The sequence below is a fragment of the Haemaphysalis longicornis genome, unplaced genomic scaffold, assembly GCF_048455015.1.
Source record: "Haemaphysalis longicornis isolate Haplotype H1 unplaced genomic scaffold, Haemaphysalis longicornis Haplotype H1 scaffold_5, whole genome shotgun sequence".
NCBI lineage: Eukaryota > Metazoa > Arthropoda > Arachnida > Ixodida > Ixodidae > Haemaphysalis > Haemaphysalis longicornis.
The window spans coordinates 19,945,576-20,016,765 of record NW_027526385.1 but is presented as its reverse complement, the minus strand read 5'-3'; the positions used below and the strand labels follow the sequence as shown (position 1 = coordinate 20,016,765).

General features: G+C 47.2%; 2 protein-coding genes and 1 long non-coding RNA gene across 7 annotated transcripts in view; 1 reads left to right on the top strand and 2 right to left on the bottom strand.

Moving 5' to 3' along the window:
* Positions 1-9,651, bottom strand: part of LOC144137946 (DNA topoisomerase 2-binding protein 1-A-like) — a 16,901-nt gene extending 7,250 nt beyond the window's left edge. Inside the window, exons 1-2 of one of the 2 annotated variants that reach the window (XM_077669977.1) lie at positions 9,500-9,651; positions 6,671-7,201 (exon numbers count right to left, since the gene is read on the bottom strand). In XM_077669977.1, coding sequence (XP_077526103.1) covers positions 6,671-7,121 — 451 coding nt within the window. In that variant the 5' untranslated portion in view covers positions 7,122-7,201; positions 9,500-9,651. Of the gene's footprint in view, positions 1-6,670; positions 7,202-8,855; positions 9,427-9,499 lie in introns of those variants that run through there. The other variant, XM_077669978.1, reaches the window with a different exon arrangement.
* Positions 9,652-28,937: 19,286 nt separating this feature from the next.
* LOC144137943 (uncharacterized) lies at positions 28,938-70,886 on the bottom strand. 4 transcript variants are annotated; one of them, XM_077669973.1, is made up of 13 exons: positions 70,672-70,886; positions 70,480-70,534; positions 70,302-70,373; positions 69,770-69,861; positions 69,517-69,635; positions 68,390-68,487; positions 51,058-51,127; positions 45,844-45,896; positions 45,688-45,795; positions 38,388-38,480; positions 38,229-38,297; positions 35,875-36,006; positions 28,938-30,282 (listed from the first exon to the last, which is right to left on the bottom strand). In XM_077669973.1, the coding sequence occupies exons 1-13, from the start codon at positions 70,731-70,733 to the stop codon at positions 29,053-29,055; spliced, it is 2,253 nt and encodes a 750-aa protein (XP_077526099.1). In that variant the 5' UTR covers positions 70,734-70,886; the 3' UTR covers positions 28,938-29,052. The 4 variants fall into 4 exon arrangements, with proteins under 4 accessions (XP_077526099.1, XP_077526100.1, XP_077526101.1 ...); XM_077669974.1 differs by having other exon boundaries at positions 29,015-30,282; positions 45,688-45,780; positions 70,672-70,883; XM_077669975.1 differs by lacking the exons at positions 68,390-68,487; positions 69,517-69,635; positions 69,770-69,861; ... (1 more) ...; positions 70,480-70,534; positions 70,672-70,886 and adding an exon at positions 52,082-52,962 and having other exon boundaries at positions 29,015-30,282.
* LOC144137945 (uncharacterized) lies at positions 53,282-55,996 on the top strand. The gene is made up of 2 exons (XR_013315769.1): positions 53,282-53,422; positions 53,515-55,996. It is a non-coding gene; the product is annotated as an uncharacterized LOC144137945 (long non-coding RNA).
* Positions 70,887-71,190: the final 304 nt, after the last annotated feature.

The following is a 71,190-nucleotide window of genomic DNA, read 5'->3' as shown; positions in this document are numbered from 1 at the left end:
GACACAAACCTCAGCTAGTAAACATTTTATAAAATAAGATTGCCTCAGCCCTGCCAGTGGGCTGTGCGTCAGTTTCGATTTCGTTGAAATGTTTCGCCTCGCATGCAAAAGCACTCAAAGATGCACGCATGTGAGTAAACACGAGAGCCTACCGTATTTACTACCCCTAGTGCATATACAGTAGAACCCCGATTACACGACTTTCTCGGAACCGTGAAAAGCATCGTAAAATGCGGGCGTTGCAAAATCCAAACAACAATTGCGCCTATTAATCAGTGTCGCGCGATGGATTCGCTGGAAACTTCAATGTAAACTACAAACTAACACTTTGCAGGGCTCAGAAACCCAACTGACTAAAAAAATAAAATGCAAAAAGAATAATGCAGTGCGTGTGCCAATCACGCTGCATTAAAACAAACCTTGTACCGCAGCCCACTGCCGCAATTCCCGCCAGCCAGCACCAATTATGGCACATACGATCCCGACAAACACATGGTAGCCTAAGCCTGTCAGCATAACCTATTGGAAATTTACGGCTGAGTGGCAGAAATAAGCACTGAACAGCCTCTGCTCGCCTTGAATGTCGCAGCAGGAACCCCTTTCTCGTGTGTGATCCTCCTCGCCTCAAACTGCAGCATCTCACACGACGCGGCATCATCTGTCAAAAATACTTCAACAGCTGTTCTTCCACGGCAGAAAACTTTCCTTGTTTTGGTACCCGAAACGCCCTCCTTCGGAGTGAACCCTTTTGCTTCTTCCAACCTCGCACGTGGCTCTCGTTCCCATTGAAGTGCTTTGTGGCGGCACGGTTCCCTTTTCCCTCGGCACTCAATAACAACGAGCTCGAATTTCGCTGTATAGTTATTGTAGCCCGTCGCTACTGAAGCAAAAGGTAACCACTGACCACAAAAGGTGAACATAAAGGGAAGATTTTGTAGCAGCGCGTATGCAGGAAAGGAGAGGCAAGGCTGGGGTTACATAGTGGCAGGGCTGATACAGCCTTGCACACCTCCGATGCAGAAATTAGTGTTTCTGACTGTGCATCTGCCTTTGCGTATGTTGTGAACACGTTTTCAATGCAGAAGAGAAAGGAAAAGGGGAAGGAGGCACACACTCGAGCAGTTCAGACTCCCCGTGGAAAGTATGAGAGAAGGGGCGTGCATGTGTCGGGAAGGGAGGAGAAGGTGCAATGTTGCCGGTTAGGGCCCCTGGATGTTCCTCCTCACTTCCACTCTATCACGGCGGGGCAGCAAGAAGGAACATCTAGGTATGGAGGAGGAAAGAACGAAGGGACTATGCACGTGCAGTCTCGTGTATCACTGTGCTCCCATGCCACCGCGCTGCTGCCCAAAACATGCTTGTTTGTGCACGCGCGCCAATGGGTTGTGTTGGACAAGACAGGAAACGCAAAATATGCAAGTGTTTTTTTTTTTCTTGTGCGTCCTCTTGTGCATAATTTGTGCATCCGCACAAATTATGCGAGGGTGCAAATTATGCGAGTAAATACAGTAGCATGCCCAACGCATTCACTAGGTCCACCTTTAGCCAGCTAGAGTCACCGAGCTGTAGTGGTGTTGGGGTTGTGTGCTCGTCTCGCATTCTGGAGGACCCTGGTTCACCCAGACAAATTTATTCGATTTTCTTTTCAGCTCAACCACTCAATGCTGTTTACAGGAGCATTTTGAACTTCTTTCCCATTTCTTATTCTTTGAACAATCGACCATTTTGTGCGCTCTGCAAGCCAGGGACACCCCATTTTTGACCTACTGAAAGCATTAAAATGCCAATCAGGGCACCCATCAGGTGGGAAACTATACCTGACCAGAAAGTGTTGTCACCTAAGCTAAACAAGCTGAGTAAATGCCCACTTACAAAGCAAGGCATGAAATTTCTGCCCCCGTGAAGTTGATATGTGAAGCTTACACAGCTCTTGAAAAGCATTTTTCTTTTTGGCACTGTTCGCTAATTTTAATTTATCCCTTTGTTGAAAGTCAATAAAATTTCAATCAAGATAGCACTTCGCTGCCACTGTGCAAAAGGGGTACTATTACTCCTGATTCAGGACATAACCTAAAATACACATTCCAAACCCAACCAGGACCCAAAACTAGGTTCCTGAGCATTAACTATGCTTACGCAGTAGTTCTTAGTGGAATTTTTCCTCCATTACTAGGCACTTAGCTGTAAATGTAATTGCAAAAGTAAAACAAAATAAAAATTCCACCAAGGAGGCACAGGTAAGTTATCATCATTGATTGCTACGTGTACTGAAATAACTGGGCGTGACTAGTGTCACTAGACAAGGTTACAGAGTATCGGCACTCTTTTCTCTCATTGTTCCATGCCGCCGCCATGATCATTGGTCAGTAAGCATCACGTAACATTTGTTTACACTGCCGAGGTTCGTGGGCGCTGCCATTTTGTTGTTTTTGCGTTTTAGTCAGTCAACTCTGGTGGACTTAGCTTGACCTCCCTGCTCTGTGGCTGCGTGCAACTGATGCCGTTTCGAACACCAATCAAAGATAACACGTGTAGCAGCATTTCAGCAGCAGAAGTGTGCCAGAAGATGCCGTTTTGCTGCATCTTTGGCAGTGTTGTTTACAAACGACTTGGTCAAGTTAGCGGCGAGGCCATAGATGCGGCCATCTCTCAACTCTGATAAACACCAAAATGGCCGCCGTAGCTGACTTGCGTGCCTCAGTGGCGGTACTCTGAAACTCTATCTAGTGATACTAGGCATGATGTGGAAGCCAATCTGAAGTGACGTTCTCAGCCCTGTCCTTGGGAAGAGAATGCTGGCCAGCAGGAAGCAGACAAAGTGTGGCGACACTTGCACTGCTCTTGCCCCACGTTCTCTGGACATGGACGACTAGTGACTGATTATGAGCTTAGTTTCGGGACTTCATACGCTGCTACACCGCCTAAACAAACATTGCATGTCCCCGCATTTGCTGTCTGTGTGATGCGAAATGTGCCACCATATGTCCCTGCATGTGTGCACGCATGTGCACGACGCGTATGTATGCTTTGTGCTAACTACTTTTACAAGGAAAGCTTTTAATCGTTCCAGGGTTTAGAACCAGCTGGCACCTGTGCACTCTTGAAGCACACTGTGTCGACTTAAGGTCATTAAGTACCCTCCACCAACACAACTATGGAGCACGTATGGTCTTGGACAGTACAATTCGAGTAATCTTCTGCCACAAGTATTTTGCTAATATGAAATTTTGCTAACCTGGCCAGTATAAACGAAGCCAGCGCACATCAAAAGTGCTTGTTTCCTTTTCTCTTCACCGCATCGTCTGTAAAGCTGTGAAGGTTACAGAGTACTGGCTGAGGACACCGACTGGTCGGACTATGCCAAAGTCTTCAAACAACTTCCGCCTAGCACCTCTTTGCTCCTGTCTTACTAAAACTCAAGATGGTGCCACCGCCTGTAGGACATGCAACAAAGCTATAAAGTCACCAAGGCCAGCTATCGTAAGTGGCCAAAGCGCAAGACTGCGTATGAGCAGTCTTCCACAATATTTCGGCAGAACTTATCAACGTAAACAAAAGTCAATGTACGCCATGCTCAGCACTGGGATGGAATTTCAAAGATCCTGAGCTTCACTCCATTGGAGTCAGATATGCCTGTAGATATCGACGATTTACCAGAAGAGCCAATAAATTTCTGAAATGTGCAGTAGGCACGGACAGCAAAAATGAAGGCAGCTGTCAGTAATAGTTCATGTTGTAAACCTGCCTGCATAAGTCCGTCCTTCTGCACTCACAGGGAAGCACACTTAGAAAGCAGAGGAATGCCAGTCGCATCATTTGCCCAAGCACATGCACTGCTTGGAGAGTTGTTTGGATGCACACGTCACGAGTCAAGGGCAATCCCCCTTAGAGGGGAGGCACGAAAACCCATTCAGAAGAAGACAAAAACGTCAAAGTTGAATGCCGCACCACGGAAATGGCCCAATCATGAAACACCCCGCCTTAATATTGACAGCAGGACCAAATGGCAGGTGGACGTGTCCAGAAAATTCAAGAGAGCCCAATCCGCAAGTGTCTCAGCGACCCACGGAGAGTGTTGAAGTGCGGAACTCAAGATGGAAAGCAGAGCAGAGCAGAAAACAAGGAAGGAGTGCCAGGAGTAGACGGCAAGGTCCAGGATGAGCAAGCCAGGGGTGACGCTGCCGGGACATCGATGTCGCCACCCAAGCGTGAGTGGGAGTGGAGTGACGGCGCAGTGGTCCACCTTCAACAACGCATTGCTAATCTGCATTTTGGCGGCGCCAGCAGCGATGGGCGAGTGCCGTTGTACAGCGTCAGCACGTCGTCAACACACGGTTCGACGGCAACGCTCCCGGTACCAGGAGCTGCCTCCTGTGCTGCAAGGCTGTGATGGCTGCAGCCACCGAGCTCAGACCTCACGAAAATACAGCATTGGCAGTTCATCCACACCGCATCTCTATAAACACGCCTACACAAAAGCTCATTAGGACAGCCACGGCATGTCAAAGCCGCAGTGACAGCACACTATAGGTGGTATTCATTGAAAAGTGTCGCAGGCGATTTCTACGCTTGGCAACACTGAAAACCACCATGTCGGTGGCCACTGTGCCAGTGCATGCGCTTTGCGCCCGCATCATCGCAGAAAAAAAAAACAAAAAAACACCAGCGTCCATCGTCTGCTGCGTTTCAACGCGATTATCGGTAGTGGCTTCAACAGATATATTATTAATCGCACTCACATAATGTGGTGGCGCTATACCTGCTGTCGAGCACTCTGCATCACCGCAGGATGAAACCACGGCTGCAAACGGGGCGCAAAGTCCGACGCTGCAGCTGGCTGCCGTTGCGGATGTCGAAGCAAGTGCACCCACACCATATGCCACGACTTTGTCTGGTCAGTGCCCTCTAATACGTGGTTGAGTACAAAAAACCGAATAGTTTCATTGGAGAAATGTTTCACGAGTACGCCGATTTAACGCTGGCTTTCTCGTGCGCTAAATGTTTCACACTCAGCAAAACAATTCACCCCTGACATTAGAGCGCGGCAGCTGGAAATTAGCTGATCTGCATCGGCGACTTCATACGCATCTGGCGATAGGTAGGTCATACTGTGCTGCACTCCACAGTACTTGGTGTCGAGGTATTACTTTGCATTCAGTGAGTGGGCAACGGTTTGGAAATGATGCAGTTCCTGCTGTCAAACGGACCACTGCGCTTACGTTGTAACCTTTGTGCCACAACCGACTCGCACTCACTCTAGGTGTACGCAGATGCTGATGTTGAATTGCAGATAAGGTTGTCACACTCATGAGCGGAACCGATTTTTCGCATAACCAACGCTATCGCGGTACAACTGATTATCGAATTACTTGCACACGCCTTGCACGGAAACACAAGGTCACGTCGCCGCCCATTACCTGCCTGGCCGCCATGAAGACATGGAGAAGAGGGGTGCCTGATCTGGGGCCGTGCATATAGTGTCGCCTTAGCAACAGACGCTTGGCCCGTGGATATTGCAGCGCACTCGCATGGCTGCCTGCATGAATTCCACGCTGATGAATACCTCCTATAGGTAGGTCTACTCGGTAAGGACATTTCTGTGAGGACATTTTACGAACTTGTATATTAGATGCATTTTGATGGTTGAACTGTAATTATTAGTTGGGGTTTGGGTAGTTCAGTATTGTCATTAGTCATTAGTTTTTGTTATAAGTTGCTCTCGTTTTGTGTTGTCTTTTTTAATAGTGTGTGTCTGGGAATTTTCTAGGCTTTTGATAAATATGGTTTGTCTAACATACTAAAGCCTCTCGTGTCCATCCTTTCCTGGCCGCCTAATGGTACGTAACAAAACAGACTCGCAAAGAAGCTGTGAACTCCCGCAGTGCCACCCAAATTCCTTTCCACAAGGTGCGTGCATGCTTCGTGACAAGACACACAACAAGATACCCTTTAAGAAAAGGATAAACTTAACAACATGTAAACGTGATACAGGCGATAAAGTTTGATTGATTGTCGGGTTTAACGCGCCGACGCTACGCAGGCGATGAGGCACGCCGTAGTGGAGGGCTCCGGATTAATTTTGACCGCCTGGGGATCTTTATCGTGCGCCGAAATCTCGTACACACGGGCGTTTTTGCTTTTCGCCTCCATCAGAAAAGCGGCCGGGAATCGAACCCGCGACCTCGTGCTCAACAGGCGATAAAGTGTCAACAAAGAGCAAGCAGTGCAAGAATGACACTTGCACATTGTCCGAACAACGCTGCCCAAAAGCCGGGATCCCTACTTTGCAATGCATAAATGAGGGAAAAGTTGGTACAAATTTTAAATAGCATGGGAAGTGGTGGCAAATTTTGAAGCGCAATGGTGAGCTCCTTCCTTTATGTGAAAAAGTGACATTCTGCTCAGATGCCCTTGAGCAAGCTCCAATGTATTTACATGTTCAGAATGCGTATCAGCTCCCTTTTTACGGGCTTGTCAATGCTAACACCTGCTGCTGACAACAACAACACAGTAACTGCCTCCACATCTTACCTTTACCTGCCAGCTCACTATCTCACGGGTGGTGAAGGACCCAAGGACGCCTGTTTCCAGCAACGTCTTCCTGGCGCCCACACATGCAGTATGCCACTGTGCGCATGTTTTTTCCATAAGCAGCCGAGTGTGGACACACCAGCCACGACGTGCGTGACGCGGGACGTGAGCGGTGCCACCAGGGAGCCGCCCATGAGCTCGACGAGCGTCTTGAGGCGCTCCCGCTCCCCGCTGGCCAGCGCAGAGGACGTGAGGACCAGGTTGTGGAAGGCCAAGCTGTACACGGGCTCGGCCTGACGGGGCAGCGCCACCTGCGTCCTGATGGCCATGGAGACGCACAGGGGGCCCACCACGCGCGCCTGGATCTGCCGCAGGTGCTCAAATGCCGCCCCGGCAAACGGGTCGCACACAAACACCTCGGTCGGGTCGCACCGCTTCCTGCCGAGGCAGACACGAGCGGTGGCCCAGCTCGGCTCCATCTTCTCTTCTGCGGCTGCCTTGAAGGCTGCCTGCATGGCAGGGCTGGCATCGGCCGCTGTTTTGCCCTCGGGCAGCACAAACAGCAGCCTGCCATCAGGCACAGAATCCATTGCTGCCCACAGCTTGGGTGGCAAGCCAAGGCGGCAGCCCGCTGCTGTAATTCAGCGGTTCCACTGCAGCAGCCAGGAACCTGCAAAAGTTCGCCCGCGGGCAAAAGTATGTACGTTTACATTTCCATGAACGTACAAGCAAATGTCTAAAAACTCAAGCCCTTGAGTTACTAATTTCAAACCACTTGTGGCTCGCTTTGTGTACACAAAGCTTGGCCTGAGCATTTTTTTTTTTGCTAACGTATTATGATGTGTATGGAAGTGGAATACCTTGGCCCCACTCATTTTACGAAGATAGCAATGCCCCACCTTGCCTAAGTTAATATGAATTAAAGTTAATATAATTCTAAAATCCCTGCACAAGAGTCAAATCATTGTTTTGGGCAAATAAGCTCGGCCAGTTTGACCGGGCTTGTCCAATTAACACGTAGATCTAGCTTTAAAAAAAAAAACCATTAAACAGAACTTGCTTCCCTCATTTTACATGAACAAATTACTTTGCCTGTAATTTTTCTAATACATGTAAAAACCTTGCACACACCGATGTTTTTGTATATCGCCTCCATCAGAAGCCCAGCTGTTGCATCTAAGTATGCACCAGTTTGTCATACCACTGCCGTGTTTTACCTTGAAATTTGTCGTAAGCTGCAAGCCCACATTTCCAGTTCAAAGGTTAAAATAGGAGTTTTATGTGCAAAAGCTGCACCTAGCTATGGGGTGCCATGGTACAAGGACTCAGATTTCCTCTAACGTGTCACACAACCTAGTAAACACCAGTATTTCTTTTCTTCGTCAGAATGGAGATGGAAGCTTGAACTTGCAAACTGGTGCTCATTAGAGCAACGTCCCAGCCATCACAGTGAGTATTCTTTTCTGGGGCGACAGAACTTCACAATTGATGCCCCACCACATAAATGTGCCTGGTGCAGCACACAAATTGCAGCTTCAAGATCATGACTGTGACATCGCAGTCGCATATTGTCGCTTCCACTTGCCTGCAAAACATTCAACAAAGCAAGCTGAGGGCCTTCTCTCAAACAGTAAGGCTGCAATTACCCAGTGTCCTAAATAATCCCAATTATGTATAGCTTCACGTAAGCAAACAGGTCGCTTCCATTTAGGGCCATTGCACTCAGCAGATCTCCACACAAACTAGTTTCGCGAAGGAAGCTTCTTTTTGTAAGAACACACATTTTGTAGCACAACGCTGGCTGCACCAAGAGGCTGCAAATGCCCACCAGAACTAGAACTACGTCGTTAGACTACAAGTTCAGCTTATTTGTTGTGATGATCCACCGGTAATGCATTACATCGCGACAATGACGAGTTCTTCCTTTATGGACACATCAGTTGCTGAAGCAGTGAGAAATAGAGTTATTCATAGGTGCCGTCCAGTAAAGAATTCCCCAATGAGTAGTGAACCGAAATCGGAATTGTCTCATGCGTCACGCGTAAGCCTGAAAAAGAGGTCCACGGTAGGAAAACCTGCGGCCACGGGTACAGCCTTAGATGAGTTTTTGCTGAGCGCAGACCTACCCCAAATTATTAGTGTCTGCTCTCTTTGCTGTGCCCTTCACCAGATGTGCAAAACGGAAAGCGAACAAAGCAGCAACAGCGTTACGGCGTCGACCTCACCGCGCTGCACCTCGGCTGCATTTGAGGTAAATACTTCACCCAAGACCTAAAAGACAGTTTGCAGTGGTATGCAGACTAGTGTGGATATGGTATGCTCACCTTCAAAACGACACCTGAAATAAAAGGAAGTACAATGAATAACCAGAGCCCGAAGATCCACTATGATCTCGCTTAATGAGCTCCACCATGGACGTTGAAGTCAGAAAAATCTGAGGATGAACTAGGGTCTATTCGTTTCACCTGCACCGCGTGAACCAGTTCAGGCCAACGTTTTTAGAAAAAGTATCTATAAACGTTGGTTCAGGCGGTGCCGCACTTCGCCGTTCGTTTCAGCGGTGCAGCTTGCGGCACCTGAACCGCGCCGTTCGATTCACCGGTGGTGCCGACGGGTGCAGGACGGGTTCATGGCTTTGCCTGCACTCCCTGCCGAGGAGGTGCAGAAGCAGACGAAAAATGTGCAGGTCTGGTTCCGCCGAAGGCGGAACCCGCTTTGCACCGCCGTGAACTGGTTCAAGAGGTGCAGGCTGAATCGAATAGACCCCTAGTGTCTACGCAGTAGGAGGAGAAGGATGCTTTAATAGCGATACACCCTGCTCCTACTATGCGTAAAATCGTACGTCCGACACAAAGCTAAAAAAACAAGGCACAGCTTGTTTTACCGCCTTGCCTTTTTCGAACTGTAGCTGTTGTCTGAAACGAATGCCATTGTCACGCACAACAATAAGAGCTAACAAAACACTTACACACGTTTCCACTGCCCCACATAAAACGAACGACGTCCGTTGCGTACAGTCACAGAATAGGGAGGCGATCTGAAGAAGGTAATCGCGCGAGCGTCGACGGTACCTCCGGCAGGGTCGTTCCGTCCCGGTTCCGGCCGAAAATCGCTCTCCGCCAGAAGTTGGTCAACTTCAACTTTTCGCCGGACCGCGATGATGACGCGTTTCGCCAGCCATCATCCAACGCCCTGATTGGTTCCTATCGACCTCCTACTGGCCAATCAGGGCTATCAGAAGGTTTCAGGCTAAACAACATGGCGGCGTTGCTCAAGCGAAGCGATGCGGAGGAAAATAGTCGCACCGGCTTATAGTACGTCGCGACTATTTTGTGACTGCTTGAATCGAGGTATAAATCCACGAAGCATTTGTTTGTGCCGGCGGAAGCATACCTGCACTGCGCTTAGTTTGAGATCCGCAGTGCCGCGATATTATGGCAGCAAGCATACCCCGATGTGTATGTTGGTGACGGCTGGCCTGTCCTTGTTTTTGGGTGTGCGTGAGTGTGCTTGAAGAAGTTGACAGCGTCATTTGTACTCGCCATCGTCCAAAATGGACCAAGGAGTGACAAACCAGCAAGCTGTCAGTTCTGTGTGCGTCCGTGGGAGTTCGCGGTGCGGCAACGACAACGGCCAGGGTCTCGCGCCGATGCTCTGTGTACGGGCGACTGTTGTGTGCCACTGCTTTCTAAAAGTTCCGACCGTGGCCCGTGGGTGTTCGCGGTGCGGCAACGACTACGGCCAGGGTCTCGCGCCGATGCTCTGTGTACGGGCGACTGTTGTGTGCCACTGCTTTCTAAAAGTTCCGACCGTGGCCCGTGGGAGTTCGCGGTGCGGCAACGACTACGGCCAGGGTCTCGCGCCGATGCGCTGTGTACGGGCGGCTGTTGTGTGCCACTGGTTGTATGTGATGTGCTGCCGTGATGCTGTTCACCGCAATGACCGCGACAATTCGTGTAAGCGCGCGCACGATTTTAAATTTTATTGCAGTATGCTCTTGTTTGTGTCAGGAGTGTTCAAGCAGTCAGAGTGCACGCTCGTTGGGGTAAAGCAGATATTAAGTGTGAATACGTTTTATAAGCGACCCCAAACCATCCACCGCCGGCGTCGGCGGCGTCGGCGGCGTCCGCAGTGCTCCTCTATAAAGAAAAACAGCATCCGGCGCCAGGTTTCGATCCGCGGACTTTGCGGCCGCAGCGCGACGCTCTACCGATCAAGCCACGGACGCGACGGTGATATCAGTGTTGACGCGCCTTATATCTTTAACGCATTCAAACTACGTCGTCAGCGGCGTGCGTTGGCGACTCAGCGGCGTTATAGCGGCTTGATAACTGCGTGGTGTACACGTGATACTACAAACCCGATGGAAGAGATGGAAGAGAAGGCGGCGAGGCGGTGGGCTGCGGGGGCCGAGCGCAAGCGCCGCAAGCGGGCCGACAACCGTGCATTCGCACTTTCACATTCTCCCCCTCGGGGAAATGCGGGGGAATTTTACTGTTCTGTGTTGCTTCTGGGGTACACCCACTGTATACAATAGGCTCGTCACCTGCTGAGTATACTGGTGTTTGTGTGAAACTGACTCATTCTTTGATATCAATCGATAACCATTCCACATGGCCGAATGTGTACTGTCGGGAGCTAAAGTCTGGATTCCACGCAAGCACCAACCAAAACACACTGCAGTGCCACCTTGGGGAAGGGCGACTGCTGCCGAGATAAAGGCTGTGTCGCTTATTTTAACTGCACGCATCATAGTTTGCACCTATGCGTTGATGCAGTGTTGGGGTCTATTCGTTTCACCTGCACCGCGTGAACCAGTTCAGGCGGTGCCGCACTTCGCCGTTCGTTTCAGCGGTGCAGCTCGCGGCACCTGAACCGTGCCGTTTGATTCACCGGTGGTGCCGACGGGTGCAGGACGGGTTCACGGCTTTGCCTGCACTCCCTGCCGAGGAGGTGCAGAAGCAGACGAAAAAAGTGCAGGGCTGGTTCCGCCGATGGCGGAACCCACTTTGCACCGCTGTGAACTGGTTCAAGAGGTGCAGGCTGAATCGAATAGACCCTTGAAGCAGAGTGACTGAACAGTGTTGCTTCAGCTGCACATGTTGTGCCTCTTTTCAAAGGTGGCCCCAGTGAGTGGCTGAATTTGCAGTTGCTATATGTGTGCGCATTAATTGTCATCTGTGTTTCTGTTCTTTATTGTTACTCCGTCTTCTTCAGTCATCGTTGCACTTCCTATACAATCTGGGACTCAAGAGTAAAATAATGCATACTCTGGCCTTGTTTGAGTGAAGCATGTCATGTGCTTGAGTTCGTGATAAGGAGTAACAAGATCGGCCCACTGGTTCAGCATATCATTCTACGCTAATTACATCGTTCATCATTGCTCAGCGAGAACACTTAGGGAAGGTGTGACACATGGGCAACCGAAGCGAAACAGCTGAGTCCTTTTTCGTAATAAAAGCGTATCAACTCAGGCGAGCCAACGAAGGTGCATGCAGTTAAAATGGGACGCACAACCAGTGTGTCGACAGCAGAAGCTCTTTCGCATGATGGCCCTGCAATACATTTTGGCCGCCACTTGTGTGGACTCCATACTTTTGCTCCCGACATTAATGAAATGGAAAAAGTTGGCTTGTTGCCATTTAGGAATCGTCATAGCACAGCTGCAACCTCGTGTAGTCTTCAGTGTTCCAGCTTTGTGTCTGCCTTGGAATTGCTGTGCTTAATTGAAGGAGTGGGCACTTTGGCTTCTTTCTGTGACTTCAAATTAAGGGAACGGCCGTTGTATACACAAAGGAGCCATGAAGACCGAATACAAGTTTGTTTTATTTGAAAGATTTCACGTTTTATAGTGCCCCCAGCGCTTGTCCGGCATCAAATGATGCCGTATTCACTGAAAAATTGATCACTTTAGATTAAATTTTGAATCTCCATCCAAATTGTATGTTTTCGTAATTTCAGCAATGATGTCATGAGCGCGTGTATTCAAGCGAAATTCCACTGCGTCATTCGGGTTTGCGGCCTTGCTGTCCATCAGCCCTCCCAGGTGGTACTACTATAGTCATCCACGAACTGTTGTCCGCCGTTGCTTTGTTTTTGAGCGTATTTGCACCTGGCTTGTTTTCGTTACTGTAATAAGTGATCGTCTCGTGAAACCTGGGGTATCCTTGACAAACAGGGTCACGTAAGACAACGCCGCTTACGCCAATCGGCCAGTGTCCTGTAAGACAACTTCAAAGCGGTGGAGTGCTGTGCACCTAAAACAAGCATAGTGCGCCCAGTATCAACAGCTGCGCATCGGTACTTCTATGCTTACGTCTGTTTTCGTAACTTCCATTGTTTACTGCACCATTCTTACTGCTGTAAAATGAATATGCATTACACTTAAGCGCAAATAGTTCGTTCGGAAAGCCTATAAGCCGTGCCTAATTTGCGTTTGCTTTTTCCGTCCTCGGCCAATCGCGCAGCTGGGCTGATATGACATCATAGGTTGTGTTGCGGGAAATGAGCTAGTGAGTCGCATGGCCATTCCGTTTTTTCCTAATTATGTAGCTTATTTAAGCGAAGTGTGCGTCAACAGTGGTGGCATTATGATTCTAACGAGGCAATCTTTCGAATGAATCGAATTTGTGTTTTGTCCTCATGACTCCTTTAACTAGGATCATGATTGCTTGGCTGCCTTCTGGCCGTCATGTCTTAACACACCCATTCTGAGAAACATTTTTCGGCAAAAGTGGTTTCCTCCTCGGTTGCCACCTGGACATTAATGAGCGTTACAAGTGTGTAAGCAGTGCCTACAACCTGATAAAAGCAGACTTGAATTTCGAGTTGTCAATTTTCCATGTGATGTGAGTGGTGGTGGCACAATGCACTTCTGACAGATGTAACAGCAGTAGCTATGCTGATGTAACAGCAATAGCTATACTGTCGCTCATGAATATAAAGCTCTGGTTTGGTTTGCGAATCAAACACTGCTGATTGCACTTGGCAGTTGCATGGTCAGTTGCAATAATGCAGCTTTATGCCGTATTTATTGTTTAAACTCGGTGAGTGATATGTTGAGGATGGCCCTCACACCCACTGTTGTACCCAGCTGTTCAAGGTGAAACAATTATCGTTTTCAGCATAACTGTTAAGAGTGGAATGCTGTCTCGGCTAGTGCTTGGTGCGAAGCTGGATCATTCTTGCTTGCCCAAGACCACTTGTCAAAGCTTGCTTCAGCCACCACGATGTCATTACAGTGAAAAACTCATTTATTTACAAAGGGGTGGCGAGCCAAGATGGCGGACTGGGCTACCAGCCAGCTTCATCGTCTTCCTCCTCAGTATTGTAACGTGACATCTTTCTCGCTGGTGTCAAAATTTAAGGCGGCCAATATCGCAAGGCCCTGGAGGCCATAACATTTCCCCCATCAAAGATGCAGCCATCTCTGCAAGTCAGTGAGTGTCACGGGGTTCAAAGCGTTTCAAGCAAGGTACGCGAGCCACTTCAGTTCTGCGACTACGCCGTCTTCAAGCAGTAAGCTGAACATGACATAGTTCAGACAACTAAGTCAGTCAAGGTCCACAAATGGGCTGTCTTAATGTGACAGCAGTTTCTTGCACAGTCCATGCTGTCGCTGAGGTGTCCAGAGCAAAACCAGGTCTCCCCACGAGTACGAATTTCCTGGTGTCAGCTGTTGTAGCGGAGTTTCGAGCGGTCTTGTGACGGCAGTATGTGAAGACTAGTGAGTTTCTGAGCTTCATCAGCAACGCAGAGGGTGTTTGATAGGCTGGCCTCGTCTTGAAAGAAGGGGAAGATGGTGTTGAGGTAGTTGGGGGAACACGTGCGTCAACTGTGTAGAATTGTCTCATTGTCTCATGCTTGGCAGTGTGGTAAGCATGGGTAATAAACGGCAAGATGTCGTCCCAGTTGTGGTCAGAAGCAACAGGCATGGCATTCATGTTAGTGAGTGTCCGGATGGTCCGCTCAGTGAGACCGTTTGTTTGTTTATGATATGGCACTGAATGGCAGAATTGAGAATCGGACAGATGAAGTAGCTCCTTAACGACGTCAGCAGTGAACTGGCGCCCACGGTCACTGATGAGGACACAAGGTGGGCCATGTTGAAGTATACGGCGACTGAGAATGAAGTTCGTCACTTTGGCAGCTGTTGCAGATGACAATGCAGCTGTATCACTATGGCGTGAAAGGTAGTCGATGCACACGATCATCCAATGGTTCCCATTCTTTGACCGAGGTTAAGGGACCATCAAATCTATGCCCACTTTTTAAACTGGTAAAGGGGGGGGAGGGGGATTCGCAGGGTGGAGTCTTCCCGGCTGAGCAGGCGTGGCGCATTTGTTGCGTTGACACTGGGGGCAACTCGCCACGTACAGCTCGGTCGAGTGTCACATTTTCTGGCAAAAATTAATGCTGTTGTGTGCGGTGAAGAGTGCATGCACAGTACCGATGCCCAGCTGTGGCGTAGTCGTGCATAGCATGAATTACAGAAGAACAATTTTTCTCCCATTACTAGGAGGTGCGAGGATCCCGTCGGCGAGTAGCTCTTTTTGTGTTGCAGACCATTGTGAACACAGGAGGATTGGGTCTGACCGTACAGCAGTAAACAGTGCTTTCAGTGAACCCGAACTGGAACTAAACCAAAAAAAGAGAATAGCATTTACTGGCTCACGACAAAGGAGTTAGAATATTTGTTGTTGGTAATCCGCAGTCAATGTCATTTGGTGCCGTCAATCTGGTAATCACCAATGCACTTTTCCCCCGCAGACCAATCACAACACTACAAGCCCGCTATCTATGGTTGCTAATTGTCACATTTGTGGTCTTAATTCTTGTGTGTCACTTAAACATGAAGCCGAATGAAGTCTTGAATAGCCATACATACATTTGCTTCTCCTAAACAAGTGCAGTATATTTTTTCCCCATTGCTTAAATTTTTGTTGTTGATCTGTGGTAAAGAATGTAACAGGTTATCTGCTGTTCCTTTTATTCATTTTGTTCCTTTTGCTGTTATCTGCTGTTACTTTTTTAGCTTGCCTAGATCAGTCCTGAGAATTGGTTACATGTTGTGAGAAAAATAAGGCATGCAAAGAAGGTAGCACTAGCAGGAAAATATCCCCGGTTTGCCTGCAGTGTGTACTGCACGTCCCATTCCGACTTTCCTGTTGGCAAAACATGTAGAAAGCTTCTACTGTTGACATCACTGTGCGACAGATATAAACACGAAGTCGCCTCCCCATACTGAATTCAGATGTCATTTAAATAGCTTCAACTTCCACAACTGAACTAATTATCAAGTGTTTTCATCATAAGAGACTCTGTCAGAGAAGTACCTATTTAAAAAGAGCTACAGTTATGTCCAGTAATAAGCTAAAACAGCTTCTGCATTGAAATTATTTGCCACAAAAGTGATGAAACATAGGCCATCAGTTTGAATGGTTTGATTGTCAGCTGTACACCACAACATATAGGTCTGTGATTTTCCCCAAAAATAGTACCCCGGGGTAAATTTGTATGTGCACATAGCACTGTTACTAGTAGTGATGCCACAGGTTACCTACACTTTGCCCTGTAAGTGTATGTGAGTGAACAAAAATTTTGTTTCGCTTAATTAAATGTGTTAAAGTGTGCACACCTATATATTGTGTAAGTGACAGGAGAAGAAGTTCGAGGACACCTAAGCATTTCTTATGGGTTTGGAATGCAAAACCACTAGTGTCCCATTGCACGCATAGTTTTCTTCACAAGCAGCTGTTGGAATTTCTTGCCGAGACTGGCCTATACACTATTCTGTAGGTCATGAAGCCGCTTGCATCCCCTCACTTTCCTTTTTTTACCCCTCTGTTACTTTGATGCCCTGTGTCAAAATTGTGCAATAAATAAATAAAAAGAATGCAACAGAGTGTTCCTTCAAGTGGGTATGTTCACATCACAGCCTATAGGAACTGGTGAATTCACCGTGAATTTTGAAAGCACCTTTCATTATCAGTCGCCAGTCCCACTCTGTCGGTATGTGAGAATTTAGTTTGTTATGAGAGTAAGGGAATTGGCCATGAGCTTCTAACAGCGGTCATTGTCATTGTCACCTTTTGAGAGAGTAAATGTTTATTGAAAGGGAGAAGAGGCCGGCCTAAGAAACTACTTGGGCCTGCTATTTCTCATTGGGGGAATGGAACTGGGGACAAAAAGAGAACGGAATGAATATGGAAGGTATGAGGAATGACAGTGAAATCGGCAAATGAACTATGTACAAGCAGTACAACCAATAAGCGCCTCATGTACAATGGGTCACTGAATCAGATTATTACAGGGCGAGTGTCCAAGTGTAGTATTAATGCTGCCTCAAGGATCTTTCGCTCACTAGAGTACTTTGGACAAGCGCTAAGCAAATGTTCGATAGTTTCAGGACAACCACACAGAAGGCAGTCCGGGCAGTCCTCGCGTCCGATTGTGTGGAGACTTTTAGGTCAATGCTAGTCCAAGACGCAGCCAGTGTAGCAATGTCTCTTCACTTCTGCGAAGCCGAGGAGCGTGAGCGAGCTAGAACTTTTGCTCTGCATCGAGCCGGTGAAGCCGTTCATGTCGTCCGTTCATGTCGATTCTGCGGGCCAAACGAATGCAAGGCTGTAGCTTGTTTACGTGCTCGGTAGAGTATCGTGTTGGCATCTTGCCGTGTGATGGGTATAGCCAAGAGAGTTCCATTGTGTTGTGTCTGCTGGGCTTCTGCATCTGCCAATGGGTTTGTGAGAATTATGGGTGGGTATGTGAAGTTGCAGCCAAATGCGATTTGGTGGAACAGCCAATTGGTTCTGATGGCAGCTGTAGTCGTTGCTGGCTAATCCACCTGAGTTGGTATGTCGTCATGCCAATATTCATTTTACCCTGTCATTACTACCGTAATGTCGACCCTCTTTACGTGCCAAGCAATGTCGAAATCACTGTACATTGAGCTGAATGTACCAGTTGTCCGTGTTTTCTAAGTAGAAAGCCACAACGCATTCACAAGACCCACTTTCACTTGGAACAATAAAACACTGGCGACGGGGATGCGTACTGGGATCACATTTTAGACGTGTATTATTCCCATCCAATCCCGAATTTTAATAAAAAAAATCTGAGAGCTGACACTATAGCTGATTAGCGATCGCAGTGACATATAGTTTGCCTCGGGTGATAGATAGAAGTCAATCTGGCATAAAGCATGTACAGACCTACAGATGTGCATTTAATGTTGAGTTTAAGTGCAAGGAAAATCAACCTTTGTCAGCCTGCAACCTTCAGTTGTTAAAATTTTGGGAAATATGAAAGCCTAAAATTGTTAAGTTGAATGAAAAGCAGTAGAACTTACACTGATTGTTGTCTTGAAAAGTGTTTTTGCTCCTCCTGCTAGTTTCTACCTTTAATTTTATGTGTGGTGAACAAAACTTCATGTAAAGTTCATTTCAATAGCCAACACGCCCCTCCACCATGTGTGTAATCATTTCCTTAGCCGGTGCAGTATTGCATTCTGGGTCAATTTTCCTGCTTGGAACTTCTGATTATGCTAGGTGGCAAGTTGAAGGTGAACTTGAGTGAGTTTGTGTTGTGGGTGCCCAAGAGTTTTTGTGAGGGTGTAAAGGTGGGCAGGTGAAGGGCCGTTTTGTAGGCTTTCCATGGAAACACTGGTTCCAGAAACTTTTTTTTTTTTTCCAACCAATTCTGATGAAACTTCATGGGCTTGTTCAGTTTTTTTAGCTGATTTCAAATATCTAATTAGTTTTGATGTGAGGCAACCTTTTTTCTGTGTTAATTAAAAGAATTCCTTGATTGTTTTTGAGAACAGTATAAAAAAAAACTATTCAACAAAAGATTGCCAGCAAGACATGAATTGATACCAGAAGTGGTGGAGAATGAAACGTGAAGCAGTTTTTTTGTTTTGCAATCACATACAAGTTTACACCAACTCTAACTTCTAGGTTTGAACTACTACTGCTAACCAATTAAAAATAATGCTAATTAAACAACTACTGAAACACAAAATGCAAAATCTGCTTCCCATATCGCATGGCTTACACATTCAGCTTCACAGTGCGAAAGAAACGATCATTTCTAGCTGCACTACATGCTGGGATGTACTATTGGCGTCAAATGAAACGTGAACATTAAAATATGAACCAGAACGTGTAAAATTGAAAAGTACTGTTCGTAGAGTTCATATAATGGCTTGCTATTGTTATGTTTGGAAATCCCCTGTTTCGAACTTTGTTTTTGTAACTAAGCGACGCGTCATTTAACTTGCATGGAAAGAAATAGTGCTATTTGTGTGTTCAGGTTCATATTTTCGTGTTAGCGTTTCATTTGATGCTGATAGTACCTCTCGAGAGTTTTGTATCACTGCGATACCACTCGAGGCGAAAAAGTGTGGAATTATGGGAAAATAATTATTTGTTTATTAAAATTTGGCTTCTATGGCTTTTATAAGTCGGTGGCACTGTTCCACATATGGAATTCTTGGAGGAAAAACTGCAAATCAAGAGAAAAGTGATACCTGAAAAAATGCTTTTTTGGGCAATTTTTTGGTCCCAAAGACCCATGTTCGACTGGAGTATAAGTCATCCTGTAGGTGATGCGACTAAGCAGCAGGGCCTGTTTGAGCTTGCTTGCAAGATTCATCCTCTCTGAGTACTGCGTGTTGGTGTCTTAGACGTTGAGTGAGGCATGTAAGTTGCGAACATGCTTTAGTGAGTTGGAGGCTAAGAACAGCACTCGGGCCATCACGATGCAAAGGAACGCCAAGATTACACAGAGCAGAAACTTGGGGGATAGGAGTGTTTTTAATCGCCAGAGTAGAATTTGATGGGGTTTCGGCAGGTCTTTCTCGCGTGCGTAAGCGAAGCATCAGTAGTGCAGACTTCTCGGCTTGGCAGCGTAGCCCTTTTGGTATGAGATACGTGTTGATTGTATCTATAGCTTGCTGTAGGGTGTCGTGTCGGCTCCAACTGACCTTGAATTGTCCACAGTATGATGTTGTCGGCATAGAGAGTGTAATGAAGGTCTGAGATTTGGTGAAGGTCTGAGATTTGGTGAAGTCTTATGGGTGAGTGGAGTAATTAGCATTGAAAAAGAGAGGTGATGTAACGGAGCCTCCAGAATTTTTTCTTCGCCTTTTTTGGCTGTAACAGCGCGTGTTGAGCCAACAGTCCAGTACAAAAGCCAAACATGGCATAAGGATACTGTCCGCTTGTTCAAGGTGCGTGGTGATTTTTGTATGTACCAAGTGTTCAAATGTTTTGCCAACAGAAGAGGTACAGGCGTAGTTGGAGGTTTGTGGATCTTCGGTATGAGGGTGATATCTGCTCGTCCACTGTGCAGGCAATTCAAACAGTGCTTGTGCGGGCTGTTGAGTTAGATAACAAAGCTGTTTTTCTTTGTAATGAATTCCTTGCTCTGGCTTGTATTTTTTTTGTGTGCACTTTCATCCTTTCATGCTCTTTTATTACCTTTTTTGGCCCCAATCCTCCCCCGAAATGAAATCCTGGATACGTAACTGGTGGGTGGATGATGTTTTTTTGCACCCCAACGCTCACGTGTCTTTCCCTTTGTGCTCCCATGCCACTATTAACTTGTAGTCCCTGTTTCGCAAACAATGCTGCGTGCATTTGCAGAATTCCAACCTTCAAAGGTCGTCATCAGTGGTACAACTGACAGCAGGGCATTTGGGCACATGTGGCAATTAAATTTGGGTTTTGTTGAATTTATTTTGAGTGTTTTCTCAAAATAAAGTTTTCTGATGTTTTCTGAAATATGCCCAATTAGCAATTAGCTCGTGATATTTTGCAGCACTATATTCACTTCAAGTAAATCCTATGGCTAGTTTAGAAAATGTTGAACTCCGATCGATCCGGAGGAGGAGGAAATAACTTTATGCGGTCGAAAGGGGAGGCCTATTTAGGCCTGTGGCATTCTAGACGACAGCCAAGATGCCTTAACACCTGGCGATGTCTTCCTTTGGATGGCCCACTGTTGGATTTCAGGCTTTTCGCTGTGCGGCACTGTTTCCCATTGCTCCTTACTAGTGATAATAAATGTTCCTTTTGAATTTTCGAACCCATGTCTCCGTATACTGGGGCGTTCCCATAGCATGCGAGCCAAGGTCGCAAGCTTTGGGCAGTGTTTACATCCAGCGTTGTCTATTTCCAAATGGAAGGGCCAGTACAGCCTTGGGTTTGGATAAGTGATCATCTTGAGACGTCTACACGCCACTTCTTGTTTCTTGGTGAGCGAGGGGCCAGCAGCCGGGTGGCTTCGTCTTTCCCCTTTGTAGTGAACAAGCACGTCTCGGCGAGAACAGACGCGATCTTTGGAGTTGTCTGTGGAATGTGTGCTGGGGCTCTTGGTGGGTGAGATCTCGGGCAGCCTCGTTGGCCCGTTCGTTGCCTTGTAGTGCCACATGTGCGGGGGTCTGGTGTTTTGGTTCGTCTCATGGCGGGTAAAGATCCTGTGCCTTCCGCTGGAAATTCTTCCTTTAGCAGATCGCTTGATGGGAATCGCTAATCGTTTTCCGCACTTGGGTAGCTGCTATATAGGGCTAGGGCAAAGGCCAGTTCTTCGTCCTCCTTTAGTTGTTTGGGTGGAGCAGGGTTCAAGAACTTTTCTCGAGCAGTCGGTAGCGGCTGAAACCATAGCTCCGCGTGGCTGTGTCAATACAAACAACGTGCGGATTTCCTCAAGTTCCTGGACTCACAGCTCTCTCCGCAGGGGTGGAGATGTTGTCGCCGACGGTATTCTCGTATAAAATGCGCAGGCTGTCTAATAGGTGTCTGCTCGCGGCTGTCTTGGTGAGGTGCTCTAGGTGCGCATTGTGTTGCACGGCTTGCGCCTTGATTTGTTCTTCGAAAGTGTTGCGCACACCCAACGCGTCATATTTTTCGTTTGGAGCGTACATGGGTATTCCTAGGGCTTAGTCATGCTCATTTCTTGATGAGGCTGCTTAGTTTGCAGTCATTTTAAAATATTTACGGAATTGTGGAGTTGTTAGGGGTTTGTGTGAGGGAGAGGCTGGAAGATGGGTACTTGTTGTTAAGGGGGGGATATGGCGATCCACCCGGCCCAGTTGACTGAATATTGCTTCACTACAGTTCGCAAACTGGGGTCACTTCAAATCTAAGCTGAATAAACTTGCGCAAGCGCTGTTGGGTAATGAAATTGTAGGTTTAAAACTATATTATGACCCTTGATCTAAATTCCTGCGGAGGCTAAATAAATGATGGGAAGCGGCAGCGTCCCGCGGTGTCCTACGGCTACGGGTCGAATATGACAAGCGGAAGGTCGGCGGGGGAGCGCGGGCGATGCTACGATATGAACTAGACGCTTCTAGCTTCACTGTACTATCAGATCCGTTCGCCCCTAACGAGATCCGCGGCTTGTTTGGTTTTAATAATCAGTATCCTGGAGTAGCTGCCTAGCGATGATAAATAAGGGTATCTAAACAAATGGCGTAAACATGCACAGCAAACCGCGATATGTACGTGCGTTGCTTAAAATCAGCTGCCGACAGTTTTTACCTACGATTGCCTTTGTGCAGTCGCGCGGGCGCCGGCTGGCAGCTTGTTATGTAGCTTTGTGCTTTACACAAATATTGACGCCCAGGTGCAGCACACGACGGGGGGCGTTGCGCGTTTCTCGCGCAAGCACGACCATTGCCCAGGTCAGGTTAGTTTTTCCAGACTGCTCTCACACTACTGAAGTTCGCGTAAGTCCATATCGCGGCCTCTCAACGCCGAAAGTACACAACAAACGTCTTCGAATCGAGCACGCATTAATAAAAAAAAAGTAAAAGCATTGCACGCACGTCATTGGACTCGCCGGCCAATAAGATGGCTCTAGCGGCGCCGGAGTGCGCGGTGTGACGGAGAGACCGTTTCAACCCCTTCCGCCATCCGCCGGGCGTTCCGGCCGCCGGAATGATTTTGGCCGGAACGGAACGACATCGCCGGAGGTACCAGAGGTACCGTTGATTACGACTAGAGTGAACTAGAATAAGGGAGTGTCCCGAGCGGCGGCGCCGAGCCACTCCGGTCGGCGTCGACACCGCGAGGTGGCGCGACGGCGCCCTTTCGCAGCTGGTCTGGCGCAGTGAGACTACGCGTCTGGCCTTGCACTGTCATGTTCTCGCGTTCTGTTACGGTTTTCAAAGGCATTCAGAAGCTAAGCAAGATTCTAAACGACCAAACGTGATTTTTGCTTTACTTACTCCTGCTCCAGGTCGAGCACAAGAACTGTGGCCTCGATGTGGTGGGCCGTTCTGGTTGCACGCACTTTAGTTCCGCTATCCGCGATTTTGATTCACTTCGAGCTTTATATCTGGCGCTGGTGCTCATGAATGTCAATTAACTGTCACCTGTGTTCTCTGCAACACGCCGAATACTGCCTGACGAACGATAATTACTTACTTTTCGCGAAATGGCAGGTGTTCAGCATGGACTGAGTCCCTGCACAGGGCAGAGCATCGTGGTTCTAAAAACACGAGTGAAGAAAAACAGCGCTAAAAAGACAGGACAAGAAAGGACACAGGACCACGGCGCCGTGGTCCTGTGTCCTTTCTTGTCCTGTCTTTTTAGCGCTGTTTTTCTTCACTCGTAATCATGAACCAACCAGCCCAAATGCGTACCTTATTGCAGTTCATTTCTAAAAACACGTTATTGCTCGTATAGCAGCATTTAAGAGCGACAAATTTTTTAGCCCTGGTGTTGCAGTCAACTCTGCTGTATTATTCGGCGCATGTGCGCAAATAAGCACGTTGACCCCTCCCTCACCCCCAATCTTCAAAAAGGAAGTTTAAACCCGCCGCATAGCACAAAAACGAAACTAACTGCTACTTGCTTGCCAATATGGTATGGAGTATTTACGATTTTTAAGAGATCAGAGGTGCTATCATGGCGAAAGGCAAATTATTTTGTAGTTATTTCTTGTTATAATTACTATAAAAAAGAACAGTACCTAACTAATGTTAACACTTACATGCAACGCTACATGTTAAGCAAAGTTGCGTACAGCTAATGGCCCAGCTTCACCGTTTTCAAACCAGATTGCAATTTTTATAATATACATACAGTGGACGACCTTTTAGTGTACTGTCACAGTTTATTTCGCAATTTCGTCCAGTGCTACGCGCATTTACCTAATTTAGCATACTTTGCAGATTGCCGTCTTTTTGCATGCTTCTGTTGACGCTTTTGATGTAGAAGTGAATGCGGGTCGTGAGGTAAAACGCACCTCTGCCGCAACAGCCTCACAATGATCACTGCACCCAAATTCACACTGCTGCTTAGCCTTCACCACACTCAAAATGTCAAGGATGCTATCCCAATGAAGCTCAAGAAGACTGAAGCATTCAGTGAACGCGTTCTCAATGTTTAGCACACACCTGTGCACAACGGCCTGTACACAAAGTGGAGCTCGCACACTGCAGCCGACGATTCTGTGAGGGGATTGTCCTAATAGTGACAAGTACGTTTCCCCATCCAGTCAGGATGCATTTGTTATTTCCCACACAATTCGACGCACAATGTAAATTCCGTACTCAACCAGGCACTCTATCGCACATATATGCGAGTGCGTCAAGAACCCAGACCTCCCACCTCCTTTTCCTTCCCCTACTTCTGAGCAGTGGGAGATACTGCTGTCCAGCTCCCCCCCTCAAGATCAACTTCTGCTGGTCGAGAGGGCCAGTCGAGCCGGGACGGCGCATGATATTACCTGAAATGAGGAACCACCCCACCTAAAAGCTCGATAAAAAAAGTTTTGTCTCTCTCTCTCTCCTGCCGCCGCCAATTGCGGTTCCACCTTTTTCGAACCTCTTCGTCTCCTGGGGCATAGCCTCCTTTATACTTTCTGTGCCTGCGACGTGCGCCGCCAGCGACCGTCGGCCGTCCGCTCGCCGACTGCCACCGGCCGCCGAGGGGCGGCGCTAGTCACGTAGGGCTAGCGCCGCGCCGCCGCTGCCCCGCTGCCGCCGCCGATCTCTGTTCCCGCACAGAGTTATTTTCTTGAAGAATCGCACGTTGCTTCTCCTCCACGTGCAATGTTGAGTACCTGCACTCTTTCGTTTCGGACGCCGGAGGGATGTGGAAGAAGTCCTGTCATCACCAGGAAGTTCAGTAGTGATCCCATATAATCTCTGTTCGGCACTTTGCGGAGATCACTGCGTTCCAATGACCACTTAGATGTTGGTTAGGAAGCTGACAGCGAACAGCAGCTGTCGCACATGTTATGTGCGACAGCTGATGTTTGCTGACTACGGAGTCACGGTCCGATCAGCCACTCACGGAACCAAGACAGAGGCGGACTGCTGTACCCTTCTGATAAGCTCGTCTATGTCTTGGACATGTCCTGCGCCTGTTCATAGAAACTGCCCTGAAAGACGAGCCGAAGCTGAAGAAGCCATTGAGGACACTTCAGGAAGCGGCTATACTTGCCATTGTTGATTCTGGCCTCCTCAGCTGCCCCCACAGTGAACAGCTGCACCACAAGGAGCTGGCACAGCTGATCTGCCTGAAATTTTTCAGGTCACTACTTGTGAACTATACCTGTGCAGCCACCGACAAAAATGACGTGTATAAATCATTCTCAAAAAAGCCTTTTTGCAGAAAGTATGTAAAGCTTTAAAAAGCAGCCTTTATTTATTGTCTCTTGTTCTTGAGAATAAAATGTTTGAGTGCTTTTTGGTTTCCACTGAATGAGTTAATTGCCTGGTCTTTTGCGCTGCTTAGCACGATGTCGCGGGTTCGATTCCCGGCCGCTTTTCTGATGGAGGCGAAAAGCAAAAAACGACCGTGTGTACGAGATTTCGACGCACGTTAAAGATCCCCAGGTTGTCAAAATTAATCCGGAGCCCTCCACTACAGCGCGCCTCATCTTGTCTAATTGCCTGCGTTGCGTCGGCGCGTTAAACCCTACAATCAATCAATCAGTATCTTGTTTTCTGCCCACTGGGTTGCACCCCACTTCAACTTAACATGCTTTCCTGCCTGTTCCATTTGTTTCACTTAGCATGCCGCACGCTCAAAAAAAAAAAAAAAAAAAAAAAAGACGCGCGTCACGACATCCATCACGGGCTTCTCCAACAAAAAAATGCGATGCTGTTTGTAACAGCACGTTTATATGCACTTAAGCATTTTATTTTCCTTCTTTTATAGTACTTTTTTGGGTCGTGGTAATCGTAAGCCAACTCCGCACAGTGCCCACCGCAGTCTGTGAAGACGTCGTGCTGCTACGCATGATGTTGGTGTTCATTAAGTGTTCATGTGTACACAAGTGTTCATTAAATATTACTCTTACGTTTGGCACCACTTGAACCCTTTGAATAAGGGCTGTACAACTTCCTGTATTTCCACCAGTAGAGATATTGTTAGAAAGCACGTAACCTGCAAGCAAGAGAGCTCTATAACAGTGCGAACGGCTGCACGCCGGCACAGACGCCGGCACTTCTGCGCGCTCGCCATCGGCGCGCCGACGGCCCCGGCACTCTACGTAAGTGGCGCCCCCACCAAAGTGAGCGGCCGCTCTCCGCAACTCGAGCGACGGAGCCCTCCTATTGTTCTCCCGGCGACGTCGCAGACACAGAAAGTATAAAGGAGGCTATGCCTGGGGCGACGAACAAAGACGCCTTTGGAGCGCCCTGATAGCCGGTGCGACAGCCTGGGCAAAACAGTGCGCATCAGTCCTTCTTTTCGCCGTCTTCCACGCATGGTGGTCCTTGACGAAATGCACTCTCTCACTGTTTTGAAAAACACGTCAGAACCTCCGCACCGATTCCACCGAACGTACGTGCCCCCACCGCCTTCCAAGTTCTACGTTTCGTCCGGCCTGATGCCTGACCGAGGGCTGCGACACAGGCTGCGGCGACAGCGCGGGCGCGGCTGACCGGCTGCGAGATCGTGCACCAGCGCCCCTAGCCACCCTAGCGGTGGTCGACGGCGCGCGGCACGCCGGAAGCAGCGCCGTCTCCGCCCGCCCGGGCCACTCCCCTATTCTAGTTCACTCTAATTACGACGGTTAGAGAAAACGCAGCAAAAAGTAGTTACCTAAAGAGCCACAGCACCGTGCCACGAAACAAAGCGTACTTAAACTAAAGTGCAGCTTATTCAAAACAGCGTGAGAGAGAGTGTTAAACGTTCAGTAGGAATTGGTCATTTGTGGGTCCTAACGCAACGGTGAACGTCGAACTACTTCAGCGTTGTGCCTTTGCGCGTTCTTTGAACCCGCGGCGGGGCCGTTGGACGGGCGCGTTGCACCGATGGCTCCGTCTCTTTTGTGGCATTGAAACTGCGGTAGTACTCCTGTATGTGTCTGAGGTGCGTTTTGGTGTCGGTGGCTGTGTGAAGTATACCTGACTGGTGTAATAACATCGTTTGCCAGCTACGGCAGCCGCTGAAAACGTAAGTCACCATTTCATTTTTTCGCGGTGCGGGAGTGCTCGCGCTCGTTCCCGCCAAAACTTCAGCTGTCGTTTATAACTGGCGCTCGCGAGTGCTGCTTAGTGTTGTTGGTTCTTGCGAAGAAAAAAGTGGTCACATACATGTGCTTCCAATTGTGTGACGCCAGTTCTAGCTATCCTTTTTCCGGCTTTGTGTTTTCCGAACAAGCAGCCGTGCTCCCACTGCAGGTTCACGACGTTCAGCAGGCGTTAAAGCAAGACTCGTGTGCAGTATAAGAGTTGCGGATGTATTAGGCTGGCTTAATTAAACTCTACCTATTAATGAAGCTTTCGTTTCATTATTTTCTTGAGCAACGTAAAGGTATTGTCGAGCGACAAAGTAATTACACTACCGCTGGGCTTCTCCGTCGGTTCCGTTCGCGTCTGAATTCCGCGTCTGACGGGGCAGAAGCATAGAAAAATAAAAAATTAGCTCTATGGCAGAAGTGAGCGAAGGCACAACAAAATTTCACGGAACCACTGGCGTGTCGCTTTGTCTATTGGACTTTTTATATTACTTTGCGCTACTGCAATAAGAGTGAAGCCCATTTTCGGTGAAATTCCGGACTGTTTTCTCAAGAACGACCCAAGTAACTGCTACCGTAAAACGCAGTATTGAAAAATGAATAGTGCAGTACGTTTTATGTTTCATAGCGAGTGTTAACAAGCTAGAACTTTAGGCTGAATATTTTCACACGGATATGTGGTAAGGCTTGTATCAGTGCTGTATTTAGTAAGCAGCGTGAATTTAGCATTATAGTGAACTATTTTTTTTTTACTTATTACAGGCGCTACAACGCACAGGTGTTTCCCGTGGACAAGTGGCGGATGCAGCAGTGACAAGCTTTCCAAGCTGGGCTATTCTACAATAGTGCTGTTCAAAAACATATTGTGGTCTTGGCAGGTCGGCGAATTACCGGGAATGAGGGTCCTGTTTTCATTTACCTGAATGCTTCTGTTTTGTAGGCATCTCAAGCAGTTAAACGAATGATAATTGGTTCCGCGCTTCATGAGCAGCGCTTTTTAAAAATTTCTCTCGACTGTTATTTGTGTTTGCTTTCATGTTTGTGTTCGTATTCTTGCCACTGTTAAGCGAGGTTTCTCGTATATTTGATGTGCATAATAAAAAAGCTACACAGAGAGACCCGGTGCGTTGTGTTGCTCCGTTGTTTTTGGCAAGTCACGTATGTATAATTGCTTCGAAAAGTTGATGCAGTTTGCTTATTGTGCCTCGCGGTCCCATTTCTGTTTTATACATGCCATTGCACAGGAAATTATTTAACGAGTGCGCATTAAATAATTAATGTGCGCCCGTTTAATAATTTCCTGTATACTGGCATGTATAAAGCAGAAATCGGGCCGCGAGGCAACTCGTAAATTAAGCATTGGTCATAAGGACTGGCCACAAAGCCAAAAATGTGCATGAAAATAGCGTGGGGTCCACCCATTGGCATTATCATGGCAAGGTACTTTGCCAAGCGTTGTCCAATATTGGCCTTCCAGGGCTTGGCCAATTGTTGGCTTGTCACCTTTCCCAAACACCAGCCGATATTGGCGGCCGAGGTATTGCCAAGCTCGGACACATTGGCCACTGATGTTTTGCCATGCTTGGGCTTGGCGATTTCTGCTGCTTGGGCGGCTGCTCCCAGCGCGCGCCTTGCCACCCACCGTCTCGAGCGTCGCGCGTCGTTCTTTAGCCGCGGTAGCATTTGCACTCGCAGCGCCTGCGTCACATCCACGGTCGCTTTTTATTAAGCGCCACACGAGATCAGTACGTGGGGGCATTCGTAGAAACTGCCGTCTATGCGGATTCGACAGTGCTACGGCGGCTCTGCTCTGTGATATCCCTCCGACGGTCACGTGGTCAGCTTTGTTCACACAAAATCCATCGTTTTGCGGCACTCGCTGAAACCGAAACTGCGACTGGCCGCATTTAAAATGCCTCTAATTAAACAACCGTCGCACGCTGAAGCAAATGAGGTTTCTACAGGTTATAAGTAGGTCACTAGCTACTTATCGCAACAAAAAAAAACAAGATGCAAAATTTTTGTGTCAGTGCCCCTTTAATGCTTCCTGCTTGATGTTTTTGGGTCTGGCTTCCGCTTTGACTTTGGCCCTGGCATCATTTCAATCTCTTCCATGTCCTCCTCCTCACCGGTCGTGGCTTCGCCCTCGGACTCCCGTCTCCCAACGCCGAAACTCACCGAGGCGACTTGCCTCGTCGTTTTGGTAATCTTTGGTGGAGAGCAGGTTGGCAGCGTTTCTAGGTTTCCTCCGTGGCCATCGCTGAATCCGGCAGCAGCAACTGCGCTTACGACGGAACTCTCAAGCTTCTTGTTCTCTTGGTCTTGAGACAAACCTTTTGCACCCTTCCTTCCTCCCCTAGGAGCCCGCACGTTCCGAGTGCCCACGCTGACAGTGCTGTCTTCCACGGCGTCGCTTGGCATACACTCCGCAGCTGGCAAGTCTTCGCGGACTTCAAGTTGCTTAGCACGCCCTTTTCCACGCCGAGAGGCTCCGAGAGTCTCGGGTTTACGTTCTGCTGAGGTTTCAATCAGCTCCGCAGCGGCTTTCTTCTTGCTGCTTGGAGGAGCTGCGCCCTTCTTGCCGCGACCTTTCTTGGCTGATGGTGCTTTTTTCTTCCTCCCCTTCGCTGTGGACGTCCTGTCCGCCTCTTCCTCAGTTGAGGACAAAACCTCTTCTGGTTCATCCTTACCCTCAGCATCAACCGAAACAGGCTCCTTGTCGTCATTGACACTCTGCTTGGAGGTTGCGTTGCTGCCTTCCGCAACAGGCTCTGCAGCACTGATTTTGTCTCTTGAACCATCCTTGGCTTCTGTTGACTTGCAATCCAATGCTTGCACCCAGGCCGTGACCGTACTCAGATCGTCATCTTCCGGGTCGCTTTCCGGGACGAAGTAAGGCAAATGCGGCGGAGTCTCGTCGACTGTGGTCTTCCGCGTCGGGCAGTAGTAATCATCCTCTTCCTCGTTGTCAGACAGCGTTGCCTCGCACAAAACGAAACTGAGGTCAGCAGGCGACAGCAGGCGCTGCTCGTCTCCCGCATCCTTGGGCATCGCAGAATTGCCCAGGGAAGGATCGTCACCAGCTGGCACGACGGCATCTTCGGTTGCCCCGTTGTTCTTGCGAGATCCGTCTTCCGCACATGGCTCAGCCAGCTGCGAGCTGTCGGACTGTGTATACTCCAGGCTGGGCATTTCAGGCAGGTTGAAACTCCCGCTGGACCTTGATTCGTGGCTACTGGGCGTCTTAAAGTCGCTCTGAGAAGACGGCTGCGTAGGAGAAAGAAAAGGTGGGGGTAGGGGGACAAAAAGGGAACAAAAGGCATTCAGTCAGACTTCACTAAACAGACCCGGATCGTAAATGTTTTACAAATGTTGGCCGTGAGAAAACGGAGCAAGATATAGAAAGGATGGTCAGTTTCTGTGACGCAGACATGCCAGGAGACAGATTTATAGTTTTCCATTATCTATTCACAAACTGTCTTTACAAATGAAATGATGGCCAACCCATTCCATTAAAACTGGCTTTAATTAAGGTGCATAGAACTTTCACTGAAAAATTTCGTATGTCCCTCACAATTTCAAGTAAAATGCCGATATAGAGCCCAAAAATGTGTAATGCAGCGGCACGTTGGGTGCAGGATGAGAATTCTAACAGCAGAGCTATTGTAGGCCGAGCCTTTTCACAAGTATGACGGAGGTCATGCGTAACACAGGGGTAAGAGTAGTAGCTTCCCACACCCACCGACAGAGGTCACAGCAGCATCACAGAGAGTCTCAGGGAGTCTCGTAGCAGTCTCCGGTCCCTCCTGCTAAGGGTGGGAAAACCACAGCTCTGCCATTTCAGCAGATTTCACACTGGGTGGAACTAGGGCTTAATATATTCTTTTTTCCGGATAGCCGTTTAGCACACCAGCATTGCCTGAACGTGCTAGCGAGCTTCCGTTAACACGGGTTCCAATTCCACTCATGCCCGGACCTTGCACTATGCAAATACTGCTGGAGAAAAGAAGTGGTTGGTTGGCTGGTTGGTAGCCTGAAACTATGGCATATACCCACGAAGAAGACTGGCCAAGGAATTGTCTACTAAATTAGGATTACTGCACGAGTGGTTTTCTTCCCTTTTCCTCTTTCCTACAGTTATGTACGAAGAAACACCCGTTGTTTTACGGTGTACCCGACGGGTTGTGCACTCTGGACTTTTTGCAAAACCGTAAAGGCCCCTCCTAGGTACCGTTCTGTACCGCAACATCTTTTGGTACAGGTGCGTACTAACTATTGCAGCAGCCTCAAATGACACCTGTATCACGCCCACTGGCACAATAAAGATTAAACATTGAGGAGGTTCTCGTACATTTTAAAGTAAGGTTTTGACCTTAGAGATACGAACAGCTGAGTTTTGCGAAGTGCATGTCCCCTGGTGCACGTGAAAGACAGCTATTATATAGCGGGGTAACCGCAATGAATTTCCAAATAACTCGGCGGAAATAATTTCAATTTGGCGCTGAGCTTTCCGAAGTATGAAAGGGGCCACCACACAGTGTTCACACGTGAACATTGCATGTATACAAACAGCTTTGCCAGTTTCAATGCACGATCCAAATACCACATTAAAGGGACACTGAAGTGATAAGTAAACATTGCGGGATTACTAGCGCAAATTGTAGTCCGGAGTCCCCAGGCCATGTTTCGACCACTCTTGGCACGTTTACGCGATTTTATTTAGTAGAAAAATTAATTCGAAAATGCTGTCCTCCTCTCTTTACGCTCGCCCATTTTCTGTGGCGTTTTCGTGTGACGTCGGGAGGAACCGAGCTCTCAATTGGCTGCGCTGCTGCACGGCTCCCCGGCCTCTAGGCAGAGTCAGTCGGCCCAGCGTTTTGTCCGCCGGCCGCCGACGGGTCGTCGCAATTCGTTCGCTCAGTTGAAACGAAGCCAGGACACGTTTGTGAATGGAAGAATGCGCCTTTCTTTACTTGGTTAGTTTGTACACTGTATCTAGCTCCAAGTCAAGGTCGCTTCACACAAAGCGCTGCACAAGCGCACATGCGACGCTTCGCTGACTGTACGCCAGTAGGAAAATATAAGACCTCTTGAAGGCGGGAGAAGAGTTAGCGACGTCAATATAGGTACTAAGGAAATGATATCAACTGATATTTTTACCGGACAGCGTAAAACTAGGGTGCGGGAAGCACTTTTTTGCGCTGGGCGAACAAGCACAGCGGTCAGCAGCACGACTAAGCATCTGCGAACGCTTTTCCGTCTAAGAAATGCAATTGCTAGGCGTGATATATTGTGGAAACTTGGGTGATACTTACTGCACGAGCGCAAAACAACAAATAGTCACCTAAGCTGCTTGAAATGCCAAAACTAAATAAAAGTGTAAACTGGTTATACAATATATACCTTATATTGCCAAGGTCAGCAGAGCCCGCCCCGTAGCCGAGTGGTCTAGAGCGCTGGGTATGTCATGGCAAGTGTTTTGCAAGTCGCAAGTTCGAATCCCCGCGGGTGGGTGCTTTTTTTTTTATAAGTTAACTTTTTCTTTTTCCGCCGATGTTTTCTATACTGAGTTCACCTTTTTTTGGGCCGCAACGTTCATTGATCCACGAACTAGTTCACAGAACGCGTGCAGGCTGGCACTGGCGCGCTAGCGAGTTCTCGTTGGCGTGCTGTTTCCATAAGCACCGACTGCTTGCGGGCAGTGGGCACAGGCCAGAATCAGCAGACCCCTGGCCTGGTGCGAACACGCTTTTTACGATACAGGCATGAGTGAGGCAAGCTCCAAATATGGGGGAAAAGCGCATGACATTTGGGCGTCTGCGGGTACGCGGAGGGCGTTCATGCACTGCGTAGGTCTCGGCTAGTGAATGCTACGACTACAAGCCGTCCTGGGAGGCCTATCTTGTGCATTTTACAGCCGACAACATGGCAGAAGCGCGGTACGATGATTACTGAGATATTGAGAATGCCCATCCAACAACGCCATCGGTTGTGTTTTACAGAACCGAAACCGAAACTTGTTTGATTGCTAACCTTGGGCATCGTCCAATCACGGTGCTCCCTCCTCCCAACGTCACAGCTTTAGTTGGTGCGGCCGCCGCAAGCCGCGCATAGTAGTTTTTCTTCTTTCGCGCTGTGTAAAATAATTACCGATTTGTCAACCGGATAAACGATGAAAAGTGGGCTAATTTGAGCCAGTCTACGCAGTGCGAGCAACAACGGGAGCTTGACAAATTCAATTCAGTGTCCCTTTAAGGAATAGCAAAGACTATAGTATTATTGTTCTAGCTGGAAACACAAGTTTTTAAATACACCTTTTCAAAGCATGTTGCAGCGTTTCAGCGTGGGTCATTGTCCTGGTTGCCAGCATTTGTTTCGGCAGCATGCGCAAGGCTGGCAGGTCTAAACATGCCGCTTTCAAACGTTCTCGGGCCCTATCAGAGAAATCGTTTCGGTTCAAGGTGTCCTAGCCGATGCAGTTTCATTTGGGATAGAGAGCGTATATTCCACAAAAACCTCAGCCAAATTTACTTTGAACGAGCAATATGTCCCACCAAACCAACTGAGACATGACTGGTAACCCCGTGAAATGCGTTGTTTTAAGGGGGCACATGGGTCTTTGATCAAAAACTATGGTTAGAGTTGTGCACCAGTGAACAGTGCACAAATCCAGGCGTGCAATAAGGCTAACATCATCATTCTATCTGGTCTGTACCAGAAGTTACGACTGTTTAAAATTTGGGCCTGGCAGGCAAAGCTAGTTTTTCTGGTTCCCACCTATTAGACCCAAACTTCAAACGGTTGTAACTTCTGCTACAGACCAGTTAGAATGTTATGCCTTATTGCCCTCCTTGATTTGTGCACAGTTCACTGGTACCATCTTCAGCTGCATCCCTTCAGCAGTTCTTTTACAAGGCTGTCAAAAAATCAAATATACAAATCCGAATAAATTTGAATGTAGTCGTTTTACACAAAAACAGATTTTATATCTACAATCAGAATGACGAACTAGATATGGCCTCCAATTTTCATCATCATAACTGCAAAAATAATGTTTTTTGGTGTAAGGCCAGTGTTCCCCCTTAATTAGTCAGGGTTCGTATGGGCTTGAAAAGCAAAAATTCAAGGGTTTTCAAGGGCTTTCAAGGACCAGAAAAAACATTTTCAAGGTCCCCATCTTATGTTTTATCTGGGATTATTTACAACTTTTTCAACAAAATGCAAAATTTTGATATTGCCTAATACGCAAGAACATTATGCACATTTAGATAGGCGCTATGGGTTCATGAATGCTCCCCCAGCTTTATTATTTTTTTTTCATAGTTTATATTTAGGGGGTTTTTCTTTTTCTTTGGTGTTTTGCTGAGGCTGTTTGATTTCGAAACTTAGTTAATGTTGCCTTCATCTCCTGCTTTGTCAGCAAGAGTATCAGCTGAAATTAACTCGGCAAGTGTTACTGCAAGGCAGGATGAACTATATACACGCTCACAATTTGCACGTAAAAGTAAACGCAGATGGAGCGTATGAGGCACAACAAACATGCAATGAAAGGCCGTCCACAGACTAGATAGAGAACAGAAGCCGGCTTTCACGGGATTGTATCGCGACATGAATTCTACTGAGGAGCGCTGCTCCCAAAGTTGCCTCGTAATAATGAGAATCCACAACTCGTAATTTCACGCAATACACTGAAACTTGATTGTTACAATGTTTCTTTACATTTTTAACACCTAAAATTCACGACACATTTTAAATTCTTGTGAAAAAAGATAGGGCCATTGGTTATCTCCAGAAAAATCAAGGGTTTTCAAGGACCCTTTAAAAATTTAGGGACTTTTCAGGCCTTGAAATTTACACTTCTAAATTCAAGGGTTTTCAAGGTTTTCAAGGACCTGTGCGAACCTTGATTAGTTCAACATTAAGCTCTGTTGCAGGCGACGGGTACACTGGCAGATCGCAAGAACCGCCATGAAGCGGAAGTGGCATTGTGGCCGGCCCTGCGCTTTTTCCTATGGCCATACAGGAGAACCGCTAAAGCTCCGCCGAGCACGTTTGTTCTAGGACGGCAGTGAGGGCGATGTGTTGCACGCACGATTGCCCCCACCGGCTGGCCGCGTTCCGCCGCTCACTCACCAGCTGGGCTGGCTGGAATGCCTGGCCGTAACGGCCACGCTCGCCTCAATTTCGTTTTCAAAATCTATTTTTTTTTAGATGCAGAGCATCTGATTCACTCGCCTTGTCCCTCCGGCGTCGGCGTTGTCCACCCCTCCCCCATTCTCCTCGCCGCGCCAGCTGCGCTCTCCGTCACTCACCCCCTCTCCTCTCCGATAGCGAACACTCTCTCGCGAGGGGCATTGGATTGGATTGGATTGGCTTGGATTAAAGTGGATTGTGTTGGATTGTGTTGCATCATAGCCGCGGCAGACGCGCTGGGGCCGGCGCATGTGCAGTACTCTCTCTTCCGCGGTTTCCCCTCCTTCGAGCGTGCTGCGCATATAACCGGTGTGCCGTTCTCCGGTGCAGCAACATCCACGCTTGGCTGAAACACCTAGAGTCCACGTCGCTTTACAAGTACGCCAATGTCATCATCGACTGAGACCGGCTTACGCAGTCCCCTTATGCGCGCTATAAAACGCGGTCCCTTCGCCGCTCCGCCTATGCGTCGCATCTACACAGGGGTTCCCAAGAGGGGAAGTGGGAGTTTTTTTATGGCTGTTTGCACCACAATAGGCGTATTTCAGCTGTCTTATGTCATATCTTGCAGTCTTTTTAGGGGGAATATACGAAAATAATGTTTTCAGGAGGTTGGAATTTTGAGTGCAGTTGGTCTTTGCAGCCAAGCGCAAGGGTCAAACCCACCTTGGCAACTTGCTTCCCGTCCGCCGTGGAGGCGCAAGCGGGATGTTCCAGCTCCCCGTCCACCCGCTCGCTGTGGCAGTCGACTGTCGAGGAGTTGGAGTGCACGACCGCTTCCACAACACCTGCCTGGTCCTGGAAAGGGACACACCAGAGCTCTGTAACTAAACCTCTGGTCGTCATTCGCGCAGTGCTGAAAGTTTGAACACTAGCTGTGTTGATGGGTTCAACTTAAATTGAGGACGACTCAGCGAGAAATGGAACGGAAGCTGATAGGTGTAACATTAAGGGTCAAGAAGAGAGCGGAGTTAGTCAGGGAACAAACGCAGGTTAAGGACATATTGATGGAAATTAAGAAGAAGAAGAAATGGAGGTGGGCAGGGCATGCAATGCGAAGGCACAATAACCGTTGGTCGTTAAGGGTAACAGAGTGGATCCCTAGAGAAGGCAAGCGTGGCAGGGGGTGGCAGAAAGTTAGTGGGCAGATGAGATCAAGAAGTTTGCGGGGATAGATTGGTTGCAGCTAGCGCAGGACCGGGATGAATGTAGATCCATGGGAGAGGCCTTTGCCCTGCAGTGGGCGAAGACAGGCTGCTGCTGATGTGTTGATGCACGTTTTTTTTTTTTTTTTTTTTCTTCATCGTGGAGTGGCCTGTTTAGGTCCATGCAGGGCGAGAGGGTCTCTTTCATTGGCCTCCAACTGCTCTTATCTTGCACTGCCCAGGTCCACTTTGTGGCACCAGATGTTCTTTTTTTTGTTCCTCCCATGTGTAGCTTTGCATGGCCCATCATCCACCCCGAGGTGCATACTACAAAAACCTGAGCAAACTGGGCATACTGTCACTATTCGACAAATAGTACTACTTTGGTACTGAAGTGATTCCGAAGCTATATGCTTGTCCTCTCGGGAAACTTGCATTTAAAATGCCACCGTACGGCAACAACATAGGCAATCCAAAATTTGGCAGATAATTTGCTGCACTGTTACGTTTCAGTACTGGCAAATGTGCAAGGCATGAACAGTGCAACGAGCAGGACTGGCGTGTCAACTCTCATTTCGGCGCTTCTCAATCTTCACTAATTCAGAGCGTAATGAAATTGTTTTGCTCACTGTGTCAGCGTGCCACACCCAACTGTCGTCGTACAATTTATGCCAGTAATACTGGCACAAATACCAATTCATACGTGAAATAGCTTAGACTCCGCATAGTTATCGATCATACGACCTCAGTGGCTAAGGTGTTGTGCGCTACCGACCTCAAGGACATGGGCTCGATCTCGGCCGTGGCGGCCGTTTTTTTCAATGGAGGTGTACCTTCAGTGCATTAAGCTCCAAGAATTTGACACTTCTTCACCTAACTCATTTGTCCGACATCCTTGCCCCATAGCCTTCTGGGTCAATGACCCGTCAACTACCATTCACCTCAAAAGCAGCGTTCAGCATGGTTTTAGGCACAGGTCTCTCAACCAACCATCAGTGCGGACCACCGCAAGAAACAAGTGTTCCTTCTCTTTCTCCTCTCTCACCGCCGGGTGGGCGCAGCACGCCAATACCGAGTGCCACTAGCCACTGAAGTTTGTCCGCACGCTCCACAAGATGAACAACTTCAGAAAACACACAGGCAACGTGGATAAGAACTCTGAACTTGCCAACGTGCAGTGTAACGTGGAAGTGTTGCAGGCACAGGTGCAAGATGAAATCTTAAAAACAGTCAACAACAACAACAACAACATGAAGAGGAGGAAGAAGAAGAGGAGGAGGAAGAAGAGGAAAAAGAAGGAAAAGAAGAAGAAGAAGAAAAAAAAAAAGAAGTGGCTGCATTGGTGCTATGCCCTGCTGTAAAAATAAAGGCTCCTGCGAGTTTCGTAGCTTTTTCCCTACTGCACGCCACCGCCAGCCCACGCTTTAACTGCAACACCTTCCTGCTCTAGCAGTCGTTTATAGGCCACCCATAGTTTGCCCTATGATCAAGAGCCACTTGTGTTCGAAGCCACATGCAAGCAACTACGACAAAAGTGAGCCGCGTTGGTTACTGAGCTGGTAACAACACCATTTTGTACACACGAGGGAAAGAATCTGGGAGCAGACAGACGACTTTCCCATACAAACTAACTAACGTAAGAAGCCTAGCAATGAATTTTTGCACACAAGGAACCCAGGGATAGATTTTGCCAAATATCATATTCTATTATATGGAAGAGGGAGGAGGAGAGACAGCTGATGCGACACACAACCCATTCATTCCATCAATGCACACCAATGATACACACTCAGTGTCCTCATTCATCTGCCTCAAACACAAGTGCAGCTCAACTGTACAGGGCCCTTAAACAGAAAGACCACAAACAGTCCTTACCTCTGCAACTTCAGCGGCGTTCAGGAGGGATTCGGAGCAAGTGTCCCATTCCGTATCATCGCCAGCCACCTGAAGATACCCGGGGAAAGACAACTGACACTCCGAAAATCTCAAACTTCAGAAGAGCTCAGCAAAGTAGGCCACAGAGATTGAACTCACATCATTGTCACGCATCACGTGGGCTGGGATGCCTGCCAGAAAGAAGGTCTCGTTGTACTCCAGGTTGAAGCGGACCCTTGGCTTGAGGGCCCGCTGGGGAGAAGGAAAAGAAATTCAAGGTTCGTTCGTACTTTGAGTGAACCGCGCAACTCTCAAGTGGGCGACGTGCTACCATCATGTGTCAGGAGCTGAACCTCGTTACCCCCCTCATTGAAAATTAAGAAGTTAGCAGCTCAAACAACGAATTTGACGCTAGCGATTTGCCTTTCGCGTGAAGGGGCAGGTTTGGAGGACTTTTTGGGAGCAAACAGCTGCAAAAATATATTAAGAGATGCACATGCTGAATGCGATCACCGCTCTCCCACAACAAACCGTTCATTGCTTGCATGAAGGTGCAGGTTCACTGCACAGCGATACAAAGCCCGAGTGCTCGGGAAGTATGGATGCCCACCCAAAGCTAGCCACTTTGTCTGTCGTTACAGCCACCATCAAAATTAATCATGGCAGCGCTGTGAACCTTCAACGCAAGCATCAAAACAACCAGGCCGGCATTGGTGCGGCATTCACGGCCTCCTCAGCCTCCTCAGAGGCTAACAATGTGCCAGGGTTTGCAATGTGGGTTGATACAGTATGAAGTCAGCGCAATGAACAAGATACAAAGGAAGACAAACAGGAATTTCACTGTAGAGTTATTTAATATCAGCAGAATGAAGGATGCGTGCATTAGCAAGCCTTCCTAAGCCCTGAGTACAGCAGAAATTGGTTTCTTGCGAAAGTCATCGGAGTGATAAAAAAAACCCCACGTATTGCCTGTTAGATTGTGCCGTTTTCGAGTTACTGTTTTTCCTTGACTGTTCCCCAGTTGGCTTCCCTCTGGCCTTGCCCATGTGTAGAGTGCTGTTTGCCGAATGTATAAATAGAATGACTTGGCGCTGGTCCTGTCTGTCTCATCTCACTTTGCGTCTTGTTTATTGCACTGAATTTACCCATTACATGTCCGAACTTGCCCAGCTAGCCACCTTACTTCAAATAATGCTATTTCAATATGCACCCTAGAGCACTGCACGGGCCTGATTTATCCCTTCCACAGTCTGGTGTTTCTAGGCGTGACGCACCCCTAGTGTCGGTTTGGTTTCCGAAATATGAGGGAAGGAACATAGCGATTTATTTGACTATGATAGCATCCGGAACATAACGCGTCGAAAGGAAAGAGTGTGGGTGAGGGATCGCCTTTCTTCCAGATATTTTCAGTTTGCTATGCACGCCTCCGGGACGACGACCCCACCATTTCAACATCAGAATCTGACGCCGTGGAACTCGCACCCCTGCCTCGAATGAGGAACTCTCGGAATGTGAATCTGAGCTCAGTTCGTATTCGGATCGGAATCGAAGAACCACAGCTCTCCTGTCTGCAGTCGAAGGCCCCACGCGGCCAGCCATCCGAAAGTAATTGCGCACGGAGGGAGCACTTTCAGCAGCCCGCACAACGCACAGAAATGAGCGCGCAAAAGCCGCGATTGAGTCATGTTTTGATCTACTGGAGAGGCAACAGCGCGCTGGGCTAACCCGGCACGCCGTAGCAGACGCTTGAATAGATAAATAAATACATAATAACAACAATAACAATAAAAAACCTAGAACCCCGTTGCGGATGGCACAGCCACCCTTGCACCCGTAATCGCACGTGTGCCACAGGTTCACTCATCCTGACAGAGTACAGCGCATCGAGCGAACAGGCCTCCCAGCAACGAAAAGTGGGCGAGGTCGCTCCGCACTCTTCAATACAACGTTAAAGCTAGCGAGTGGAAATACAAGCCACTAGAAAGAATCGACAGATGGGGCGACCAGTCCAGGCACGTCTGCTTTGTGTTGCGGTGCAAATTTTTGAACGCACAATGGAGAGCGTACCGGCACGTCAGTGAGAGCGAAAAGCGCTAACCACATGGAGCGATTTTTCCAGCGACGCGACGAGCGACGCGACTAGGATCCGCAGTCGCCAAACCGAAGTCGCTCGCCGAGGCAACCACATGACAGCGACGGCTCGAGCGACTGAGCATGCGACTGAGGATGGCGATTTCAATGTTTCCGCACTGCGCATAGTAACGCGCTTGGTACGCTGGATGTTGGCAAACATTTTTTTTGTTCATTTGTCATAAAAAGCATGACTAAAAAGCATTACGCCTTTCTACCTTGCTTTTTGCACTTCATCGCATCTCTAAAACTGGTTTGGGTTAGCGATAGCGCACGCTTTTCCTTCTGCGCCTCGTTTCTCGGCTCCAACATGAACGCCGTGAAGAATTCGCTTTCTTTACGTCGTTTTTCCCACACGGGTCTCACCCAGTGTGAGCGGGAGCCTTCTTGCTTCTGCTTCAGCGTGTACACAAGCTTTGCCACGCAAAGCTTTCTTTGCCGCTGCACCGCAAACGCCGTCTGCGTGGATTTGCAAAATCTTCCCCCCGTTCTCTTTCAAAACCGGAGGTTGCGTGCTTATGTAGGGGCTCTCCTATTGGCTAGTCGCTGAGGCCACTTCCGGGAGGCGAGCGACTTGGTGCGCGGCGAAAAGTAGTTCGTCGCTAGTCGCGTCGCGCCCCAAGTCGCTCGCAAAATCGCTCCATGTGGTTGGGACTTGAGGGTTAAAGGCCCGGGGCCCAGCCTGGCACGAGCCCCCCCGGTTTATGAAGCCCGAGGTCCAACTTGGGCCTGTAACACTAAGGGCTGTATTCCGAGTCCTCCCTCCACTCATCTGAAGGGGGATTCCGTAATGCCTATGCATGGGCAAATCGATTTCAAGGATCTCCTCCACTGCAGGTACGAGCGGGGGAGGGACTCAGAATACCAGGGTAAGCCTGGGTCATTTATTTCTAAGCCCAGGGAGGGAGCATGTTTGCATTAATGGGCACTCTGAAAGAAATTTGTTTATGCCTGGTTGAGCTCCCTTCTAGTGTGTACAGAACTCTAGATAGAATTGAAACGCAAAAATCTAGGGTTAAGCAGTGCTTCAGTTCCAATCACATCGGCGTAATAATCGTGTATTGTTATGTCACCGCCACCATCACCTTTGTCGACCAGAGTCTTGGAGAGATCATGTGGTTGTCTCAGGCACAAATGGGTGTGCTAAAACTTTTAATGCCGCGTTTAAATGCACGAGTACTGCACATGCACTTATTTGTTTTGCCTGGAGCGGCTCTTGGCGCTGCTGTTTCTCTAGCACGCGAGTTCGATTTCCGGCCACTGACGCATTGCGATGGGTGCGACATGTGAAACGCATGTGTACATATACGTAACTGCAGAGCTCCATGCTGTCTGAATTAATCCATTCCCCGCTGCGACGTAATCGTATTTTTAGTATGTTATACCCAAAATTTAAAAAAATCTTCATGCTATACAAAAAATGTCAAAATAAGCGTACAATGACTATCAGGCCTAGCAAAGAAACAGACATGTACGTTACTCGTTACTTCTACCTAGTTACTATTTTCGGCAATGAGTAATGTATTTAGTTACTCTTTTTTTTAAAAAAAAGAGATGGGTAATGCATTTGCTTACTCTTAAAGAGGCCATGCAGACAAAACAGAAGTTTGTTTTCTTCGGAAGATTTCGTGTTTTATAGTGCCCCAGCACTTGTCCGGCAGCAAACGATGCTGTCTTCACTGAGAAATTAATCAAGTTAGGTTGAAACTTTCATTCTCCCGCCAAATCGTGCGTTTTCGTGACGTCTGCCATGAAGTCGCAGGGGCGGGTATTCAAACGAACTTCCAGTGAGTCATTAGGCTCTGCAGTCAGTCCTCAAGCGCTCCAATACGGAGCCGCAGACTGGCGTCCACTGTTGCTTTGTTTTTGACTGTGTTTGCACCTGGCTTGTTTTTGTTACTGCAGAAAGTAATCGTTTCAGGAAACATGGGGTGTGCTCGACGTTAAACAGGGTCATGTAAGACAACTCCAAAGCGGTGGACTGCTGTGCAGCTAAAACAAGCATAGTGCACCCAGTACTGACAGCTGTGTGCAATGGTACTTCTATGTTTACGCGTGTTTTCCTAACTTTCATTTTTTTACCCCACCGTTCTTTCGGCTATAAAATGAATATGTTTCACACTTAAGCGCAAACAGCTCATTTGGCAAGCTTACAAGCACTGTGTAATTTGCGTTTGCTTTTGCTGGCCTCAGCCGTCGCGCAGCTGGGTATATGACATGGGTTCTTGTTGCGGGAAATGAGCTAGTGGGTCACGTGGCCATTTCCTTTTTTCCTAATTACCGTATTTTACGGTCTATAAGTCGCACCCCCCTCAAAATGACAGTTCTTCCAAAAAAAAAAACCGTATATAAGTCTCACCGTTGTATAAGACGCACCGGTATATAAGACGCACTTGTTACTTAGGTAAACTCATAGTGAATCAGGTTGCTAGAATGTGCAGCGAAAGTACATGGTTGTGGTGGCCGCCGCCTATTAACGCATCACCCTGTAAGCAGGGCTAGACACGGGCATATAACATCCAAAGTCTGGACATAACTTCTCAAAAATGGTTTATGGATACACACAGATGGCACGTACTTACGGACGGCGTTTACGCAAAACCATCGAAGTCTTTTTCCTCAGACTCGCTAACAAATAATTCAGCATCTTCAGTGGGAGTTCCACCGGTGCATCACTGTCGTCCTCCGACTCTCTGATGTCTTCTTTGCCAACATGTTACCACTCGCGGACCGGATTACTCCGGCCTTTATGAACCCGGCTACAACTGTTTTTGTAGAAATGGAGTCCCAAGAGTCGGAGACCCATTTGGCCACCTCTCCAAACATCGCGCATCTCTTGTGTGCTGTCAAAAATCAGCGCAATAAAGGTGTCATAAATAAAGGCGGACGGAAGTGACGCGACGGGAAGCGGCACGAAAATCAAAACACGAAAATCGAAACTTATTACCGAGCTGTCATTTTAAAAATTAGCAGCACGTTTACCTCCTTCAGAGTAACTGTATGTAATAATTCATGAGCTGCATTTTGTTTTTGCAACCCAGTTGGATGTTACTTTGAATTTATTCTGAACTGTAGTTACTGCGCATGGCCTAAAGTGGCGCGTGGTTGTCGCAGGCCATTATCATTCTAGAAAAAGCTGCAAATTCTTTGGTGCAATGTCCCGAAGCGACATATGGGCAATGAGAAATGCCGTACCGGTGGACTTGGGATTGATTTACACCACAGAGCTGTGTCTCAACGTGCGCAGGCCACGTGTGGCCGCCGCGAACCAGATTTATTCTATACATAAGTCGCACTGGTGGATAAGACGCACCAACGAAAATTTCATAAGACGCACCAACGAAAATTTCAGAAAAAAAACGCGTCTTATAAACCGGAAAATATGGTACATAGTTTATTTGAGCGACGTGATTTTAACGAGGCAATCTTTCGAAAAGACTAAACGACTACTATGAACCCCAATAAAAATACAGCAGGTATAGAAGTCCCACCAGAAGCCAAATGCGAACACTGGCACTTCATTGGCATTGCAGCGCCATCTATGAAAATTGGCAATAAACGAGATAACCAAACTTCCACCTGTGAGCTGGGAGCAGCCCTGGTCAGCAGGCTATCTTTCGTGTTAAGGCCCTGCTCTAGATAAGTCATTGTCTATGTCCCTAGAACGCGATTTAGTGGGAAAATCAAAATTTTGGCTAGAAATGTTTAATTTCTCACTGAATAAAGAGTCGTTTGCTGCCGGGCAAGTCACGAGCGCACCATAACACACTAAATCTTTCGAGCCAAGCAAACTTGTATTTTGCCTACCAGCCCACCAATCATAGAATGGTACATTAGACGGTCAATTGCAGGGTAAATAATTATTTACAGCCTGGCTTATTCATATGACTCAGTTTTGACAAAGCGAGCACCGAGGCAGCCCCCCATGACAGAACGGTGCTCATGACGTCAACGTTCGCGTCGCACCACTGCCAATCTGGACGTGGCACGCCTGCGCAAAATGATGCCAGTCCCAAAACCGCGAGGAGATACACACGGAAGAGCAGCGCACGCCAACTGCAGCCAGCACGTTGGCTACGTCACGGGAGCCCCGACGTCGGCAGTTGGGGGAAAGCAGGTGTAGTTGCCGTCACGCTCGTGATGTTGAAAAAGTACCTGTTCCGAGCTTCCTCGTGCGCGCAAAGTTTAAAATAGATTTAAATTGTGCTATACTGAGCAGTTACTGTCGAAACCAGCTGGGAGATGCCTCCACATACAAAGCACACCTTTTTCGCCCTTCCGTAACCTGAACAAGATGCACCTGTTATTTTTTGCAAATTTCGGCATAAGTACATTACGATTTGTTCCATTCACGTCGCCAAATTGCGAGACTTAGCCATGTAAACTTGTTTAGTGCTTGTATTTGTGAATTATTTGCCTGTATTTACAGTACTTGCAGTTGCAGCTGTGTAAATGTTGTTTTTATCACTGTTCTCGCGTACTTTTGAATGATTTCTGAAATTGTTCATGCCAGCTATGTGTATTTGTTTGTGATCGGCGCCCGCTGTTGCCGCAAGTGGCCAAGGAACCCTGAAGTCGTCGCAGAACGGCTTGCACTTTGGCCACCTCCCACCACTTTTTGTGGGAAAAAAATAAAGAACGAAAGAAAGAAAAAAGAACATAGTTATTTCAACTTTGAAAGTTCGTGTCGGTATTCCTTTAACGGAGCACTGACACGAAAATTTTATGCCACACTTTTATTGCTTTTATCGATGCTTAATGGCCGGGCGAACCCGAAACAGCAGTTCAAATACTTCAGCGCTCGATAGTTCATTACATTGAACGGCCTGAAAATCGTTTGTTTCAGATTCCCGCGCTTTCATCCCGAATGGCGCATATGACAGAATCCCGGCCTGACCTCACCGCTTTGTGCGGACGTCACCGACGCCCGCTTGAGAGGGTGTTGCACCCGCTCGCCACTCGTGGGGCCGGGCGCGTGAAGTGACGTCACGAGTTTTTGACGAGCGCTGTCGCGTCACTTCTTTTGGGATTATGGGATGATGTCACGCTGATGTCCATTTGCTGAGTGCCACTCAGCGCGCTGCTCCATCGGCGCGATAAATGCGATCCAATTGAACTATGTTCTTCGCGTCGCAGGCCGCTCATATTCCAGCCAGGGTATTCTGTTGAGTGAAGGAAGCGAACTGTGCAATAATATTAACGCCGAAAATTGGGGTCAGTGCTCCTTTAAGCTCAGCAGGCAGCGCCTCAGCCGCTAAACCGTTGCGACAGGTAAATCGCTAAAAGCATCCAAGTGGATGAAAATGCCCTGAAAAGGAAGAGTGGTCACCTTTCCGATCTTGGTCTTGTTCAGGCTCCCAAGGTCCATGATGGTCATGCCGTGCTTGTCCAGTTCCAGCTGGGCATGCCGCTTGGAGACGGCCTGCAAACACGGCGGCTTCAGATAGGCGTGAACCCTGGACGGCACACCATAGTTCGGACTTACGTTGTTGCCGATGACGACATCGCACAGGGGGGAGCGGCCAATCACGTTGGACCCTGGAATGGAAAGAAGACTTAGAAAACAATCCCACGGGCGCTTAAAGGAGCCATGAAGAGAAAATACAACTTCGTTTAATTTGAACGAACTAGGATTCAGCATCTCACTCAGCTCCATTACAGCCACAAAAGATGTTTTTTTTAATTAAAAAAAAGGCAAGAAGTATTTTAAAAAATTCCCCGCATTTCCCCGAGGGGAAGAATGTGAAAGTGCGAATGCACGAGTTGAATTTGCGCGGTTCGGTAATGTTCGCGAAAGAGAGATCACACACACACACACACACACAACTACAAAGAAAGAAAGATGCATTTATTCACAGACACCTATTTGTGCTGTCGTTGTACTTGATTGCTAGAGCGGATCTCAGCTTTGAAATTTCGTGTCAGTACTCCTTTAAGCAGGTGCATTAGCCCTTCTCACGCCCGATTCTTGGCCAATCCCCCACGTGGGTATGTGCCATGTCAGCGGCCAGGCAGCGCGCGCCCATCTCCCCCCGTTGCCAAGGAAGACGAGGAGATTCCTGGCCAATCCCCCACGTGGGTATGTGCTATGTCAGCGGACAGGCTGCGCGCGCCCATCTCCACGTGCGCGGACATCGCCGGTGGACGCAGGTTCAGGGTCGCTTAAGAAGTGCATTGCACTTAAAACATTCAAATTTTGCGCCACAGTGACGTGTTATGAGCAAGAATGACGTCATATGGGCCAACAATAAAACAATTTTCAGGGCGTTAACTGCATGTTAGCATTCAAGTGATGCGGTCAAATGGAACTAGAGGCCCCATTACAGACGTCCAGTCATGTGTCGTCGCGACAGGTCAGTTAGGCAGCCACCAATCGCAGAAACAAGGTTCCGTGACGTCATAGAAAAGTTGCGGGAAATTGGCTAGGGGGTCGCGACTGCTTCACACGTTTTCTTTAACATCTCCGTCATTTTTTTGAAGATTGCGATGATATTGATATAATTGTTATCGCACTAAGCAGTCTTTCTAATAAACCCAACTTGTATTTTGTCTTCATGGCTCCTTTAACCCTTTTAGCCAAAAACTATTATTTTGCTTAGCTGTGTGAAGAGTTTTTTTATTGATTAAATACTGGTCAGCCTAAATTTAACTGAGGACGCAGACAAAGACGAAAGACGAAGCACAAGTGTCTTTCGTCTTTGTCTGCATCCTCAGTTAAATTTAGGCTGACCAGTATTTAATCAATTATGATCCAACTAGCTCACATTCTGCCAATTCCGAGTTTTTTTTACAATCTAACAGGACTACCGACATCACAAATGCGAGGTCACAAAAAAAAAAAAAGTTCACCGGGACGGACACTAGGACACTGGCTGCCCATATATCACTTGAACAAGAAACCTACCATGATCAGCATGATTTATGGTTCAAGTAAGACAATAACGTAAAGTTTGTATTGCTATCATTTGTACTCGCAACAAAACTGCGCAATTTCGGTTACCTGTCACTAGTAGCCCAATGAGCCACCCAGGCTCGATGCGAGTGGACACGTGTAAACAATATTGTTTTTTTAGAACACGGAAGTACACGCTGCCCTCTATCTTTGAAGGTTCGGGATTCCTCGTGTCGACAGATGGTGTTAAATGTCGAAAACAAAAAACCACAAAGAGACAGAGAAAGAATTTTGTTTGAGTTGTTGCACCTCAGCAACACTGGGCACCAAAGGGTTTTAAAGGGGCAGACAACCAATTTGTGAAGTGCATGTCCTCCAGCTCGTATGAAAGCCAACATTTTTGAAAACTAGGGAAATTGCAAAGGACTTCTAAATAAACAGGCAAAAATAAGTTCAATTTTGCCCTAAAGTTTCTGAAGACAGAAAGGTGGCGACATGTAGGGTCTAAGAGCGACACTATACTCGGTTACAACTCAAGGACGGCACCACCTCGTGTAGTGTATCACTCCGCCAAAGCGCCGGACCCGTGACGTCAGTGCGCGCGCGTTTTGAAAGGGGTTTGCTATGAATGCGTGATATCGTCTGCCTTGTCTCACGAAGTTTGTTTGTCGTCACAGGAGTCGTTTATAAGCATATTAAGTCCAAGAAATCACAGGAACGGCTCACGCCATGCTCAAAATATTCCCAGTAACGCCCAACTTGCGCCGCGCGGAGAAACATCCGGCTACGGTGATAAGGCACAGCGGCAACTTCCGGTGCCGTTCTTAAGTTGTCACCGAGTATACCTTACGCGTCCAAACAATTCCGTCGATTTCAACGAGATTCAAAATACGCACGGAGGAATAGGAAAGGTTGCACGTTCTCGTCGTTTTAGCTTGGGGACAAGTTTTTAAACACCTCTTTTAATATCATGTGCAGTTAAAAGTGTGTTGCCGCGCGGTTCACTGACGTGGTTGCCACCATTACTTTCGGTGGGGCACGTATGGCTGGTAGGACTAACAAAAGAGATTTCAAAAGTTCTAGGGCGCTATCAGCAAAACCGTTTCGGATTAAGGTGTTTTAAGCGACGCCCTTTTATTTGGAATAAAAAAAAATAAACCTGACAAAAAATCAGTTGTCTGCCCCTTTAAAGGAGCCATGAAGAGAAAACAAAAGTTTGTTTTATTCGAAAGATTAGGTGTTTCATAGTACCCCAAGCGCTTTCCCGGAAGCAAATGATGCTTTATTCACTGAGAAATAAGGCAATTTAAGCCAAAATTTTAAATCTCCCGCTAAAATTGCACATTTGGTGACGTGAGCAATGGTGTCACACGGGCCGGTCCATGAAACAGATACTTAGTATGTCGACTCCATATAGCACCCACACGCGGGAGTCGACCGAGACGGCGGCCATTTTAAAAATGCTAGTAAAACCTAGTGCACCCGCAGCCCTAGTCATGGAATCGCCTGATCCGGAGAACAAAACTCTCGCCGAGGAGCTCGGGCTTGCATTTAACAACCTCACACCACTTGAACGCTCAACGCTTCTAAGTGCACGAGCGGCAAGAGTTGTGGGATACGCGGTGGACGGGAAAGCGACCATTCCGCGATAGCCACAACAGACGAACGCCCTGCCGTCGGCACCGCTGCCTCGTCAGCGCCGTCGCCACGGACGAATACAGACTGGTACGTATGAGCCGTATTTTTATTACGGTTAATAATAGTTCAACTTCAGTAGCAGTATCGCTTATGCCAGTTGGCCGGTGTCGTGTATGGAAAGCCGTTCGCGCGAGCTCTCTGCTTCGACCAGAAAGATACGAGGAATGCGCGGTGTTTACGGCATTTTTCCTCCAAGGTCAGAGCGCCTCGAACCCGAAAATTCGTCTGCGCGACGGCGAGATGTCGAGCTCGGCCAGGCGGTTGTTTCGTACGCATTGGCGCACACGCTTGCGTGTTCGTTCGGAACTTCAACCGTTTACTCCACCGTTCTTTGTCATAAAAAGAATGTGCAGTATGTTTCACGGGCATTTAGCTCGTTATGCAAACTGTAAGCCCTGCCTAACATGCGTTTGCTTTTGCCGGCCTCCGCCAATCGCAGAGCTTAGCCCATGTGATGGCATAGGTTCTGTTGCGGGAAATGAGCTGGTGGGTCGCATGACCATTCCCGTTTTTCCTAATTATGTAGCTTATTTGAGCGAAGTTTGCGTTATAAGTGGTGTCGTTATGGTTCTAACGAGGCAAAAAATAAACCTGACAAAAATCAGTTGTCTGCCCCTTTAAGTCCGCTTAGGTGACTTAAAAGCGAAAGCCAGCGATTATAAAAGACTTCGCTGCTGCAACGTGTTGGAGTCTCCTTCTTAGTCTTTTGACGCAAAGTATTCTGACCGCAATCCACGCAGCAGCTTCCAGTCGGAGCTCTCCTCTGTGGGCCCCCCCATTCTATGCATGTGCCGTCGCGTTCATCTGTCATGAGGCACACGGTGCCGGGTTACCGCTGCGGTTAGCGCACTGGGCGGCCGCTCTGGCAACCTGGGTTTCAGTCCTACACAAACCCAAATGTGTTTTGAAGCGAAGCTATTTACCCCTCAAAGGGTTTTCTCGCGACCGTTGGAGTCAACAGAAAGCTCCCGCAAATAAATGAACGAAATTACTGGCACCGCCAGGAATCGAACCTGGAACGAATAAAGAAATGGAGCGAGAGCCCGTCGTCTGACCAATTGAGCTGCGAGCCCACGCGGAGACGGGGGAGACCTTAGCAAAGAATATCTCTTTGAAGTAATAAAGGGTGTGGTTAAGTGCACTTCACTTGTCTCTGGTTTCTCTTTTTGTACAGCCACGTGTATGAGTTCAAGTGATGTTGCTCGTGTAGTACGGGTATGCTACACGAGCGTTTGGAAGGACATTTGAGTCAAAGGGCCTTTGAAATTTCAAATGTCCTTCGAACTTGAAGGAGTTCCGCCGATCTACACGACGATTTTCAAAGGCAGTTGAAAGTTTTCGCGTTCGCCCGCCATGTTTTGGTGTCGCCACTGCTGCCATGTTTCGTTCTTGGCAAAAATGTAATTTTAGAGTTAAAATGGGAAAAAAAAAAGCAATTATTAGAGATCAAATTGATAACTATCTACAAGCGCGCACAAAACATGCACAAGGAAGCCAGTTTCTTTTTGTCTGTTTTTGCACCGTACCAAGTCGCCTCGTAATCGTAGAGCGAGTGACAGAACGAAAACAAGCGAGCAAGTGAAAAATTATGAAGATGTTGCACTTGAAACACAGTTTTACTTGTAAATAATTGTTTTTGTTATTACGGCTTGCAGAAACTGAGCCCAAGGGTACGACCATTCGTGTTTCAAATGCCTTTAAGACTCTCAAAGGTCAGTTGTCGTGCTCCTTTGACTCAAATGGCATTTCAGTCAAAGGCCTTTGAAAAACGCCGTGTAGCAGCTCAAAGGTGTCATTTGAGTCAAATGACATTCGATTCGAAGGCCTTCGAAACGCTCGTATAGCACGGGTATTATTCTTCAATGACCACTCTCCCCCCCCCCCCCCCCCCCCCCCCCCCATGTACTGCCTATGAGGACAATAATTGAAATGAAATCACAGGCAATGTGCACCATTTTGAGCGCAAACCCGCCACCCGGTTTCAGCAAAAAAAGTTGTGTCACAAGAGCTAAACAAAAAGCACTACAAACTCTGCACACTGACACAATCATTCACGGGTGTCCTCTTGTTGCCAGAGTTGAAACCCGAAAGCAAAACTTGGGCACTCACCAGCCTTCAGAGTGAAAGTCAAAAATTTCGGGGGGGATACATCCACTTCCACCTTAAGCACGGCATGGATCTGCAGGCAGGGGAACGGCAAAGCAGCGGCTTGTAAATCAATCAATTCGTTGATCCATCAGTCAATCTAGCTTCATTTTCCTAAATAACGTTGGCACCAGCTCTAAAGAAAACCCAGGTCAGAGTCAACGGGCACGAAAAGAAGTATCTACCACATTGAACGCATGCAGTGTAAGGCAGAACGGCGACAGAACCAAGAGACAACAGACATGACATGAGTAGCTGGACATGGTCGGCAATAGGAGGTTGAGGAAGACTGAACACGAACTAAGCCAAGATAATCTTGACGTGCGACAGGCGCAGTTGGAAGGTGCTGGGATTCTCGCGACGATGGCCTAGCAAGCTTTACCTTGCCCTCTCAGCGGGCTTTGTTTAAATAGGAAACTCGGAATTTTTCCGTCTTCCTGAAAGGCAATACTAAGGTTTTGTCAATTCTTCCGTACACATGCCAAAAGACTATTCTGCGTCTATTTGTACTGAAGGGCTTATCAAAGAAGCGGCTGTGTATGTCCTACGGAGTTTTGAAACCGCAAAGTGCGTTCGAATTCGTCTACTACAGACGAGCGGGCGGAGGCGTCAGTCAGTGACATCAAATGGCCTTATCCTCGAAAAAGGCAGCTTCTGCGAGTCAACATGTTAACTGTAACACGACGACGACCCTCAATTACTAAGTTTCTCGAGGTTCATTTTGGCGCGAGTACACAACACGAGGACGTCGAGACGCGAGGCCACCACGAAACGAAAGGGGACGCAGACGAACTCTACCGCCCGCCGATGTGGGCACTTGGTTTAATGCTGTAACCCATGAGTGCGAGATGAAACACCGAGAAGCGCTTGACGATATAACTGATATAACTTCGTTTGGCGCTACGTCGTGCAGCCTTGAAGCGTAACTGTCACGCACGGGGCAAAAACGCGGCAAGTCGCGGCACGACGGGAAGCGATTAATACGCACGTTATTGTCGGCATTCTGGTCTTCGGTGTCTTCTGGTCCCTGTATCAACTGCGTCAGATCCACGTCCGACGGGTCCATGCTCGAAAATCGCACGGGTTCGCCAGGTTCACGGCCACACCATTCAAACACACGAGCGTTCGCTGCAAAATCTCTTGGAATGACTTTAGTTAGCCTGTTCGCTTTGCGCCGTAAGAGCAAACTGACGGAAGAGCAACACGTAGCCGACTCGCATAGTGACGGCGAGCTGCCGAATAAACCTATACGTTCGCTGCCCCTTTGCTTATACGGCTTCTTAGATACGCCCCCTAAACTGTGCGCACATCTTTAACCCCCTCCTCCATTTCTTCTTTTCTAAGGTAAGGGAGAGGCCCGAGTAAAAGATAACGCTACGGTTGCAGATGGTTGCAGATTATACGCGCTTGCGCATAGTCGACCCGTGTCATGACCTGCTGACGCCGCAGTGGGCGGGGCTAGAGGAATATCCGTAACTTGGGACGTTAGTTTGGAACACTTACGGCATTTTAATCCCAGAAATTTAGAATTATAAAAGCGTCAGAAGTAGCCGACGAGCGGGGTTACATTTCCCATAGAGAAAAGGTATTTTAGGTCAAGCAGAAACAGGAAATAGAAGAAAATTGGAAGATAATACAATAGGAGTAGAGATAAAAAAGTTGCAGCCACCGATTGCTAATAGGATCAAGCGTAATTGGCTTAAATTTACTTTTAAAGCTAGTTTCCGAACTAAGAGTTCAGATCTCCCGCCAGCAATCACACTTGGCGCACCAACACGCAGTGCAGCGGAGCGCACCCAGTGGAGCAAAACGAACATTCCAGTTTTGCACTCTCTTTACACTTTGCCACTAGAACTCGTACGAGTCAGTAATACTCGAGGCGATTATCTCTATGAATGATTTTAGCATTCCACGAAAAAAGTTTAACAAGGCAAGTTATTTATCGTTTGAGTTTCTTCAACGCGGCAGCCAAAATGGTGTTGACTCAAGAACGCGCCCGCACTCAGACTTGCTCTGCTCGCACATCGAATTTGCAATGGAACGCGCTCTGAACCGCTTGTTTGCAAAGACGGCGTATTGTCGCATCTGTACGATGATGTTCAAGCAGCATTTCCGCAGTATTCGTGTATTCCCCTAATTTTCGGCGCCTCAGATTGCTCATACGCATGGCTGTTAGCGTGCATTTAACTCTCGCCCTGTGCATCGCGGCGAGCCTTTCGACTACCGATGCCGTGAACAACAAGGCGAAAGCTGGCAATGGGGCAAAACTGTGCAAGGAAGAACCGGACATCATCGTCGAGAGGAATCTGGCTTTGACGGGCTATCACAGGTGAAAGCTATTGCTTCTAATACCAGTAGCGACTTTTCAAGCTAGTTAGCGGTTACGTTATTTGTTTCCGTTGCTTCCGTATACTTTTACAGGGAGCTGCAAACTGTGGTCCACTCGAGGAGGAATCGCCTGAAAGTTAAGGGACGGCCGCCGACGCTTCTTGTGCTCGATAACGTGCCTTCGGGTGCTTTTGTTGACGCCCACCAGATAGCAATGCCTCGGTAATTACTTGCATTCGTTCGTGTTTGTAGCCAACCTTCCGTAGCGCGCATGCGTTCCTGCATTACAGGAAAGCCAGCTTTCAGTGATCGGGATACAAGTACGGTAGGATAAAAGTGCGTAATTATTTTAGTTGTTGAAAAGTTTTGCTTCTGGTGACCAGTTTCGGGGTTTATTTCTTCCACGCGTAATTTCTTCCAGTTATGTGAAACTAAAATCGTATGCACAGGAAAACGATGTTTTTTTCATACAGCGAAGCTGTGAATAATATGGCTAGGTCGAGGCTCGACAGTTCATCCGCAACCAATGGCGTCTCGCCGTTTGTGTGACGCCTGCGACGTACGTTTGAAAGGAGAACTACTTCCAATATGGCCGCGCTCGCTTCCCCACCGCTGCTGCGCTGTCGAGCGACAACGAGGTTGCCGAGAACCAACAGCTCTGTAGGCGATTTGTGTTACGAATGTGCTGTAGTGCATCAAGAAGCCGCTTATCGTTACCTGTCCCGTGTGTGTCTTGCCGCGTCGTGGTTTGTACGTACGTGAGGAAATCGTGGTGGCACTGGTGGGCTGTTTTACGTACTCGGAACGTCATCAGCGAACTCGATCTGAGAACGGCAAAGCGTCAAAGCTGGATCTGTTGCTGGCGTGATTGTGGAAATTGTGTCGGTGTAACGCAACCTTTGTGAAGAAATAATGCGATTTGCTTTCGTCTACGGCAGTAGCGGTGACAAGTTGCAAGCGTTTTCGTTTGTTGCTGTGAGCGTAGGCTGCGCCCGATGTTGAGCGCAGGCCTACGTGGTGTCCGTCCGGCCCGACGCGGATCGTGCAAACGTGTGCGGCGTGTTTTTTGGCCGGATACGGCCGCTCGTACAGCCGAACACGTTATTAAGACGATTGCCAAATCTTACAACGTAAGGTATCTTTCCTTGCCGATTCGCGCATTGCTTTAGCCTGCCGGGGTACGAACGGAGCAGCGGTGTGGCGTTTTTTTCCCCCTGGCGTAAACAGGTATGATTAAACATTATTGCAGTGACTCGCGAAGAAGTAAACGTTCGTACACAATTATCCGAGACTGGGTTGGGTAGCTTTAAGAAAATCGGTATGAACCTGCCTTCCTTCGAGAGACGGGTGCCTATGGCGTTCTGTTTGTGACAATGGGCACATTATCGAACATACAAAAGTATGAACGTGTGCGAGTATTGTTGAGGTAATCAAATGTGGTTGCGTTTCGTTTCTGGACTGTCATTAGTTGGTCGTAATCATCAGTAGCATTTTTGAAACGTATAAGAGGGCTAAATAAACATCGAAACTGCATGATTGGTGGATTTTGAACCACGCCGTTGAAGGAAGCCGGAAATGTGTGGCCCCGCAACATGACCACGTAGTTTTTAATGCATTGCCAAAAATACACACGCCCGCAGCTTTTTGTTATGCCTGCTAAGCTTATGGTGCGTATGTTCCCATCGCTACACTAAGTGGCATCAGAGAAACTGACTATGTATGTACTGAGGCTGCGTATTTCGTGTGCAGTGTGGAATTTCTCATAAGTGTCGTGAGCTGTTACAGTTGTTTTGAAATAGCTGAATGCGTTTAGTAGGAATGAACCAATAGTTTATCTTCCCTTTATTTTCATGCAGTTTGTGTGATGGGCTTTATGAGTTATAAAAATTTGTCTATTCCAGCTGTGTTTCATAGTGATGGCTGTAGTTTGATTGCATTTTGGTGCTTGTGCAGTTCAAGTTTCAACAAAGGTGTTGCAGTGTATTGGCAGACATTCAGATTTCCAGTGTCCTTCTCATGATAGACTGCATTATAGAGTGGAGGACATGTTTGAGCGTCTTATCATGGAGCATACTTTAATTTAGATTCAACACCGCTTCCCACTTTTAGATGTTTTTATTGTTCCAGCAACTGTGGAGAGCCTTCAAACAGTGACTGAAGGTGTTCAGGTTGAAGAGCTGCAGTAATAATTGCTAACACCACTAACACTTGTGTATCAGGTAGAAATGAGGTATGTCACCCCTTCAGAATGCTATGTTCATACTTTTCGAGCACTGTTGATTCTGGTTGTACAGCTGGAAGAATAATAGAAAGCAGTGATGTGGCATATCAAAATGGTTCAACTTCAGGCCTCCAGAATGTCATGTCGCTGCTTTCTGTGCGCACTGTTGCTTCCGGCTGGTTCAGACGCAGTAAAAATTGGAAAAACTTACTCAGCAGGTCGCAACGATTTTACGTCACTTCTTCAAGATGCTATGTAACTCCTTTGCAAGGTTGAACTGTTCCTTCTGACTAGAAATCTATGGTAAGAAGTGAAAGCTCTAATAAAATACGTTGAAATGTGTTTATGCCAGGACTTCAAGCTGTGATGTCGCTGCTTTTTATGCACACATTGTAGCTTCTAGCCATGAAGTTGTGGTGAGGGTTGAAGACACTAACATAGTACGTTAGAATAAATTCATGCCACACTTTCAGGCCATGAAATCGCTGCTTCTCTCGCACACACATTGTAGTTTCTGGCCATGAAGTTGTGGTGAGAGTTGAAGATGCTTATGTAGTACGTTAGAATGAATTCATGCCACACCTTAACGCTGTGAAGTCACTGCTTTTCACGTACACACTGTTGCTTTTGGCTTTAAAGCTGCATTAGGCATTGAAAACACTGGTGCAGCAAATCAAAATGGATCCAATGTCAGGCTTTCAGGGTGCCACTTTGCTGCTGCTGGCTGGAAAGTGCGGTAAGAATAGAAAATGCTTGTGCAGTAGCCCATGACACCTTGACAAGGGGCAGTGACAATTAAATATTTCTTCTCCCTGTTCCAGTTTGGTGCTCTGATTGGTTGCAGAAGTGGATAAAATGGAAATGCTTGCATGGAGATGTCGGCACATTTTTAAATAATTCACTTAGATCTCATGTTCATACTCATATTATTGGACCTGTTGAGTGTGGTTGTCTAAATAGGTGCAGTAAGAATTGAATGCACTTGTATAGCTGTTCGTTCAAGTTTCGTATGGGGCAGTCAGTGTTCGATGTCACTGTTTGGTGTACATAGGGGAAGATTATTGGCTTCGGGAAGATTATCAGAAATTAAAATGCTTCCACAAAAGCTTGACATGACATGGCTGCAAAGCAACTACATGTTGAACCGAATATTTTCTTTATGTTTGCTATTTTAAAAGCCTCATCAACAATAAAAATATCTTCACGGTAGGCTGCTGCACATCAGTGTAAAGCCAATGAAAGTTGAATGTAGCACAGAGGTTGCGGGTTCGATTCCCGGCCGCGGTGGCCGCTTTTCTGATGGAGGCAAAAAGCAAAAACGCCCGTGTGTACGAGATTTCGGCGCACGTTAAAGATCCCCAGGTGGTCAAAATTAATCCGGAGCCCTCCACTACGGCGCGCCTCATCGCCTGCGCTGCGTCGGCGCGTTAAAATCCTACAATCAATCAATTGAATGTAGCACAACTTCGAAGCGGACGGATGCATTTGTAGGTCACTATTCGTTTTTTTCCATAAAAGCTCGCAACAGTAATTTTTTTAGGCGGCTGCTAGTGCTTAAGGGTGTTTTTCTATCAAATTTCACCGTCAGTTGGGGTTCTCTGCGTTATCATTCCACTGTAAACTGCGCGGTGGTGATATGACACTAAAGAAACGCCGGCAGGTCTTTTATTACATCGCCGGGAAACACCTTGGAAATGGTCGCCTGGATTGAAAGCATGACACTGTATACTGTCAATCTAACCAACTGACGTAGAGCGTCTCGCCACTCGCGTGTCTCGTGAAGTAGAAATGATTAGTCTTGTAACGTTTCACATCCCGCAGTTCTCTGCTCGCGCCATACGGTGTTGTCGTCTCGTTTAAGCGGAATAAAATAACGCTTGTTTCTTCGCACCTACAGCTGATTTCACAAGGCAGGACACCTTATGCGGCATCGCGACCTCCACGGTTGCGTGCGTCGCCGCGATAGGTGTTTGCAGTGCGTCACTACGTTCGAAACAGTCGCATAGAAGAATGCGTGGCCCGTTGATATCGCAGCCGATTTCTGAAAGACACCGATGAATTTTCGCCGCTGGTTTCCTTTTCACCCTGGGCTTACACAGTCCGTGCACTGCATCCGGCCATTGCGGCGACGAACCGCCCCTTTCTTCCACCCTGCGTTTACGACGCTTGATTTAGCGGTGATGATGGCTGTGGAAGATATTGTACCGACTACATTTCTTGACAATGATTGCACACGCGAAGTGAAGAAATAGTCGAACTGCGACGAGCCCGACAAAATATAACGACGACCATTACGTTATGTTTTTCCAAGCAGACGACGGCTAAGCGACGTGCAGCAGTCGAAATTCGAACTATTCAGACCCAAAAAATCGTGGGCGCGTTGTTTATATGTTTATTTCTGTTGTCTAACAGTAAAACAATCACAGATAGCTTTGATTTAAGTATAAAATACACCGGGAATAGTTTCTATCAAGAATAACCTTTGTTTTAGTGAGTAATTTTTTTTCTCCTGAGCCAGTTTTCAATGAGGACGACTTTTTCTTTTTCCTCTGAAAATCATTCATTCTTCGAAATGAAACTTATATAAACGACATCATAGTCAGATGGTTATACTATCAGCCGCTCATAATAGTAATCATGGGTATAAACAGCTGCAATATAACGAACTATTTTTTCTAACCGCGGAGAGTCAGCTAGCGGCCAAACAACGCTTGTGGGCGGAGCTGCATTCTTACCCTGTCATCAACTATACAACGACAGACTCTTTCGGCGGTGCTAGCCTAGTGTTAAATATTCGAATGTCGTCGGACGGCACTCTAGCCATGCCTGCCACAATCAGCTAGAGTGCCGTCGGACGGCACTCTAGACACTGCGTACACTGAACGGTTACTGTTGAAACTTGCTGGGAGATATCTCCAGATAAAAAGGAAGGATTTTGCGAAGTTATCTCAGCTTTGAAATTTCGTGTCACTACTCCTTTAAACTAACGATCTGAAACATAGTTATGCACAAAGTATAGAGCATGATGTCAAGAGGCTGAGTCTACAAGCCATTTTCTCACTATATTTATACTAACGCCTACGACTTGACTTTTAACTAAAACAACATTTAGCTTATGTCACGTAACTCCAGCCAAGGTGCCAAGTTAGCCGAACAAGTGTGGCATCAGAGCACAATACAGTCGAACACGGATATATCGAACTCCAAGGGGATCACAAAATAGTTCCATATATCAATAATTCGAAATATGAAATACAGTTGAACCTCGATATAACGAACCTCGATTTAACGAAATTCGCGATATAACGAATTTTTTCAAGTTTTCTAACAAAATTTTGCTAAATGCATGTATTTTTGTCTCGATTTTACGAAGTAATTTTGTGCGGCGCTTTCGATTTAACGAAGTCACGGCAAGAAAGGAAGAACGAAATTCCGGTCGAGGCACGTTTTATTTTGCCTCTCAGGCCCTACATTGAAAAAATTCAGTGCTCAAATTGACTCTTGAAGGCTCAAATGAAAGAAAAGCGGTGAAATCTACGGTTAACAACAATTAAAAGCGAAGAACGAAGCTGCACAAACCGCTAGCGGTCATAGACGGTTTAATAGCGCGGCCACTATTTTGACGTCTCCATCGTTGCCTACGCCAGCGCCCTCTATGCTTAGGCTGGTCCGAAGCCTATTTCAAGCTTTTTTTTTTTCAACGCATCATTGCTCACGGTGCTGCTGCTCTAGGTTGTGCTCGCTGATAACCAAATTAATATTTTGTTCGTGCATCGTTAGGTGAGTTTTGTAAGCAGCATGAGCACTCCAAGAGAAAGAAAAGTGTTCCGAACAAGAGCCTGAGGAAGTTCGGTGAAACTGACAGCCACCGAAGTGTGATGGATGCCATCGATGTTCTGCGGAGGCACGCAGGTGCACACGAATGTTAAGACCTTGTTAGCGCTGTCAGCATACGACCGTCACGTAAAGCCCGCCCTGGTCAAGAAACGCCAAGCACTGCTTACGGACTTCTTCACGCATGCGGCTAAAAGGAGGAAATTATTCCACGTTTTGATTGGCTCCTGAAACCACTGTCAGTTGGGGACAAAAGTTAGGGACATTTAGGGAATTTGTTGTTGCAGTGAGCAGGCTTGATGTGGCTTCGCGCGTCGCCTCCTAGGGAATTCCCTGTAAGTAGCTGAGAGGAGGCGATGGCCAGTGTCTAGCAGCAGACGACGCAAGAAACGGCTGGAACTGACGCTTCCTTTTGTAATTACTTCAATTTTTACGGGTGTCTTGCTGAACGATTTTTTTAATGCGGAGCGTGCCTGCCTGACCGTGTCCATGGTGTCGCCCCGAGTTTGTCCTGCGCTGGTTCCTTTATTCTTAAAAAAACTTCAAAATTTCTTTCTCCTCTGTGTGGCCCTAATATATTACTGCTGGCCTGCGCCAACCAATAATCAGATTTGGAGGACGTCTTCTTCATTATTTCTCCGACACTTAATTACCTCTGCGTTTAAGTTTCTGCTTCTTTCAAGAACGATGAGAAAATCATCCGTTCAAGGCTGCGAGATTTACTACAACCGCGCGTGCACCCGGGAGAACAGTTATCGCAATGGCAGTTTTACTTGTGCAGTGTGCCACATTTAAACTAAAAAGAAACGTAGGATAAGATACTGCCTTCTCTAGTCAGTTTCCAGATGTGGTCATTCCAAAATGCATATTTATTGGTAATAGATGGTAGCGTAGCTTATTTAGTGGATCTAAGTCTAAACAAATTTGTGTTATTGCAGGATGCTTGATTGCTACAACACTAGCCCTTTGTAGTAACCGATGTAAAGCAAGCATTAGATTGCTTCCAACTTACAGGCTTCAAGAGCAGATGTGAAGGCCAGTATTAAAATATGCAAAATCTTGAGAACCTGCTGTTGTAAGAGAACCTGCAGTGTAGCATCTCAATCTTAATGTCTTCTTGTGAAGACCTTTAACATGTTCCTCGGACAGATGTCTTATAACTTTTCAGCTTGAGAGGTAGTAGTAGTAGTATGTATTGTTGAATAAGGCGGACTAGCTGCCGGCAATTGCATAGCTGCCGGCAATTGCTCCGCCTAATCGTCCCCAATACCATATCAAATCTCTCAAAGTCATAACACCTCACTTGGTCCTAAAATAACAGACACGCAATGTCACCACACTTCACTTAGTCCTGTGGACTGCAAGAATCCGAGTAGGAGATGAGACACATCTCTTCGCACAATCCAGTGGTCCCTAGAAAAAATAATGTCCTCCGATGTAGCATGGGCACTCCTACTACTTGAATTGGTTGTGAATGTTGGCTACCTGGCAGTTCGTTTAAACTGCAGCATAAATACCAATAAGTGACCAGGGGACGATGACGTGCAAGTGCTTGGGTATTGTCCTCCATGTTATTTCCACGTTCCTGAACAATGTAAAAGGAATATACCAAATGAAGGAGACAGTTTTTAGTTTTACTTATTCCCAGTTTCACGGCCATAGAAGACGACATATCAGAGGTGCTCAGCACAAACATTGTAGGTGCATCCAGATGCTTGTTGAGACCCCTGTCACTGAAAACTAAAAAAGAAATAGCATTTTGAAAACTGGTCAAGCACTACATATATTTCCTTAGGAGCCTCCCATTCACAATTCAAATGAACAAACAGCTTAAACACAGTACACTATTATTGTGTTGCTTGCGTGTATGTTTTTTAGTATGCGTGTGGACACTGACGTTTCTGCTGTATCTTTTTTCCTTTATTTTTTTTCTTGTACGCACGTGGCAGAATTCTCTTATGTTATTATTCTTCGTTTAATCTGCTCAGGTACCACACCCCTCATTAATGTCAGTGGGGCCATAAGGGTATCTTGAATAAATAAACATAGAACACCAAATACATGGTGCTACATCTAGAAATTAACGTTCCTGTAGCAGTTAAAAATTTATAAAATAAATAATAAAATGGCACATTTCCACACATTTCCTAATACAAATAAAAACACGGCCAACTCCAGCTTTCTTCAAAATTTTGTACTATACCAGTCTCTTTGAACCAGGCAAAAAAACTGTAAGCATCTTGAAAACAATTTTATTTGCACGTAAATTGCAGACAGCTTAAAGGAGCCATGAAGAGGAAACACAAGTTTGGTTCATTCAAAAGATTGTCTCATTAGAATCATACTGACACCACTTTTAACGTAAACTTCGCTCAAATAAGCTACATAATTACGAAAAACGGGAATGGTCATGCGACCCACCAGCTCATTCCCCGCAACAGAACCTATGATGTCACATGAGCTAAGCTCTGCGATTGGCGGAGGCTGGCAGAAGCAGACACAAATTAGGTAGAGCTGTAATTACAAACTAGACGAACGAGCGATTTGCGCTTAAATTTAGGGCACATTCTTTACAAAGCAATAAGAATGATGGGACAAACAGTGGAAATTATGAAAGCACATGTAAACATAGAAGTACTGATGCATTCTGCTGTTCGTACTGCGCACAGCATGCTTGGTTTAGCAGCACAGCACTACGGGGCTTGGGGCTGTCTCAGACGACACTGGCCGATTGACGCAAGCAACCTTGTTTTACGTGACCCCATTTGTCGAGCGAGCACTGTTTCAGGGAACGAATATTTTCTCCCAGAACAAAAACAAGCCAGGTTTAAATGCGGGCAAACACAAACCAAACGCTTGCCACGGTATGGTGGCGCCATCTAGGTTACGGAACGTAAAAAAACGCGGGAACAAACCAACACCGCTGTACAGGGTGGAGACAACCTTTGAACGGTCCCGTCCCGCCGCAATTGGGCCAACGGGCTCAACGCGTTATTCTTTTCGTTTCCCACGAGACCTAGCAACGCGAAACAGACAATATGATTCAAACTTCTTCAGTAAACCGCGTTGCGGCGATAATTTTAGCGCGGTTTTGACACAATGACTTGCTTCGGCGGCGAGCGAGCAACCGAAAATGGCGGCGCTGCCAGCGTATACGTGTCTCTACCCTGTACGGCGGATGCGTGAATCAAGGTACTCTAGGCTGCAGAGCGGTCGGTTCCTGTGATGTCACTCGGGACCACGAAAACGCACGATTCAGCGGGAAAATCAAAATTTTAACCTAAATTGTTTAATTTCTCAGTGAATAAAGCACCGTTTGTATCCGGACAAGCGCTGGGGGCACTATAAAACACGAAATCTTTCGAATAAAACCAACTTGCATTTTCTCTTCATGGCTCCTTTAACTTAGGTGTCGCAGAAGCTGTTGTACAACAATGACTTACTTGCTCGTCTCTGTTTTTCTGATTTTGCCCTTCTACGAACAAGTCACATCCTACAGTCGCAATGAGGTTGGTCGACCTGTTAACAGTTACAAAATAGAAAGCTATTGTATTGTGCTTATTTCTAACATTATTTTAAAGTTCTTACTCTCACTCCTGTGACACCTAAGGCTGATTCAGCTGGAGAGCACCCCTATGTTGGCAGCAAATTCTATATAGTGGTATGAAGTGGCAAAGATTTGGTAAAACAAAGCTTTTTTTGTGATGTAAGGATGATGCTCTACCAGGTGAGCGCAAGGGTGGAGATTGCTTCACCTTTGCACGATAATGCATTAATCACGACTAAGTTCAGTTAGGTGTCCTCGACATTTCAGAGAAGTGCCGAGCAAAAACTGTTTTGAAGAACAACTCAGAAATACTAATGGCCACAAATGGGCGGCTGGGCGGCCAGAATGTTACGGTCTCTCTTAACTCCAAACTAAAAACAAGTCAGCTTAAAACAAGTAAAAAATACCTTAAAGGAGTAGCACCACTATTAAACGTTCATAGCATGATTAGGCTCTACTTAAAAGGAGTACTTGAAATATCAAAGCTGAGATAACTATGCAAAAAGTTTCCTTTGTAGCTGCAGATTTTAGTAGCAACCATTCAGTATAACATATTTTAAATCAATTTTAATATTTGCATGCACAAGAAAGCTCCGAATGAATACCCTTTCGACACTGGCATAAGCAAGATACGTGGAGTGCCTCGCCATGCAGTTCGCCCCAAACTGCCGACATTAGGGCTCCAGTGACTTAGCCAACACACTGGCTGCTGATGGTGCACGCTGCACTGCCTTGTGAATCATGTCACAGTTTTGGGACTGATATCGTGTGGCCCAGACGTGTGCGGCCATGGCCAGCTTGGGCCACTCTAGGGCACGCATCTAGTCTGACCATGATGCAATGAGAACAGCGACATCAAGAGTGCCATTCTCTCATGGCGGCCGCCTTGGTGTTCGTTCTGTCCAAGCCAAAACTGACACGAATAAACAAGGCTCAAAATAATTATATATACTGAGGTTGACTATCTAATGTTCCAATCTATGATTCCTGGGCTGGTAGGCACCCATAGAAATGGGAAAAATGTAACACGAGAATTTCATACCAGTACTTTTTTAGAATATTTACATAGACAAATGAACTGCAAGCTAATGACCCTTTCAGCCAGTTGTTGCCCCCATCTGTCCACCATTCCTCAGCTGAGCATGAAAGACTGGTACAATAAAGTGTCAAGTTTAGATCTGACAAGTTTGCAAGCTCAGTGATTCACATTGAACTCTTTGTGTCCTTTCTTTACAAGGATTTAACCTATAACCACTCCTCCCTGGCTTGGCTCATGTACAATGCTTAAGCTTCACGCACATACTGTACTTGGTACAGTTTCATTTACTAAAGTGAAGCCTCCAGCCTCTCGCTGATGTGTCTGTAGTCCACCCAAAATGCACTGCAGAAAGCCAACTTTTTCTAATGATGACGATCGTGGGTGAAGTGAACGCTTCCCGTGATCTGAATTGAACCTGGGTCCCTCATGTTATGAAGCTGACATCTATCCCATTGCGTCATTCCAGCACAGTCGAAGCAATCTGGATTTGCATAGAAGTGGAAAATTACACAGGAAATGTACACCTCCATCTAACGACAATGGTTGTACACTACAGAAGGTCATGGATTGCCTGCATCAGTAAAGCTCTAGAGAGCACAACTGCAGCGCATCAGACCGTGTTCAGTACTGGGCTGGTTAATTTGGTGTTGGACTTGGTTTCGGAAAGCTTCACATCCCCCATTTTTGTCGTTTCAACAGATGGGCAGTTGATTTTTTGTTAAGTCTTCCCGTCAGTAACTAGGACACAGCTACATATTTGGTTGTCATACTACCAGGGTGGTCTGCGAGCAGACACAGTCTGTCTGCGGCTAATTTCGAGTGTACCACAAAACGACCCACTTGTGGAGGCATTCACCTGCTTTCCATGGGTACCCAGAAAGGATGTAGACCAAGCCTTGCTCTCCAGGCCCTGCACCAACATCGTAGGGGCCAAGTCCAAGCACTTCTTTTTTTCCACTGGAAGCCCTCCTATGCAGATACTGCAAGAACAGGATTAAATGCTGTGTCAGCACAACTGAAAGTTGGGTAGGCTAATAATACATCTTTGAAAAACAAAATGCGTAAAAGATGGCGACGTGGAATAAGACCACACAGGACAACCGACTACAAGAAAAAGAACACACATACAGCACATTGTTTTGTGTTTTCTGCAAAAGCAGAAGTGGGCAATCTCTGCCGCATTGTTAATAACAAGGATTATTGAAGTAAAGGGAGGAACGAGTGCAGTGTTAACCTTGCGCAGCCTTTAGTTCATTGTACGATTGGCATGGTTTACAGAATTCCGTTGTCATGTAAGTCCGTGTATGTGGGCCAGACAGGACGCCGTCTAAGCGTCCATCTCGGAGAGCACTTGTTTACGGTAACGAAATCAACGGGTGCAAATCTTCCTGCACATGATAAAAAGTGTGGGTGCCACCCTTTGTTTGACGAGGCTGTGGTGTGTCCCTCCTGCCTGTACGCGTTATTTGTGTGCTTTCAAATGTTCAGTGGCTTTATGCCCTGCCACATCCTATTTGTCCCATATGCAGCTTCGTCCATTCACCTTCAATGTACACTTTACTGACAGTTGCTCCTGGTGCCTCCTCATAAAGGGCCCAAAATGCCGCTTAACCTTCACAGCCCCTTGGACGATCTGATTCTGCCGCTGTCATTTGGTCTATCCTTTCTCTCTCCCTCTTCCGTCTTTTTTGGCTCACGATTTCACGCTTTTGTTTTTCCCTTTGGCCGCGATATCCTTACGTTCTCTGTACAGAAGCGACGTTTTCCATTCATCTCCCGCAACGCAACTGAGCTGCCCGAAGAGCTAGAACGTTGATGCGTGCACACGGCATACTCGCGAGATTAACGCTATCAAACACATGCATACTTACGATCGAGGCACTGCACTTCAAACATCCAGGACAGCGCTTCGGGGAGTACACGCCACCGGTTCGATCAAACTTGAGTAATGTTATGGGCTCCTACACAAAAGGAAAAATGAAACGCTTGAAACTGCGGCCGGAGTGTGAAAGGACATAGCATCGTAATTTGAATTGAGCGTGTGCTGCATACTTGGGCGAGAAACAGGGAGTGGGAAAAGAAACCACACGTACTACGTTCGAAACACGGAGCAAGTGTTGGTTTGCGCGCCAACGTCTGGTTTGTCGTTTTCCACTGTGTCTGTTCCTCGCCCAAGTATGAAGCGCACGCTAAATTTGATTCAAGATTATACAAAAATCGTTAACATCACAATACAGCTAGGAGGCCGAGCTAGGCAGCCACGTAAGCAAGAATTCACGCAGCTTTAGGGTACACAGTACAGTGGTATAAACACAAAAACTACAACAAACATAAAATAGCGATGTTACTGACCTTGCTGGGAAAATGAGCGCATCGATGCCCTCTTTTCCGCTCTTCCATGTCTGTGACTGCAAACGCCGGAGACCGGCATGGCTGATCTACGCTGAGCTCAGGTACAGGAGGCGATGGCTCAGGCTGCAAGTCTCTCTTGAAATGTCGTAGTAGGTATGTCGGATACGGAGATCGCACCAATACTAGCATTCACGGTATATTCACGCATCTGCAGCTTCACTTGGCAGCAATCAACACAAACACACGCTGGGTACTCAAATCGTTCACTCGGGGGACCCAGGGAAATGCTGCGCCTACTTCGGCGTTGTCCCTAGGCGCTCAAAAACAAGCCCAGTGACGTCACGTTTTGATCACGTGACCCAAGGATTTCTTTCCTCCTTTTAGCCGCTCCGCTTCTTCACTACGGCTTGAACATCGAGTGCTGGTGGCAATAAATTGCTCTCTTTGAACGTGGTCATCTTCGTTTCACCAGCGTTCATTAGACAGCTGCGGTGCGGAGAAATCAGTTTCGTAAGGGCTCAGTGGGCATAAAAGTAATTGCTTAATCGAATTTGGCCGGAAGAATTTTATTTACTGTAAGCTTTCCGCTTTCCGGAGCACGTAAGCGCTGCTCCACACAGTGAAGCGGTCCGCGTGTACTCCGCTGAACTCGCAATCATGGCTTTATCTCGAGTGTTGTGGTTGCATCACGCGCCTATACTGCAGAGCCTTTGTACATGAAAAAAGTCTTTCGAAAGTTTCATAGCAGCCTTCCGCTGTTGGCCCGCCGCGCCTAGGCCCCTAAGCCTACCACTGAATAGACGAAAAGAGGCGTAACTTTGAACGAGCACCTCGGCGGGGTGAAGTTCACGGGACATGGACGCGGGCGCGGGTTCAATTGACTATAACAGCGGCATTTAGTAGTGACCGAAATGAAAAAACAAAGAGTGGAAACCTAGTCTGCTATCATATTTAATGAGGCGTTGCGGAAAAAGCACCGGTTTTACGATGACACATGAACTACCGTCGGCTATCCGAATTCCATTGCCCAAGTGTTGAAACTCTTAATTCACACAATTTTCGCGGCCAGTTTTAGTACAAATTTCGCTTTAATTGGAGAGGTAACTACATAGCAGTTGTTGCCTGGCGAGGGCCAAAGTGTTAAAACCCCAATAACTGGTTAAATGAACTGTAAAATCGAAACCTCGATTTTACGAAATTCTCGATTTAACGAAATTTGCGGCCCCAAGTACGACTTCGTTATATCGAGGTTTAACTGTATCCCTATTTGAAGCGTATCTGAAAACTCCGCACATCACTGAGAGCTTTTCAAAGTCGCTACAAACAGTAGTTTACCGATTTGTTTCTCGCAGCACGGTAAATTCAAGCCACACCGCTACAATCACCGCACCTTTACATAAGAAAAAATCTAAGATTCGCTTGCTTCTTCTTCTACGTCATATGTTCACAAGGCTGTTCTAAATCCAAAGTATTTCATTTTTCGTGAACATGGCTCCGAAACGTGGGCCGTGGACAAAAACTCGTAACACGCCAGAGGATCCCCTGGGTGATCCACCACTGAACACCACTCAAGCACGCAGAAAAAATGCCAGAAACTGAGCGCGTCAAGAGAAGTCGCCATCATTATCACATCCACCTTATCAGGAGAAGTGCACTTGCAGGAGCACTTGGGGCGCAGCTTTCGATATATCGAATGTGCCCGTGATCGAGAGTTCGATACACGTGTACAAGAGCGCTATACTTTTGCACAGGATTTCCAAGGGGATGTTCATACTGTTCGATATAGACATTAATTCGATATATCCGTGTCCGACTGTATCTATCTCACAGCCAGCACGCTATAAATTCACATCCCTATGCTGATATACGTTTACTGTCACAAGTTATTGGCTGTAAATGTCAACGAGCCCACAGAAACACAGATATGAAAAGCATTTGTGCACTGTGCCTAGTGAACCAGGTTTTTCAAACTTACCTCGGCAAGGGTTCCTTCACACTCAGGGACCACGAAATGAATGCCGCCTTGTGGTTTCTCCAAGGAGAACTCAACGCTGACGCGCAACGGCTTGCCTTCTGCACGAAAGGGGGAGACAGCTAGTCAGGAACCATCTCCACCAATGTGAAACCTGAGGAAGGGGCGAAGCATGCAGTGCATAAGCGTATTCTTGGCGCCTTGGCGTTTTTGCCAATGGAGATGTAACCGTTCAGGGGTAGAGGTATACAGCTTTACAGTAAAAGTCTCGTGCCTTTGAAGCACGAAGCGTTCTAGCGAGTGGTGTAAACGAGTGTTTGGGTGTTTTTTAGTACGCGTTACAAAGCGTTCTAGCACGAGGCATAAACGAGTGTCCCGGTGTTTTTTAGTATGCGTTACAAAGCATTCTAGGGCAAGATGTAAACGAGTGTCCTGGTGTTTTTTAGTGCGCATTACGAAGCGCTCTAGCGCGAGGTGTAAACCATAGAGTTTCATACTACTATATACTAGAGGGAATCTGGCGCTGAAATCGCAAGCCGCCGTGGGTGGCGCCATTGCAGCTAGCGACGTTCCTCGCCTACTTGGCTTAGCTAAGCCGTACGGCTTCTTTTTTGTCTCGAAGCCAGAAGGGTAACATTTTTGTCTTCTGCATCGTGCATAAGGCTTCTTAATAATTACTGACAAGTAAATCTTTGTGGAAGTTCAATTTCGTAATAACGAAACAAATTTCAATAATCTTTTAGAGTAATATTGTCACTTTTTTGCAGCCAGAGGCAACTTTTCAGCCTGTACACGAGCCATGCCAAGGACAAGTGGAACGTGCCTGCCCGGTACATGACGGCACGCTCGCTGAAGCGCAACGGCATGCTCGCTGAAGTGGCGCCAGATTTCCCTCTAGTGTATATTAGTATGAAACTCTATGGTGTAAACGAGTGTCCCGGTGTTTTTTAGTATGCGTTACAAAGCATTCTAGTGCGAGGCTAAACGAGTGCCCCAGTGTTTTAGTACCGTGACTACATGAGACGGCAGTTACGACGACGACATTAGACTCTAACAGCCCTACCCCATAAAAAAACATTGACACAGCTCACCGTAGAGAGAAGGTGAAGTCATGAAGTGTGAATTCATACCTTGAACAAGATGGGATGCCTCTGACGGAATGCGTACCGACAGCTCCCCATTACCATAACCAGGGTCAACCGACTTAACAGCTGCCATGTGAGCAGCTGAAAAGGTGTCGATGTTCCGCCTAGAAAAAGGTTTAGAAGGAGATCACCTAACACAAAGTGCTTATGATTAAAGACCAAAACTACTATCAAATGACTGAATATCCCTGTGCTTTTTTTGACACAGCACTGGTGAAGGACTACGTCCTGCACGTACTGTTTGTTGTCTCCTGGGCATACATCCAACGTCGGATCGTTGTACTGGAAGGTGCATTCGAACTGGTCGTTGATGCGGATTCGGTAGACACGTGGACGGTTGTTAAGGGAAATGGTATTAACGGCGGAATGACTGGTCATCTCTAAACTGCACTATTAATAAGAACAAAGAATAGTACTTTCAGGTGTGACGTCAGGAGGCCTACTGTGACCAACACGATGGTACGTAAGGGCGCGTATCTTGTTGCGCGAGCATCACATCATTTATTCCGGGCATGTTTGGAACGCACTAAAACAGTAGCGTAGGCTGCATGGCTTGTGTTTTGTTGCGCTAAGGTCTGGTTGTCTATGTTTAGGTAAGGTTACGTTTGACGTGAATCGGCTGGGTTGAACGACGGCGCGCGAACTTGCACTCCACTCATCATGGTATACAATATATCCAGCACGATCTCACATATTCACGGTTGCAGAATTTGGACGATGCAAAAGTAAAATACCGTAGAAGTACGACCAGCAAAGCGAGAAAGGATATGACTTAGCTTGCAGTTGATCCTGATCCATCTTAAGTCGGGCTTGGTAGGGATCAGCGTCAACTCGACGAAACCCTGCGCCAGATGAGAATGATGGTTTCACTGTGCTTACTCGCAAGCAAGCATGACATGTCATTAGTTTGAACCGAAAGCAGCACGTTAAACAAGTGGTTGCACTCACAATCAGCGACTGGCGTTGAAAGTTGATGCCCGTGATGCACAGCACCTGATGAGACGTGAAGATTGAAAGAAACACGTAAGCCAATTTCTGTTATAAGCATCAACGCTTTTGTCACTAAAAGGAAAGGCAGTGCAGCCAACTTTGTTTGGCAACATCTGAACACCGGTGGTACGATGAAACCGAGATACTTATAATTTGTACAGCCGTTGATGCTCGTGAGGCTTTTTGAGTTTCTTCATCTTTAGAGGTGTCATGATTTTCTCGGACGTCTTCAGGTGCGCCGACCAGACGTTGGTATGCACTATCCTAGGTAAACAACGTGGGAAGATGCGAAAACATCACGGCGGCAACGGAGCACAACGCTGCCATCTTGGAAATACGCGTGATGTCCGCTTCGATGCCGATTCCACCAAGGTAAATGATGCCACTTTTGTGTGACAACGACCATCGCCTACTTTCTTTGCGCTGATCAAATATTTTAGGCCATAGAATGTCTTAGGACAGCTGGTCCCTAGGGACCATACTGCTACCGTTGAGGTACTGAGGGGTAGGTGAATCGGTGAATTTATTGACGATTCACCAAAAAATTAATCATTATCGTCAGGCAGACGGTTTTGTCTGTTGGGGGCGAAAGACGCCGTCCGCTCATCTATTTCAGAGATTTCATGTCCTCTGCCCACGTGCTAGGGCTTCAGATCAGGTTGACTTTTA

What these genes read in the sequence shown, in the direction of transcription:
- LOC144137943 (XM_077669973.1), bottom strand. Translation starts at nt 70,733, where the DNA reads ATGACACCTCTAAAGATGAAGAAACTCAAAAAGCCTCACGAGCATCAA. An exon ending in GGATCAACTGCAAGCTAAGT is followed by an intron (nt 69,862 to 70,301) that starts CATATCCTTTCT and finishes AACAACCGTCCA; the next exon opens with CGTGTCTACCGAATCCGCAT. An exon ending in GACTTTCACTCTGAAGGCTG is followed by an intron (nt 45,897 to 51,057) that starts GTGAGTGCCCAA and finishes TTTCCATTCCAG; the next exon opens with GGTCCAACGTGATTGGCCGC.